Genomic DNA, 72,089 nt, shown 5'->3' with positions numbered 1-72,089 from the left:
CCCGATTACTTGAAGAACTTGTCTCTGTTTCATCAGACTTGGCCATTAGGGCTAGATTAACATAGCTGACATCCTCATCCTCATCCAGACCATCTGCAACCCAGCCATTTTTTTGTGTAATAAAAGCCCTTTCCTTTTGTTTGAGCAACTCAAAATATTTCTGTTTATAATCCACAGGCTCAAACTTCTTTTTGTTGGAATCTGACTTTCTACACTCACTGGCAAAGTGCCCTGCCAAGCCATATTTGAAACACTTGAATTTTGATTTATCCACCATGTTTCTATTTGGCTTAGCTGCTCCAAAGTTCTTCTTGAACTTGAGCTTGGCAAATCTTCAGGAAAGAAATGCTAGATGTTCATCAATATCTTCCATGTCATCTTGGCTCAAAGAATCTTCATTTTCTGCTGCCAGCCCCTTGCCATTGTTTTCACAGACCTTTGAAGTTGATTCAACAGCTTCCATCTTCATCTCTTTCTCTTTCTTTAACTCATCAACTAGTGCAATGGATCCTCCTTCCTTCTTTCCTCTCTCCATCCTCTCATTTTGCTCTATTTCAAGCTCATAGGTTTTCAGGATGCCATACAGTCTCTCCAAAGTAAACTCCTTATAATCTTGAGAGTTTCTCAATGAGTCTGTCATAGGTTTCCATTCCTTTAGAAGAGATCTAAGGAACTTCAGATTGGAGTCTTTTGTCTGATATACCCTTCCATGCAACTTCAGAGCATTTAGTAGTTTTTGAAACCTACTAAAGATGTCAGTGAGAGACTCACTTTCTTCACTATGAAAATACTCATATTGCTGAATCAGTAGCTGCATCTTGTTTTTTTAACTTGCTCAGTGCCATCACAGATAATCTGTATTGTATCTCAAACATCCCCATCAACTTCATTGAACAGGATATTCACGGCCTTCTTATCTTTCATGACTTGTTCAATATCAGGATCAGACCATTCATGCCTTGGCTTAGGGACATATGGCTCATTTCCAGTTGCAGCTCTCATTGATATATGAGGGCCTCTTTCTATGCAATCTACATAGGCCTCATCTTGAGAAAGTAAATGAAGATGCATTTTTACCTTCCAGTGATGGTAATTATCTTTATCCGGAAAAGGAATCTTAACTCCAACATCCTTCTTGTTCATCTTGCTGTTTTGTTGTGATCTTTAAACTCTTTGTTTATCAAGAGCTTGCTCTGATACCAATTGTTAGTCCCTTAACAATGCAACAAGAATTACATAAGGGGGGTTGAATGGAATTCTTGATACTTTTTCACAAAAAAAAGAAATTGTTCTAACTTAAATATATATATATATATATATATATCAGTGTGAATTGATTTGCAGAGTGCAGAATAATAACTTGAAATGAATCAAAACACAAGTAATTAAAAACACAAGTCTTTAAAAACTTTCTGGTGGATTTGAATGTATCCACCAGAGATATATAATATATCAAGAGAACTTTATGTAGCAATTAACTCACAGCTGCTTACAAATTGTCAACAACTAAGATTGCAGAGAAATGCTAAGAATACAACTTATAAATGTTTCTCTCTTGGTTACTTAGTTAGTTGTTCTATTTGCTGCTTCTTGGTTTATATATATCCAAGATTACAAAGCAATAAGACGATAATAAAACAAAAACTATCAAGTCTAATACTATGCTACTTCATTACTCTATTCCAGCATCTTTGAATATCTTCATAATAGCATGGAAATTGCAATGCTTCTTTGTTCTCAAAAACCCAGTTGAATAGGCTTCCACATTCCATTTGCATACACTCGACGCATGTGACTGTGTTGTCACTGTCAACAGATGTTTGAATTCTTTATCCGTCGGGTTTATGATCATCCGTCGAGTTCATGATCATCCGTCGGGTTTATGATCATCCGTCGAGTTCATGATCATCCGTCGGGTTGTCTTGTTGATCATCCGTCGAATGGCATTGTTGTTTATCCGTCGGGTAGCAATCTGGAACTTGACTTCATTTCATTTATGCAGAATTACAAGACATCATCAATGTACAATTAATTAACCGAGTTTACCAGAGATTCAACTGATTTTTAATTAGTGGTTTAGTTTGAGTTGCTAATATTGATATGTTATATGTCCTCAGAAATTTGAGTTTAAACGTCAGTTTCAAATGTACAATGCGAGTCGGGACATATGCAATCTATTAACGGAGACTCCTAGTGTTTTACTTAAAAATAGATGTGTGGTTCCATGTCCCAACTATCATCTGACCATTTAGTTTATCGGAACATGTGTGAAACACAAATTATTTTTAATATTATATAAACTTTCTTGAATTAAAAGTTTAAGATATGAAATTTTACAATTAAAATATTTATTAATATGACTTGACAATAATTATATACACATAAACACACATTTATATCATGGTGATATTTTTGAAATAAGATGTATTTTATAAAAAAAAATTATGGACTATGATATATAGTTTTATTGATATTTATAGGTTTATTTACGGAAAGTAATTATATTTTAATTAAAGAATAAATTTTAACCTTGATCAATAGTACAAATATACCTAATTTGATTTTAGTCTTGTTTTGGCCTAAACTAATTGTACACATTATTTTGTTTTAGTCTAAGACCCAACTAAATCTCACTAATTATTTTTGTCTTTGATATAATTTATTTAAGCTCGAATACATGTTATAATTTTTTGCTTGGGTAAAAGTACTATATAAATAAATAAAGTTTAATATTCTAGTTGTAGAAGGTAATTGGTTTGGAAAGACATATTCTAATTTAAATAAATAATTATTTTAAAATAAAAATAAATCATAAATATAATATATATAACACAAAGTCTAAATAATATACATTAACTAAAGTCTATTTTAATAGATCTATCCTTCTACTAATTCAAGGAGAAGCAACAACGCAAGAACAGGCATAAAACAACCTATTTTTTCTTTTATAATTTTTTATTGATGAACGCCCTTATTATTCTTTACAGAGCGTGATGCACGTGTATTATTCAATCTTATCATAAGAGTGAATATGATAAGAGTTGGGACTCAGGACTTAATCTTAAGATTGACTGTATATTAGAATTATTGTCGGAAAATAGAAATAATAACATATTTTAATTTAAAATCATAATTAGTTGAGTAAGGATAGTTAAATAACACTACGATGGCCTAACTGCACATTTGAGCTGTTACCTTAGATTATGTTATATAGATGTGAAATTTTCAGCATATCACAACACCTACACTATGCATATTACTAAATCTATAATATTGTGTTTGACATAGGCCACCGAGGTGTTAAGTAGAGGTTATGATATAATGTGTTGTTATAGACTAAAAATAAAATAAAATATATTATACCAAAAATTAAATTTGTATTTAAAAATATTTTATTTTGATAAAATAATTCATTGATTTGTCTTAAAAAGTAAGGTTATACCGAGTAATAAAATTTTATTTGAATATAAAATTCATAAATTTTATTGTGTTAGTATAAACTATGAAAAAAGTAAATTTTAATTTTATCTCATGATAAAATAATTGGTTAAAACTAATTGATGTTAAAAACTAATTTTAATTCTAGTATCAAAACTAATAATCACTAAAATATATATTTTTAGAAAATAACATTGTGTAATAAGCTTGCATTTTTTCAAATTAGTTAAAGTAATAAATAATTAAAATATGTGCAGTTTCAAAAATATTATAATAATTATAAAATAAAAAAATAGAAAAGAAAATAAATTGGGTTGGGCTGAAATTTTAAATTTTGGGCGGCTAAAATTTGGATAGATGATGAAAGTGAAATTTTTGGACAAAAAAAACGGGGGAAATGAATTAACCCACTCCCTCAGTCCCTCTCCCCCTTCACTCACTCGTCTCCTCGTCTAAATTAGGGTTCTCTCTGTGCTTCTTCACTCATTATTTCTCTCTGTCTAAATTAAGGGTTGAAGCTATGTTTAGATTCAATTTATGGGTCAACGAGATTAAATTGGAATTCAAGGTTTAATTATGGTTCAAGCCTTGATTTCACTTCAACATCTATCACTCAATCTTAATTCATTTTAATTTTGAGGTATAATCATCACTTTACTGCCGTGAATTTAGGATTTTAAGAATAATATTGATGTGTGAAGGGATATTGATGATTTTTTAAGGATTTATATTCTTGTTTTGATTGCCTTACAGCCGTAATTAGTTGCTAGATTTTTATGTTTGTTTTGATGATATTGAAAGAATTAGTTTGAACAAGACTAACATGACACATAGTCTTCTTGGATGATTAGGTATATGGTTTAACGATTATGTATGATGTATAGGTGATACAGGCATACACGACCTCTTGAGACACATTTATGGGTATATTGTTGGTAAGTTGATTGATACTAAAAGTTTCTTCACTCAACTGCACGTTGCTACTGGGAGCAAAAGCGGTCCGAGTTAACGTGTTTGCCAAAAAATGAATATAATTTACTAAAAAAAATCTTTATTTCTCAAGCCGCATATGACATGTTTCGCCTATAATTAAGTTCGCAGATAACATCTGATTATATTACTTTAACAGTGATAAGATACAAGTCAACCCCTCACCCTGCATTTCATGTATGCTAGTGAGACACTCTGCATTTTAACTTAAAAGGTTCAATCAAGTTATATTCCAGTATATATTGTTATAAATTATGGTATCATTTTTAAGTTTTATCTTGTCATTTCAGTTGCATTTTTTATATTATTTTATGCTTATCCCTATGTCAGACGATATGAGATTTAGAGAATTGAGAACTGAAGTAAGAGTCCTTGAGGTAATTCTTCCAACAGTTTATGCAAAAGTTTTATATATTGACAGTTTTTGTTTTCAAACTAGTATTATATGTAATGTGAAATTTTGCGTAGAGTTTGGTAAACACTGTAACTTTGTGCTGATGCAAAAAACACTGTAATTTTTGTGTAGGTTTGAAGAATTATTTTTCAATTATTTTAGGAAGTGACCAGGTCAAATGAGGGAAACTCTCTTTGGATATGTAAGAGGCTGTAAGCATTTTGCTTTAGTACCTTCATGCGTGTTGTGCTTAAACAACGATATGTACCTTATTTTCCTTTTCTTTTCTCGTCTTTGGCATTATTCCTTACCTTAATTAGTATAAAATGGATCTCATTAATATATGTTGTAATATGCTAATCTGGTTTATTAATCATGTAATGGAACATCAAATTTTTGGAAGCTGCAAAGAGAATGGGCGTCGATGCAATTCGTTTCTTGGTGGCAGAAGGTTCTCTGTGAGTTGCTTTTGAATTTGCACACATCTTTTGTAGTCCAATTCCTTTTTAAGTAGTCAACACTGTTTAATCCATGTTATCTCACATTGTTAAAGAAATGTGTTCTTACAAATAGAAACTTAATGAGTTAATGTCAGAAGTAGTAGTAGCTAATAATTGTTGGGAATATGTTATGAACTTGATGATTTCATTAACAAAACACCTTACTAGATTCAACTTAGTGAATTATGTAGCACTCGACGGATAAGCAAATATAGTCCTGACGGATGATTATTTAACATCCATCGAGTGAGTAGCTTTTGTAACAATAAGTCATGTAGCACATTTCTGTAAACACCTTTGTATAGATTCTGTATTAGCATATAAGTCATATTGACTTTAATTAGATATGCAGAATATATTGATTAATTGTAAATATAAGATATCTTGTAATTCTGCATAAATAAAATGAAGTTAGGTGCCAAATAGCTACCCAACGGATGATCAACAAAGCTACTCGACGGATGATAATCATGTACCCGACGGATGATCAATTCAAACATCCGTTGACAGTGACAACACAGTCACATGCGTCGAGTGTATGCAAAAGGAATGTGGCAGCCTATTCAACTGGTTTTTTTAGAACAAAGAAGCATTGCCATTTCCTTGCTATTATGAAGATATTCAAATATGTTGAAATAGAGTAATGAAGCAACATAGTATTAGAGTTGATAGGTTTTGTTCTATTATCTTGTCTTATTAATGTGTAATCTTGGTGATATATAAACCAAGAGTAGCAAGTAGCAAGTAGAACAATAATTATTTAGCAAAAAAAAAGTAGAACAATAACAAGACTAAGCAATACATTTCTCAGAGAAATAATTGTAAGCTGTATCCCTTAACATTTCTCTGTAAGTTTAGTTGTTCTTATTTTTGTAAGCAGTTGTGAGCTATTCAAACTTCACAGGGTTCTCTCGATATATATATATATATATATATATATATATATATATATATATGGTGGATACATTCAAATCCACCATAAAGTTTTAAAGGCTTGTGTTTTTTTTATTACTTTGTATTTTGATTCATTTTAACTTATCATTCCGCACTTTGCAAATCAAAACATTCACATATATATTTTGAGTTAAAACGTTTTATAATTCAGAAAAAGTTTTAAGAATTTCATTCAACCCCCCCCTTCTGTAATTCTTGTTGCATTGTTAGGGACTAACAATTGGTATCAGAGTAAGCTCTTGAAGAACAAAGAGTTTAAAGATCATAACAAACAACAAGATGAACAAGAAGGATGTTGGAGTCAAGATTCCTTTTATGGACAAATATAATTACCATAACTGGAAGGTAAAGATGCATCTTCATTTACTTTCTCAAGATGAGGCCTATGTGGATTGCATAGAAAGAGGCCCTCATGTACCAATGAGAGCTGCAACTGGAAATGAGCCATCAGTTCCCAAGCCAAGGCATGAATGGTCAGATCCTGATATTGAACAAGTCAGGAAAGACAAGAAAGCCATAAATATCTTGTTCAATGGAGTTGATGGTGACATGTTTGACAACATCATCAATTGCAAAACTTTCAAGGAAGTTTGGGATACAATTCAGATTATCTGTGATGGCACTGAACAAGTTAGGAAAAATAAGATGCAGCTGCTAATTCAGCAATATGAGCACATTCATTGTGCAGATAGTGAGTCTCTCACTGACATTTTTAGTAGATTTCAAAAACTAGTAAATGCTCTGAAGTTGCATGGAAGAGTCTATCAGACAAAAGACTTCAATCTTAAGTTCCTTAGATCTCTTCCAAAGGAATGGAAACCAATGACAGTCTCATTGAGAAACTCTCAAGATTACAAGGAGTTTACTTTGGAGAGGCTGGATGGCATCCTCAAAACTTATGAGCTTGAAATAGAGCAAGATGAGAGGATGGAGAAAGGAAAGAAGAAAGGAGGGTCCATTGCACTGGTTGCTGAGTTAGAGAAAGAGAAGGAGATGAAGATAGAAGTTATTGAGTCTACTTCAAAGGTCTGTGAAAATAAGGGCAAGGGGCTGGTAGCAGAAAATGAAGATTCTTTGAGCCAAGATGATATGGATGACATTGATGAACATCTAGCATTTCTTTCCAGAAGATTTGTCAAGCTCAAGTTCAAGAAGAACTTTGGAACAACTAAGCCAAATAGAAATATGGTGGATAAATCAAAATTCAAATGTTTCAAATGTGGCTTGGCAGGGCACTTTGCCAGTGAGTGTAGAAAGTTAGATTCCAGCAAGAAGAAGTTTGAGCCTGTGGATTATAAACAAAAATATTTCGAGTTGCTCAAATAAAAGAAAAGGGCTTTTATTACACAAGAAAATGACTGGGCAACAGATGGTCTGGATGAAGAAGAAGGTGTCAGCTATGTCAATCTAGCCCTAATGGCCAAGTCTGATGAAACAGAGACAAGTTCTTCAAGTAATCAGGTAATCACAACTAACCTTGCACATTTATCTAAAGCTGAGTGTAATGATGCAATAAATGACATGTCTACATAATTATATCATTTGCGTGTTAGACTTAAGTCCCTCACTAAGGAAAATGCTAAAATCAAAGAAAACAATTTATTTTTAAGTGAGAGGAATAATGTTCTAGATTCTCAGTTTATTGAATTTGAAAAATTGAGAATTGAGTGTAAGATTGCTAAGGATGAATTAACTGAGTCCTTGAAGAAAGAAGAGATTTTGAAAAAGAAGCTTGAACGAGAACAAGAGGTGATTAAGGCATGGAAAATATCTAGAGATGTTCATGCTCAAATCACCAAAGTTCAAGATATTGAGTCCTTTTGTGATGCAGCCTGGAAGAAGAATAAGGAGAAGCTGGAATCCAATTTGGTTGAAGGATTGCTAACTGATGTAGACTTGACAGATGATGAGAGTCATTCGTCGGATAACCAAAAGGATAATCCGTCGAGTGACATAAATCCTCATCCGTCGGCTGTGAGCAAACCTGTGAGTAAAGCCAAACTTTCCAAGTTAAATGAAAAATATAGATCAGTTTCCAAAAACTTCTTTTCAGGAGAATTTAGTCAAGTGAAGAAGGAGAAGAAAGTGAATGTTGGTCATCTGTCTATCAAGCAATTGAATGACAGACTAGAAAAAATTGAGGTTAAAACAGAGGTTAAAAGGACAAACAATATAAATGGGAAAGTAGGGATTAACAAACATAGCAACTACACACCTGATAAATATGCTCCTAGAAAAATATGTGTTAAGTGTGATAGTGCTAATCATTTGTCTGTCAATTGCAAACTTGCCATGTGTAATATATAATAGACGATGTCAAAGATTACTGGAGCTAATAATATCATTAACATCTATGATCTGAGTATATCAGAAGAGTTGAAGGCAGCAGGCAAGAGCAGAATATCAAAGGATGGAAGATTTCTGAATATAAAAAGCTGGCTCTTTGTCAAGTTATAGGATAGGGATGTTAGCTAGATATCCTAAGCCAGATTTGCTGAAACTAATAGAGGCTTTAGCTGACACCCCCATTCTAGAAGAATTGGAAATACTTGTGCAAATTAAGAACATAATTGAGAAAGAATCAGACAGCTCAGTCTTTACTTAATTATTGTAAACTGTCCAATGTACAAGTGTTGTATCAGCTTTTGTATCATTTTATTTTCATTCCATTTGGGTTAGTCTTGTTAACAGGCATGAATTTGTGATAAGCAATCTACTCAAAAATTGGGGGAGATTGTTGTGCAAGACATTCCTGTATCATAACAAGACTAAGTCATATTGACAACCCTAAGATTAGTTGTATTGTAACCTTAATCTGTAATTCATACTTGTAACACTTAATGTCTGTAAAATATAAATGGAGCAGACTTGAGCATTTTTCTCTAAACAGTGTCAAACCTAAGAATTCTATCTGGAAGAAGATCAAGAAGATCATGTCTCAGAAGAATTATGAAGAAGCTTGGAGTTGAATAAATCTGTTTGGTGTAAAACATTCTAAGTCAAGATCTCTACAAGTCACAGAATTAGTGTTATAGAGAAATCATTCGAGAACTCCAGAATGACTTATCGAGAAGTAATTTAAACTCCAGAGAGTACCGACGGATGAGTAACATCTACCCGACGGATGAGCAATATCTACTCGACGGATGAGGAATGTTTACTCGAGGGATAAGCCATCACTACTCGACAGATAAGCAACATCCACCGGGTGAAGAGAACTCAGGAATTGTCTGTCGAGAACTCAGAGATATCAACAAGTATACATTCATTAGAGAACTCTGAGTTATCGATAAGCCAAAGTCCATTAGAGAACTCTGAGTTATCGATAAACCAAAATTCACTAGAGAACTCAGAGTTGTCGATAAGTCTAGGCAACAATGAAGTTTCAAAGATATCGACAAGCCAACATGCCTATTGAGATGTCGAGTTCTCTACAGCTTAACTGAAGATCTCGAAGTGAAGAAATTTCTCTAAGTACATAATTGTAGAACAGTTTAATATCCAAGGTTGCAAATCAACAAACAATTCACACAACTGAATTGACAAGTCTACAAAAAGCAGCTTGAGAGATGTGCAAGAGCAATGGCAAAGATTAACTGACAGAGGAGATTAAAGTAATCACGAGAAGCTAAAGATATGCTAAGCCAGAAATGGAAGATTTGCTTTTCTATAAATAGAAATGACAAGTGACAGTTTAGAAAAGCTAATAGCATGTTTATTATCCACCGTGTAAATCTGCAGTTAACTGAGTTATAAAGTTAACACTGGTCCTCTAGTTAATAAGGAGAACAAAAAGAATAGAAAATTTGTGTGTTCTCTCTCAAGAAAGAAGCTAAGTTCTAAAACAAGAACTTAGAGATTTTGTAGCAAAACACTGCTTGATTTTTAATATAAAATTAAGTGAGTTTTGAAGATCTTTGTTTTACATATTTGCACAACTATTTATGTTTAACATCCATTCTACTAAATCATAAACAACAACCAACTGCTAAAGCCTAAGTCGATCGAAAATCAAACATTTAAGCCAAAACACATTCACCCCCCCCCCCTCTGTGTTGTATTCATATCTAACAAGTGGTATCAGAGCAAAATCTGAAAGTAAACAGATTAGATCTTGGAAAAATGAATACACAGAAAATCAGTAGTATCAAGATTCCTCCTTTTGATAAGGCCAATTACACTTTATGGAAAAAGAAAATGTTGTTGTTTATAAGAATGGCCAATCATCTCTATATTGGTATCCTCAAGAATGGGTCCTTCACTCCTGTAGTTAGAGTTGAGGAAACCACAGATGGAGATATGGTTATTCCAGCTCATTATGCTCCCAAGGATCCTTCTGAGTATACTGAACCTGAAAGAGAGAAAGTTTCCCTAGACAGTGCTTTGCAACTAATACTAATTGAGTCACTTGACAATGTAATGTATAATAACATTGTCAACTGTGACACTGCTAAACAGATCTGGGAAAAGATTGAAATACTTTGTGAAGGAACTGAGGAGGTTAGGTCAAATCAAAGAAGGATATTGATTTCTCAGTATGAGGGTTTTATGGCTAAACCAAAGGAGGGCATTACTGATGTGTTTGAAAGGTTTAATAAGCTGATAAATGACTTGCAGCTTCATGATAAATTTTATGATGTTGAAGAAGTGAATTTGAAGTTCTTGCTCACTCTCCCTGACCATTTGGAACAAAAGATCTCTGCAATCAGAGAAGGAAGGGATCTGAGTAGAATCACACTGGAAGTGCTCTATGGGGTTCTAAAAACTTATGAACTTGAAATGATTCAAAAGAAGTCATTAAGGTCTGGTCAAGGATATGTAATGATGGCTCAAGTGCACTAATTGTGAATGATGGCCAGACTTCTAATGATGAGCAAAGATTCCCAACTCCAGCAACTTCCACAAGTGAGAAAAGAGTCAATGACACTGAAGAGCAAGTCATACTGGAATTGGATGAAGAAGATGAGTTTTACACTCCTGATGAGCTTGATGAGCTAGACAAATCAATGGCTTACTTGGATAGAAAATTCTCTAATATTAGAGTAAAGAAACCAAGATTTTTCAAGAGAAAAGGACAGTCCTTCAACAAAGACAGCAGCTGGAAAGAAAAAGGGAAGTACACTCCTGATAGCAAAACTGGCTACAAAATTGGATCTGTTGATAGATCAAAAATAAGGTGCTTTAACTGTGATGAGTTGGGCCATTTTGCTACAGAATGTAGAAAACCCAAGAAGGCAAAGAAAGACAAAGCCTATCTTGAATTGGAAGCAAAGTATGATGCTCTTCTAAAGAAGCAACAAGGGAAATCTTATATTGCAGAGGGCAAGAGCTGGGATGATTCAGATAATGATGATGATGAAGAAGTTGGAAACTATGCATTCATGGACTTGGAGCAAAGAGATTCTTCATCATCTAAATCACAGGTACCAACTCTTACCATAATTGATTTAAATGTGAGTCAATATAAGGAAACTGTTGAAAAGATGAGCACAGAAATGTTCCACATTCATACAAGCATGGTTGTTGCAAATGAGGAAGTTAGCAGATTGAAAAAGATCAATGAAAAACTTGAGAATGAAAAACAAGAGACTGAATTGTTGATGGTTGAGCTTGTGATACTGCTAAGCAAGAAAATGCGTACTTAAAGAACAAATTAAAGTGTGCAAGTGAAATTGAAGCAGTATTGAGAGAAAAGCTGGAGAATAATGAAGTGAAGCTGAAATCCTTCAAATATGCTTCTGATTTGATTGGACAATATCATGAAAAGAACAAGCCATGTGCAAACATTGCCACTGGTCTTGATTATGAGGATTTGAACAACAAGAGGAAATCTGTCAGTGACAAAGGGAAATTAACTGAAACTGAAGATGTTCCAATTATTTTGAAGGAAGTTGAATCACCTTTGTTCAAGGCATGTGAAGTGAACTTCAGTGAAGAAGAGTTGATCATCAAACAGGAGATAACTGATGAGGACAAGGAAAAGAAAAATGATGAGACAACTCAGTCTTCCATCTCTATTGAAACACCAAAATCCAATCAAGAAACTAAGGAGCCCGTGAAGGAGATTAAAGCTAAACAGTTCAAAGAAAAAGAAGAATAGAAATGGAAAGATTGGGATAAACAAAAGCAATAATTTTGCTTATGTTGTAAATGCTCCTAGAAAGAGGTGTGAGAATTATGGATCAATGAATCACCTAACTCATCTTTGTAAAAAGACTGTTAGCAATTCACCTGAAGGAGTCTGCAAGTACAATGAAGCTAAGGCAAATGATCCCTATTCATTATGTGACAAGTTTGATTGCATTCCCTGCAACATGAAAGTGATGAAGAGTTGCTACAAATTGAGAATTGATCTCATATAATCAAAAGTTGGTTCTATATCTGAAAGGGAAAATGCTCAACAGTCTATGAATTCCATTTTATCTCAAAATTCTCATTCTACTTTTGCAAAATCAGTTAACAAGAAGAAAGTGCCCAACACAGCTTGGGTAGCTAAACATACTTAATCCTCATTGTGTGCAGGGCAAAGGGAAGAAGGTCATATGGATCATTGATAGTGGATGTTCCAGGCATATGACAGGTGATAAGGCCCTGCTATCACAATTTGAGGAGATGGCTGGCCCTTTGGTGACCTTTGGAGACAACATCAAAGGATTCACAATGGGATATGGCAAGATTGTTTCTGGAAATTGAAAGGCATATGTCATAGCCTACTCGTTTATTCGAGTATTTAACTCAACTCAAATAAGAATGTAATAAGTAAATAGTGGATCAATCATCAGAGAGATCTCACAAAGTAACATCTGTCAAAGAATAAAGAAACATTGTTCATCTGCAGACTTGAAGATTCACTGGAAGAAGTTCAAGAATTTGATCATGCCTCAGTGATATAAATCAAGATCGTGGATTTAATCAAGTGACAAAGATCTCGTCAAGGTATCATTTATTACAAGGATTCAATCAGAACAACAAAGTCAAGACATGAAGAAACGTCACGAAAGTTAGTCACTCATGAACCAGACAGTACATCGAGTGTCAGCATTGAAGTGACGGAATTGATTCATAAGTCTCAGTGACTTTCAGAAGATTGTCAGAAGAATGGTTGCTGCTCAGGGTTAGTATTAATTCTCCATTAATTAATTAAGTCATATAATTTAGTTAAGAAAATAAATTATATCTGCAAGGATTAATTTATTAATTAATTGAATTAAATTGATTAATTAATTTAGAATTAATATTAAGGAATTACAGAATTTTAATTGGTTTAAAATCTATTTAAATTGAAACAAAGCAAACTGATTGTATTAGTATGACAATCGGTATGACAATCAATAGTCATACCGAAAGTCATGCTAATTCATTTAATTGTCTTGTTAGAATTTTTATTAGATTAAAAATCTGTTATTAATCTTTGCAAGACAATCTGAATTGTACTTATGTAACAATCGGTATGACAATCAATTGTCATACCGAAAGTCATGCTGGTTCAAAGGATTGTCATTGCAGTTCATTTGCATTCGGCTGTTTACTTAAAAAGAAACAAAAGAAGCAGAAGACAAGATCATCCAAAAACTCAGCAAAAACAGAACATACAGAAGAACAAAAGAGAAATAGAAGCAGAAAAATATTACATCTAATCTGCAACTTCAAGATCAATTTCTAGATTGTAAGTTATATCCAATCAACTAGAAATACTTATCTTGTTCTTGTGTATCAATCTAGCGGATTAAAATCCCTAGAACTTAATCTCAAATCGCTTTTAACATTTGATCTTTTAATTACAAAAATAGAAAAAGTTCATGTCGAATTTATTCTAAATTTGTAATAATTGATTTGAGATTAATCCCTTGTAACCGATACCGTAGTTGTAACACCTTTCAAGTTTAATAAAAGTTTTATTTAACTTGAATTTTGTTTCACAATTTTATTCCGCATTTTATTCGACTAAACGGTATTGTTTGCATTCAACCCCCCCTTCTACAAACAAATTGGGACCTAACAATTGGTATCAGAGCCTTCTGATTAACGTACAAATCTAGATCCTAGACTTTTGTGTTTCTTTCACTTCTTGAATTTTTTATTCACTCAAAAATTCATAATGACTACACAAAAAGTTGGAACCGTTAAAATTCCACTTTTCGATAAAGAAAATTATGTTATGTGGAAGAAGAAGATGCTACTGTTTTTACAGGTTGCTAATCCCAAATATTTGCAAGTGTTGAAGAAGGGTCCAAAAATACCTATGGTTATTGAACCAGAGGTAATAGAAAATGATGTGGTGATCACCAAAGCGAGAACTTATGTGAAGGATCCTGAGGACTTCTCTCCTGCTGAAATAGAAGAAGCTTCCCTGGATGCTAGCCTTCAATTAATCTTAGTAGATTCCCTTAATCCCCTAATGAATAGACATGTGATGAATTGTAAAGATTCCAAACATATCTGGGAAACTATTGAGATTATTAATGAAGGCACAGAGGAAGTTAGGGAGAACAAACTAGAAATCCTAACCTCTGAGTATGAATACTTTAAATCCAATCCAGGAGAAGGAATCACTGAAGTGTTTGAGAGGTACAATGCATTGATCAACAACCTGAACATTAATGGTAAATACTATTCCATCAGGGAGGTCAACAAAAAGTTCCTTTTGACACTGCCAACTCATCTCGAACATAGAATCACTGCCATAAGAGAAGCAAGAGATCTGAGTGAGATTTCTTTGGAAAGGCTCTATGGTGTGTTAAAGACTTATGAGTTGGAGCAGATTCAGCAAAAGGAAGTTTACGGGAAAGGAAGAGTGGTCAGCACGTCTACTGCTCTAGTAGCTGATGAACAGCAACAACAACCACTATATCAACAACAATCTCAACAGTCAGATAGAATGGTACAGTCTTCCAAGGTTGAAGATAATGTGATAGTAGCAGAATTTGATTCTCCTACTACAAATCAATCAGGAGATGATTATTATTCCTTGGAAGAACTGGAGCAATTGGAGGATGAGTCAATGGCCCTGATTGTCAAGAGATTCTCAAATGTCAGATTCAAAAGGAATCCCAAGTTCAAGTACAAGTCCAACTACAACAGATTCCAGAAAGGTGGATCTTCATCCTCTAACACCAGCAGTGGTGGGTATAAAACAGGGATGGTTGATCGAAGCACCATTCGATGCTTCAACTGTAATGAGTTGGGACACTTTGCCACAGAATGCAGGAAGCCAAAACAAGCAAGGAAGAACTCTTACGATTCTAATCAGAAGAGTAAATCTGAAAGGGCGTACCTGGCAAAGGGAAGAAGCTGGGATGATACTGACAGTGAAGATAAAGAAGTTGGGAATCTTGCTCTCATGGCTAGTGATGCAAGCACCTCATCGTCAAGAAAAGAGGTAAAACTTTCTGATACTGAAATGGTTTATCATCTAAGAGGTAACTTAGATTGTGCTCGTCGTGATAATGAATTGTTAAATCAACAAATCAAAGACCTTGAGAAAGAGGTCAATGAATTAAGACTTGTGCACATTAATCAAGATAAACTTAAAGATCAAGTATCTTTTCTAGAGAATAGAGTTGACTGTTATAGACAACTCGAAACTATTCTCAAAGACAAGATCACCGGTCTTGAGGCTAAGGTTAAAGCTTACTTTAATTCTTGTTCGAAGTCCAAAGAGTTTTACAATAAGCAAGCTGTTAATCAAACACACGGAATAGGTTATGATTACAATGCTGCTATTGGAAAATTAGGCATAAACTCCCCTCCTCATGTATGTGCTAAAGGCAGGGAAGTACCACATGTGCTTAAGGGTGTTGATGAACCCCTCTATAAGGAATCAATTGCTGAACCATTTGATGAGACCTCTTTTATTATTCAAGAAGAAATCCGTGCTGAAGATAATGCTAATGGGAAAGCTGTCTCCAAGACAAGTGTGTCAAAAGTTCCAGTCAAGGTTGTGAAAGCAACTGAGACTAACTCAGACACACATGAGTTGGATAACACAAATGCCATGTCTACCATGCATAAGTTGCCTATTGTTAATCCTTCTCATAAAGCATGTGGTGTTCCTGATTGTATGTCTTGTGCTTTTAATCTGTTGTTTGCTTATTTTAATGGTAAGCATGTTTCTAATGATAAGACTACTCCTCGTCAGCATGTGAATAATAGAAAGCATGATAGGTCTAAGACTGCTAGTCCTCCTAAAGCTAGAAAGGAGACATTTGTGCCTAAGCCTAAACATAAATTTGATAAGGCTGTTTTAAAGGTCAAATGTTCAGTCATTGAGAATGTTGAGAATAGTGAAATTAAGAATGTTGTTTTGCCTGATAAAGGCCAATTTTACAAGTATGCCGGACCCAGCCAAGCTTGGGTTCCGAAGAAGTTCTAATCCATTTGTATTGCAGGGCATTAAACAGGTACAACCGGTAGTGTGGATTCTTGACAGCGGATCGTCAAGACATATGACCGGAGATAGAGCCCTGCTATCAAATGTGGTTGAGAAAGCTGGCCCAGTGGTTACCTTTGGAGATAACAGCAAAGGTTTAACGGAGGGATATGGCTGTTTGCAAGCTGGAAATGTTATCATTGAAAATGTATATCTTGTGCAAGGACTTGAACACAATCTGCTTAGCATTAGTCAGTTCTGTGACAACGGCTACAATGTTTTATTCGACAAGCTGAAGTGTCAGATTCTGCACAAGAAAAGTGAAAAACCCTCCTTAATGGGAATCCGGAAAGGAAATCTGTTCGTAGCTGACATGAACTCTGGAAGCAATCTTGAAGTCAATTGTTTCTATGCAAAGGCATCGTCAGATGAGAGTTGGCTATGGCACAAGAGACTTTCCCATCTCAATTTCAAAACAATGAATTCTCTTGTCAAAAGAGAATTGGTAAGAGGTCTGCCTCAGCTGGAATTCTCTCCGGAAGGACTATGTGAGGCTTGCCAGAAAGGAAAGTCAAAGAAAGCAAGTCACAAAGGCACTGACACATCTTCCATAACTGGTGTTCTGCAATTATTGCACATGTATTTATTTGGTCCAGTTAATATCCTTTCTATGTCAAAGAAGTGTTACTGTCTTGTGATAGTTGATGACTATTCCAAGTATACGTGGGTTTTATTTCTTCACTCTAAGGATGAAACACCACAAGTTGTGATTGATCATATCAAGTTGATTGAGTTAGATTCTAACGTCCCTGTTAGAGCAATAAGGTCAGATAATGGAACAGAATTCAAGAATGCACTTCTCAATGGATTCTGTACAGACAAAGGGATTACCAGACAATTTTCAGCTCCTAGAACCCCTCAGCAAAATGGAGTGGTAGAAAGGAAGAATCGTACATTGATTGAAGCTGCAAGAACGATGTTAAATGAATCAGGTCTTCCAATGTACTTTTGGGCTGAAGCTGTCAATACTGCATGTTATACTCAGAATCGAACTCTAATCAACAAAGACTTCATGAAAACTCCTTATGAGATTTTGAATGAACAGAAACCTTCTATCAAATACTTTCATGTATTTGGTGCCAGATGCTTCGTGCTCAAGGATGGAGATGATCGTCGTGGTAAGTTCGAGGCAAAGGCATATGAGGGTATTTTTGTTGGATATGGAAGAAGATCATATAGAGTGTATATCATTGATCAACACAAAGTAACTGAAAGTGTCAATGTTACATTTGATGACACTAAACTCCCTAGTATCCAAACTGAAGATCCTTCTGAGAAACTGAAGTTTGATGATACGTCAGATTCAGAGTCAGAACATGGTCAAGAACCTGAGGTTGTTGCTGGTGAAGAACCTGTGAATCCTGATGATACTCAAGGTGATAGTGATGGAAACTCTGGCAACAACGGAGATACCACTGCTACTGACGGAGAATCTTCAAGTCAACATGGCAACAACTCAGGGGGAGATGCTGAAGGATCATCTAGTAGGACACAACATCACAATGAATTTCAAGGCGAATCATCAAGATCAAATCTTCCAAGACAGACTGTCTGGAATAAAGCTCACCCTTTTGAGTTGATTATTGGTGATCCAGATGTTGGAGTCAGAACTAGACGTGCTACTCAAAATGAGTGTCTGTTCTCAGGATTTCTTTCTGAGATGGAACCTAAGAAAATTGAAGAAGCACTGACTGATCCAGATTGGGTGATTGCTATGCAAGATGAACTCAATCAGTTTGAAAGTCAACAAGTCTGGAAACTGGTACCTAGGCCTGTACACAAGAAAGCTGTTGGTACTAGGTGGGTATTCAGGAATAAACTAGATGAAGATGGTGTGGTTACAAGAAACAAGGCAAGACTGGTAGCTAAAGGGTATTCTCAAGCTGAAGGTATTGATTATGATGAAACCTATGCTCCAGTGGCTAGACTTGAGGCCATCAGGATATTTCTGGCATTCGCAGCATTTTCAAACTTTAAAGTTTATCAAATGGATGTCAAGAGCGCCTTTCTGAATGGAAAGCTGGATGAAGAGGTATATGTAGAGCAACCTCCTGGTTTTGAAGATCCAGATCATATGGATTTTGTCTTCTTTCTTTTCAAGGCTATCTATGGGCTAAAACAGTCTCCAAGAAAATGGTTTGACACTCTCTCTGAATTTCTTATTGAAAATAGCTTTATTAGAGGTGTCATAGACAAAACTCTCTTTTCTAAAAAACATAAGAATGATACTATATTAGTCCAAGTCTATGTGGATGATATAATATTTGGGTCTACTAATGATAATCTCTGTAAGAGATTTGCTAAGTTAATGCACAGCAAGTTTGAAATGAGCATGATGGGAGAGCTGAAGTTCTTTCTTGGATTACAAATAAATCAAAGGTTAGATGGAACATTTATTTGTCAATCCAAGTATCTCAAGGAACTCCTCAAAAAGTACAATCTAGAGGATTCTGCATCAGCAAGGACTCCATCAACTACAGCTGTCAAGCTTGGACCATATGAAAACTCCATTAAGGTAGATGTCACAAGCTATAGAGGTATGATTGGCTCGTTACTCTATCTTACTACAAGTAGACCAGATATTATGTATGCTACATGTTTATGTGCAAGGTTCCAAGCGGATCCTAGAGATATTCATCTCGTTGCTGTTAAACGAATCTTAAGATATCTTAAGGGAACACCAAATCTAGGTATTTGGTACCCTAAAGAATCTGGTTTCAACCTTGTCGGATATACAGATTCAGATTATGCAGGAAGTGTTTCTTGATAGGAAAAGCACCTCAGGAAGTTGTCAATTCCTAGGAAGCAGGCTAGTCTCATGGTACAGCAAGAAACAGCAAACAGTTTCCAACTCAACGGCCGAGGCTGAATATATTGCTGCTGGAAGCTGCTGTGCTCAGATCTTGTGGATTAGGAACCAACTACGAGACTATGGCTCTGTATTGAACAAGATTCCTATTTTATGTGACAACACAAGTGCAATAGCCATCACCAACAACCCTGTGCAGCACTCGAGGACAAAGCACATTGACATCAGGTATCATTTTATTAGAGAGCACGTCATGAATGGTACTGTTGAACTATTTTTTGTTCCAACAGAAGAACAAATAGCAGATATTTTCACTAAACCACTTGACGAATCCACATTTACCGGATTAGTTGGTAAATTGGGCATGTTGAATAGTTTTAGTGATTAATTTAGTTAATATCTGGAATCTGTTCTTGAATGAATTTACAAATGAATTTTTCATAAATGAAAAATTCATCTACAAATTTATTTTATCATTTTATCATATTTCTTGCTTATTTCTATGTAATATATATTATCTTATCTATTTTTATTTTCCCTATTTGTTAATTTAAAATATCTCAGAATATTTTATTTCCTCTAAAAATATTTTTCTATGAATTTTATTTGCTAAAATTCAATAGAAATCTATTTTTGAAATAAAAATAATAAATTCTGATATATTATCTTTGTTTCTGTAAAAATTTCAAGTGTTTATTTCAGTTTTACTATCTTGTAATATAGTTTCAGTATTCAAATAGAAGTCTGTTCCATTTATTTTATTTTATTTTGTTTTCTACTGCAATGACAATCGGCAAGACAATTGAATTGTCTTGCTGAAAATCATTTCAGTACTTATATATATATACTTATTTTCATATTAATTCTGTGTTTATTGCTGGTATGACAATCGGCAAGACAATTGAAATTGTCTTGCTGAAAGTCATTTCAGTGTAAATTATGTTAATTATGTTCTTCAGTATAGTTTTATATTGGCAAGACAATCGGTATGACTATTGGATTGTCTTGCCAGTTATAAACCATATAGATAATTATTTTCATTTTATTATTATACTGGTATGACAATCGGTATGACTATCAGATTGTCATACCAGTTATAATTTTAATATTTATTCTGTTATTTATTTTCCTTCTTTTTGCCTGGTATGACAATCGGTATGACAATCCCGGATTGTCATACCAGCTGTTATATAAAGGCTTTTGCTGTTTTGTTTTAAACCATTTCAACATAACAGTTCATTTCAAAAATTTTGAACAGTTTTTCTCCCTAATTTTTCTCTCTTCTCTCTCTTCGAACCAAACCAACAATCTGTCTTCTTCCTTGCTCGAGTTTTTACTCAGCACAAAATCATCACTTTGTGATATATACATACAAGTATATATATAAAGAGATGCTGTTGAATTTTTCTTAAATAAAAATCAGTTTGCCCCTTCAAATTCCAGTTGTGTTATTGAATTTGAACCTTTTATTTTAATTTTAATTTCTGATTTGTGTCTTTTGGTTTGTCAAAACTGTGTTTGTGAGTTAAGAATTTTAACGAGATACATTTCTGTCTAAATTTTTCGATTATAATTAATTTAATTCGAATTATTAAATTAATTTAATTAATTCGAATTTTCTTAATATTATTCTTAAAATTCTGAAAAGCTTGTGTCTTATTATTATTTTATAAAATGGCTCTCAATTTCCAAATTGTTGCGCATAATCAGGTTGGTTATTTTAATCCGGAAAAATGTGATGTTGAAAAATTTAAGCCATGGATTAGATTTTTAAATGACCATTCGATTGTTAGCTCTGCTATTAAATCAAATGTGATTTTAAACGTCGATCTACTTAGACTGATTTGCACAACTTCTACTGTGGCCGATGATTCAAAATCTTTTTCATTCACCATCGCAAACACACAGTATGTAGTTGATGAAATAGTCGTCAATCGTGCGTTAAATTTTCCACTAGACAATTTCTGTAATTTACCCTCTGAAAATGATATCACAAATTTTTTCAATGCTATTCACTATCAGGGGGTGATCAATTTAACCAAACTTTCTAAATCAAATTTGGTGTCTGAATGGGATATATTCTTCGATACACTTTCCAAAGTGTTTGCCAACTGCACAAAATCTAATTTTCATAACATTACTTCCACCCTGCAGTATATTGGTCTTGCGGTTGTTTTCAATCAAATGATCAATTTTGGCAAACTACTTTTTCCCATTCTCTTGAGACGTCTAACTTCTGCTTTACGTGATCATTCTACAAATCGTAGGGTATCATGTTACTATGCTCGTTTTCTTATGCTTATAGCAGATCATCTACTCACCCCTGAACACAAAGCACTTTTTGCTAACTCTGCTGTAACCGAACCCCCACCAGTTAGCAAAAAGATTTACACTCGCCAAGACACAACCTTCAAATTTATGCAAGTTCCAGTACTTGTATCTGCTTTCATGGCCAATTATATTCCCTTACCTATTTTTAATCTTCCCGGCCATGAACAGCAACCTCAACCTCCAGTGGTTCAAGCCACCCAGGCTCTTCCATTACAGGTAGTAACTCCTCACTCTCACTCTCTTCCTACTTCTGTTGTAAGACCCTCAGTGGTTGATAGGGCTGACCATGAAGTTGTAGAACCACAGCTTCAATCCCAGGTCATAGAGCCAAACACAGAGTCTCATTCTATCTCAACCTCTCCCCCACTGTCTAAAATGTTACCCAGGAGATTACTAGGAAGTAGTACATTGTCAAATATGAGTGAACCCTCAGCTCTGCCTCCTCCTAAGAAAAGAAAAACCTATTTTGAGGCATCTGAAAGCCCATCCTTGTCCTCCCAACAGGACATGGACTTTGAAATGGCCAATGAACAGTTACTAGAGGCATTCTCTCAACAGGATGCATCTATTGAAATTCGCCATAGGGCCATGGCATCTTGTACTGAGTCAAGCACAATTCCATTACTCACAATGGAACCATACACTTCCCCAGATCATACTCAGGACACACAGCGAGGAGTGCACGTAGAGTCGGTTACAGTGCCTGCCATAGTTACGGCAGAAGAGCAGTCACATGCTTCAGAGGGAAAATCTGACTCTCCGCCATCTTTAATAGAGTCATTTTCTCCCCTCCCAGATCCAACACCTCTGGCTCCCTTATGGGATTCTCCACTCGCAGATTTATCTGGAGAAAGTGGAGGGCAACTCGGTCAATCTATCCCTGAAGCAATTCAGACATCTATTCCAAAAGATTTGATACTATTGACTGAGGATCGGGACTCGCGAATTCCCATTGCACCACCACTGACCTCTCTTGAAGAGGCTAGAGTGATTTTTAATGCAGGTACACAAGAACAGCAACTGGAAGACTCCTCACGAGCAATCATATTGAGAGAAACACATGCACGTGAGATGAGTGAACCAAACACGAGTGAACTTCAGGTGAGAGCACACACAGACACTGATACTGTCAACCTGTTAGCTCAGATTGCTGCCCTGAAAGAAGAACTTGCTAAAAGTCAAGCTGAAGCTCAAGCATTTAAAGCACAAGTGGTTGAACAGTCTTCTTCTTCCACCTCTGTCAACAATCAGCTTGCAATCATAAGGAATGACATCTCAGATTTAAAGACTACTGTAATACCAAAGCTCAATTCTATTCAGGACACTCCAAATTTATCAGCTGATGACATATCCAACTTCTGCTCCCTACATACAAGAATGACTTCTCTTGAAGACCTCGTTGAGATGAATCATTCACTGGACAACTCAAGATTTCTAAAGATAGAGACGGGCATGGAACATCTAAATGAAGGGATGAAGCACTTATATTACATGATCAAGAATTCTCATTGCCCTAATGAAGAACAAAGAGCTTATTTTGAAGGACCGTCTGGTGGAGGATCAGGCTCTGGAAGTGGTGGAGGTTTCAAAGGAAAGTCAACAGAGGATCCCTCAACTAAGGGGGAGAAGAAAGGGAGTAGTACCAAAGGGAAAGAAAAAGATACTTCTGCTGGAGATAAAGGAAAGGCTGATGATGCCTACTACAGTGGAGAACAGGATGACTTCGATATTTTTGACATTCCCACTGAACCAGTTCAGGAAGATAAAGATGGGTTATTTGAAGCTGAAGAAGAAAGTGATTTTGAAGATTGGGAAGAAGAAGATACAGTGGATCCTAGGTTTGAGAAAGAATTTCAGAAAGAGCAGTCAGAGATGCAAAGAAAAGAAGCTGAACTCAAGAAGGTCTCACAGATCATTGACAGGAGAAAAGACATACAAAGAACAGAAACTCTTCAAAAGCAACGTCTTCATGACATTAAAGCTCAAGAAAGGAGAAGAGATGTCAGACTAAAGATTGGTGAAAAGTGGGATGAAGCTAGGAGAGTACTCGATATGCCTCAGCTATGCACTAACAATGATAGGCAGTTCTTACATCTTCTTGACAAGCTGGAAATCTCAAATCCTAACAATGACATGTACATGAATGCTATCAAGACTGAAGTCTCAAGGATCACAGCTGCTTTTGATAGATCCCTAAATGAGATGAGCATTTTTGTATACTGTCAGAGTGAAGGATCATTCAAGGTGTCACTTCATCTATTTGAGAATCGTTCGTTGTCAGAGATTTGGGTTCTTTTAAACAAAGTCAAAAGAAGCTCAGAATTGAATGAAGTTCTTCGGGAAAGGCTTAAAGAGTTTGCCAGCAGGGCTAGTCCTCAAGTGGTCAACAATCCTCATCAGGTGAGATTCTTTAAGTCTGATTGTCTTCAAATCTGTCAGCTAGATGTACAATCTCTTAAAGACTACTCAGCTAAGCATCTGGTCTGGATGGAACATCATTTGAGAACTGCTGGATATTCATCCATGTTGAAGACTCAAGTTGCTGACTTGATTCAAGCTTATTGTGAAAAGAATGTTAAAAGGTACAATCAACTCAAGAATAAGTTGAAGTCAGTTGGAGTTCAACCAGTCAGACCTGCAAGCTTCACTTCAGAAAAAGATCGTGTCTTTGACAAGGAATTGCTTCAAGATTTAGAAGAAGGTGAAGTCAGAAGAGAAGACAACTAAAGTCAATTAGCTCAAAACTCAATGTAATATGATTAGAGCGTTATGAATCAAGATAGACTAATGTAGTTATATGTTCAGGCTAGAGGAACATCTATCTTGTATTCACTTGTAAATTTCATTTGGAATCTGGAAAATGTTAAATATAATCCAGAACTTTTCTGCTATTTACTTTACATTACTGTTTATATCTTTTTCTTATTTGTTAGTTGAGTTATCCTCTAGGTATTTGTTGTTATTGTCTAACAAGCAAATAGGGGGAGATTGAAAGGCATATGTCATAGCCTACTCGTTTATTCGAGTATTTAACTCAACTCAAATAAGAATGTAATAAGTAAATAGTGGATCAATCATCAGAGAGATCTCACAAAGTAACATCTGTCAAAGAATAAAGAAACATTGTTCATCTGCAGACTTGAAGATTCACTGGAAGAAGTTCAAGAATTTGATCATGCCTCAGTGATATAAATCAAGATCGTGGATTTAATCAAGTGACAGAGATCTCGTCAAGGTATCATTTATTACAAGGATTCAATCAGAACAACAAAGTCAAGACATGAAGAAACGTCACCAAAGTTAGTCACTCATGAACCAGACAGTACATCGAGTGTCAGCATTGAAGTGACAGAATTGATTCATAAGTCTCAGTGACTTTCAGAAGATTGTCAGAAGAATGGTTGCTGCTCAGGGTTAGTATTAATTCTCCATTAATTAATTAAGTCATATAATTTAGTTAAGAAAATAAATTATATCTGCAAGGATTAATTTATTAATTAATTGAATTAAATTGATTAATTAATTTAGAATTAATATTAAGGAATTACAGAATTTTAATTGGTTTAAAATCTATTTAAATTGAAACAAAGCAAACTGATTGTATTAGTATGACAATCGGTATGACAATCAATAGTCATACCGAAAGTCATGTTAATTCATTTAATTGTCTTGTTAGAATTTTTATTAGATTAAAAATCTGTTATTAATCTTTGCAAGACAATCTGAATTGTACTTATGTAACAATCGGTATGACAATCAATTGTCATACCGAAAGTCATGCTGGTTCAAAGGATTGTCATTGCAGTTCATTTGCATTCGGCTGTTTACTTAAAAAGAAACAAAAGAAGCAGAAGACAAGATCATCCAAAAACTCAGCAAAAACAGAACATACAGAAGAACAAAAGAGAAATAGAAGCAGAAAAATATTACATCTATTCTGCAACTTCAAGATCAATTTCTAGATTGTAAAGTTATATCCAATCAACTAGAAATACTTATCTTGTTCTTGTGTATTAATCTAGCGGATTAAAATCCCTAGAACTTAATCTCAAATCGCTTTTAGCATTTGATCTTTTAATTACAAAAATAGAAAAAGTTCATGTCGAATTTATTCTAAATTTGTAATAATTGATTTGAGATTAATCCCTTGTAACCGATACCGTAGTTGTAACACCTTTCAAGTTTAATAAAAGTTTTATTTAACTTGAATTTTGTTTCACAATTTTATTCCGCATTTTATTCGACTAAACGGTATTGTTTGCATTCAACCCCCCCTTCTACAAACAAATTGGGACCTAACAGAAATGTTGTCATTGAAGATGCAGCACTAGTTGCTAGATTAGAAGTAAATCTTCTAAGTGTTAGTCAATTTGCAGACAGAGGTTTTCAAGTTGTTTTCAACAAAGAAGAATGTGCTTTTATTAGCAAAAAGACTGGTGAAATTGCTCTTAAGGGAGTAAGAAAGGGAAGCTTGTTTCTTGCAGACTTAGACTCAACAAATAAGGAAGGAGTGTGTTGTTTCTACACCAAGATATCAGAAGAGCAAAGCAAATTGTAGCATAAAAAAGTATCTCACTTGAATTTCAAAGCAATCAACACCTTAGTCAAGAAGGAGCTTGTGAGAGACATGCAGTGCACCTCTGCAACTTATTCACATGGACTTGTTTGGGCCGGTAAATGTCTTGTCCATTTCAAGGAACAAATATGTCCTTGTCATGGTTGATGATTTTTTAAGATACACTTGGGTTGAGTTCATGTACTCTAAAGATGAAACTCCAAACATTATAATTGAGCACATCAAGAAAATTGAGAAGCAAGCTGAAGGAAAAGTGAGTGTGAAAAGATTGAGGAGTGATAATAGAACAGAATTCAGAAACTCAATATTAAGTGAATTCTGCAAAAGTAAAGGCATTGTTCAAGAATTTTCTGCAGGTAGAACACCTCAACAGAATGGAGTAGTTGAGAGGAAAAATAGAACATTGGTTGAAGCTGGTAGAACTTTGCTACAAGATGCTCAGTTGCCAACTAGTTTTTGGGAAGAGGCTGTTAATACTGCATGCTACACTCAAAACAGATATCTCATCAACAAAGCTCATGGAAAATCACCCTACTCAATCATGTCTAACATGAAGCCTACAATGAAGCATCTACATGTGTTTGGAAGCAAGTGTTATATTCTAAAAGACAACTCTGAATATGTGGGAAAATTTGACTCTAAAGCTTTTGAAGCAATTTTTCTGGGATGTTCATTGGAAAGAACAGCCTATGAAGTGTATGTGATTGATCAAAAGAAAATTATGGAAAGCACATATGTGACTTTTGATGATGACAAGTGTCCAGGCTTGGAATGCCTTGATGTAAATGATGCTGAAGCCCTTGCATTTGAAAACCTAACCATTGATAGTGATTCTGATGAGGAAGATGAAGTTGTGACACAACAAGTGATAAATGAAGAAACCTTTGAACAAAATCATGGAAATGAAAGCTCTCTTCAGACACCTGAATTTGATGGCACAAACTCAGGGGGAGAAGGAGAAAATGGAAATGACAGTCATGGTAATACTGAAGAAAATGATGAAGGCACTAGTCAACAGACACACACCAGAAAGTGGGATAAGAGTCATACAGTAGAAGCTATTATTGGTGATCCCTCAGCTGGTGTGAGAACTAGAAGTGCAACTGCTAATGAATGCCTACATGCATGTTTTCTATCTCAAGTAGAGCCCAAGAAAACTGAAGAAGCCCTATTGGATCCTGACTGGATATGTGCTATGCAGGAGGAGCTGAATCAGTTTGAGGGAAACAAAGTTTGGAAATTAGTCCCTGCACCAAAGAATAGAAGCATAATTGGAACTAAGTGGGTGTACAGGAACAAAATGGATGAAAATGGAATTGTTACTAGAAACAAAGCAAGGCTGGTTGCTAAAGGCTACTCATAAGAAGAGGGAATTGACTATGATGAGACTTTTGCTCCTGTTGCAAGACTAGAAGCAATAAGAATCTTTCTGGAATTTGCTGCACACTCAAATTTCAAGGTGTATCAAATGGATGTCAAGTGTGCTTTTCTCAATGGTGAATTAGAAGAAGAAGTTTATGTGCAACAGCCACCTGGCTTTGAAGATCCAGAATTTCCTAACTTTGTTTATAAATTACTTAAGGCTCTATATGGATTGAAACAGGCACCAAGAGCCTGGTATGACACACTATCAGAATTTCTACTCAAACATGGTTTTACTAGAGGTACTATTGATAAGACTCTCTTCTACAAGAAACATGGTGAAGATATGATCCTAGTTCAAATCTATGTGGATGATATCATCTTTGGATCTACAAATGAAAAGTTTTGTCAAAGATTCTCTAGGCTAATGTAGAGTGAGTATGAAATGAGCATGATGGGAGAATTAAGTTACTTCCTTGGCCTTCAAGTTAGTCAAATAAGTGATGGTATTTTCATCAGCCAAACCAAATATGTGAATGACTTATTGAAGAAATTTGGTATGGTGGATAGCTCACCTGCATCTACACCAATGTCTACTGCAACCAGGTTGGATGAAGACAAGAAAGGCAAGAGTGTGGATATTTCAAGCTATAGAGGGATGATTGGATCATTGATGTATTTGACTGCTAGTAGACCAGACATCATGTTTGCTACTTGTCTATGTGCCAGATTTCAAGCCAATCCAAAGGAATCACATTTGATGGTTGTCAAAAGAATTTTCAGATACTTAAAGGGAACTCCAAACTTGGGTTTATGGTATCCTAAGGGAACTGGTTTTGAAGCTGTTGGATACACAGATGCAGATTTTGCTGGATACAGGGTTGATAGGAAAAGTACTAGTGGAAGCTATCAATTTCTTGGTCAAAGACTTGTGTCCTGGTATAGTAAGAAACAACAATCTGTGTCAACTTACACAGATGAGGCTGAATATATAGCTGCTGGAAGTTGTTGTGCTCAAGTGCTTTGGATTATAAATCAGCTAATGGACTATGGTCTAGTGTTACACAAAATTCCTATTATGTGTGACAATACTAGTGCCATATCTATAGTAGCTAATCCAGTTAATCATTCTAGAACAAAGCACATTGATGTTATGTACCATTTTATCAGGGAACATGCTGTAAATGGTACCATTGAGCTCATTTTTGTTCCAACAGAAAAATAATTAGCTGATATTTTTACTAAACCTTTGGATGAAGCAACCTTCACCAGACTTGTGAGTGAAATTGGAATGATCAATTCTTCATCCTAAGGCAAGAACTCAGCTAATGTTTTGCAGCAGATTAATTTCTAATAAATCAACCCAGTTTGATTTAATTGGAAATTAACTGAAATATGAATTATAAATATTTCAGATGCTCTGTATATTTATTTTTCTTTAAAAACTCAAAAATTAACTTAGAATATTTCAAATTCTAAGTAAACTGCTTAGTTGTTAATTTACATCTTAAATGTGTAAAAATTAGCACAAGGCAGATAAACAGTACTCAAAGGTATAGATAACTGAGTTCTCGATAAGTCAAAATGACTTATCGACAAGTCATTTTGGATTTCTCGAGTGAGTCCTCGATAAGTCAATTTACAGACTTCTCGAATGACTTCTCGATAAGCTCTATTATGACTTAATTCACAGAGTTCTCAACAAGGATATTTTGAGACTTATCAATAACTCAGAACTAAAATAATTTAATTCAATGAATTATTTTAGACATATACTTTTGAAAAATTTATTCTGATTTTAATTTGATTTAATTCAAATAAATTAGAATTATTTCAGTCCTTTTTGGACAAACTTGGCATTTATCAGAGTTCTCGATAAGTCACTTGACTTCTCGAATGTACCTTTTTCATATTTAAAATTACTTCTCGATAAGTTTAATATCAAATGTTTATTTGACTTCTCGATAAGTATTTTACTTTTTCTATAAATACCCAGACTTCTCGATACACACATTGTACTTACACCTTCTCGAGATCTCAAGTGACCTAGCTTTCAGACAAAAGGCGATTTCTCTCTCATTTTTGCTCTTTTCTCAAAACTTTTTCTTACCCACTACTTCTAAACACTACAATGGCACAAAACATTGTTAGAGCTATCATTCCAGATAAGGGAACTAACTTTATTGCTTTTCTTGATGCTAACTAAGCCCCTGATAGTTTCAAGGGGTTTGTGAAGTTTCTTTCTGAATCCTACATTGCAGGTGCTTTAACTGCAATCCCTGTGCTGTATTTGGACGTTCTTCATGAATTTTGGACATCAGCTATAACTAGGACAATTGTTATAGAGAATGTCACTTCTATGGTGGTCACATGCACAATTGGAGGCCAGGAAATTGAGTTTTCAACAGCTGATTTGAATACAGCCCTGGGTTTGCCAACTGAGAATTATGGAGAGATGCCAACTGCAGATGAGCTGAGTGAATTCATGGAGAGCTATCTAAATCCTCTCCAATTCAATTGGAGGTTCCTCTAGAAGGAACAACTCCCCTCAAAACCCTAGCTGAAATTGCCGTCACAGTTGAAGCTAGGAGTACAATTGCCAATGACCCTGTTATGGGAGAGGCAAGTTCATCACATTTATGTGACAGTGCTCTGCAAGGTGCACAAAGGTTTGAGGCTGGTGTACATGACAGTAACCCAGTCAAATCCTCTCCAATTCCAATGGAGGTTCCTACTACATGTGGTGAACAACAAACTGTCAAAACCACAGATCTATCTGTGAGTCAAACTGTGATCCCAGTCATAGATGCTTATGCATTTTTTTTCTGGTGAAATAAGTATGATTAGCCCTATATGGTCTTCCTCTAATCATGTGATCACATATTACCTCTTCTCAGCCACCTCTTATTTCTGTAGGTTAAACAACATTTGAGCCTTTCATGTGAGAATAAGAGAAAAGATTGAGTGAAAATCAAAGAATAAGAGAGGTATGATCCTTCCTGGCAAAAGGAGAGGTAGATGAATGTATGGATTTAGTAATCCTTGTGAGGGAACTCTGACTCTCAAAAGTCATGAGACTAGTGCAGTGAGAATTGGTGAGACTACTTGTTCAAACGAACAGAGAGCTTAAGACTTTTATCACTAACAGATTTTTCTACAGATCTAAGTTTCACTTCTATTGTTTAAAACTTATCACCATGAATCTCAATGAAGCTTGAAGCTGCAGACAGTGTTCCAAATGGACAATGATAACATCTTGAACAATGTGCATTTAACTGGATTTTTCTTCCTGGAGATAATGTCAAAAAGGGGGAGAATATATATAAAATCCAAAACAGCTAATGGATGTTGAATAAATCTAAATGCAACTCAACAGAAGAAGACCTGTGGGAAGACTGGTTTTGGTTTTTGTATTTAGTTAAAGTTTTGACATCATCCATCAGAACTTGTGCATAATTTCATAATGAACAAGTTGGGGGAGATTGTAATATATAATAGATGATGTCAAAGATTACTGGAGCTAATAATATCATCAACATCTATGATCTGAGTATATCAGAAGAGTTGAAGGCAGCAGGCAAGAGCAAAATATCAAAGGATGGAAGATTTCTGAATATAAAAGCTGGCTCTTTGTCCGGTTACAGGATATGAATGTTAGCTAGATATCCTAAGCCAGATTTGCTAAAACTAATAGAGGCTCTAGCTGACACCCCCATTCTAGAAGAATTGGAAATACTTGTGCAAATTAAGAACATAATTGAGAAAGAATCGGACAGCTCAGTCTTTACTTAATTATTGTAAACTGTCCAATGTACAAGTGTTGTATCAGCTTTTGTATCATTTTATTTTCATTCTTTAACTTGGGGTTAGTCTTGCTTACAGGCATGAATTTGTGATAAGAAATCTTCTCACAAATTGAGCGAGATTGTTGTGCAAGACATGTCTGTATCATAATAAGACTAAGTCATATTGACAACCCTAAGATTAGTTGTATTGTAACCTTAATCTGTAATTCATACTTGTAACACTTAATGTCTGTAAAATGTAAATGGAGCAGACTGAAGCATTTTTCTCTAAACAGTGTCAAGCCTAAGAATTCTATCTGGAAGAAGATCAAGAAGATCATGCCTCAGAAGAATTATGAAGAAGCTTGGAGTTGAATAAATCTGTTTGGTGTAAAATATTCTAAGTCAAGATCTCTACAAGTCACATAATTAGTGTTATAGAGAAATCATTCAAGAACTGCAGACTAACTTATCAAGAAGTAATTTAAACTTCAGAGAGTACCGACGGATGAGTAACATCTACCCGACGGATGAGCAATATCTACTCGACGGATGAGGAATGTTTACTCGACGAATAAGCCATCACTACTCGATGGATAAGCAACATCCACCGGGTGTAGAGAACTCAGGAATTGTCTGTCGAGAACTCAAAGATATCAACAAGTATACATTCATTAGAGAACTCTGAGTTATCGATAAGCCAAAGTCCATTAGAGAACTCTGAGTTATCGATAAACCAAAATTCATTAGAGAACTCAGAGTTGTCGATAAGTCTAGGCAATGAAGTTTCAGAGATATCAACAAGCCAACATGCCTATTGAGATATCGAGTTCTCTACAGCTTAACTGAAGATCTCGAAGTGAAGAAATTTATCTAAGTACATAATTGCATAACAGTTTAATATCCAAGGTTGTAAATCAACAAACAATTCACACAGCTGAATTGACAAGTCTACAAAAAGCAGTTTGAGAGATGTGCAAGATCAATGGCAAAGATTAACTGACAGAGGAGTTAAAGTAATCACGGGAAGCTAAAGATATGCTAAGCCAGAAATGGAAGATTTGCTTTTCTATAAATAGAAATGACAAGTGACAGTTTAGAAAAGATAATAGTATGTTTATTATCCACCATGTAAACCAGCAGTTAACTGAGTTATAAAGTTAACACTGGTCCTCTAGTTAATAAGGAGAACAAAAAGAATAGAAAATTTGTGTGTTCTCTCTCAAGAAAGAAGCTAATTTCTAAAACAAGAACTTAGAGATGTTGTAGCAAAACACTGCTTGATTGTTAATATAAAATTAAGTGAGTTTTGAAGATCTTTGTTTTACATATTTGCACAACTATTTATGTTTAACATCCATTCTACTAAATCATAAACAACAACCAACTGCTAAAGCCTAAGTCGATTGAAAATCAAACATTTAAGCCAAAACACATTCACCCCCCCCCCCCCCGTGTTGTATTCATATCTAACACCATGCCTACTCCTATGTCTGTACCCTCCTCTTTTCCCAACATAAATGCCATGCCCTCTATGCCTATGAATGATATGTCTACACATAATATGAATGCACAATTTTCTAATATGCCATTTGCATCTATCTAATCCTTATTATAGTGCATTTAGTATGCCTCAAATGCCATTTAGCATGCCATACTGGAATAACATGTTTACTAATAGCATGCCATTTCCTGTTAATCAAAATGTGCATGATAATTGTGTTTTAATGAATGGTTTCAAAGGTCCAACTCAGATGACTAAGGATGAATCTAATATCCCCAAGTCAAATGAGATCAAACCTAAGAAACAGAAGAAGAAAGCTAACAAGGCAGGACCCAAGGAAACTTGGGTACCAAAATCAACTTGATTTGATTTTAATGTGTGCAGGGAAACATAAAGAATCCGTGGTACTTGGATAGTGGTTGTTCAGGACACATGACTGGTGATTTTACCCTACTCACAGAGTTCAAGGAAAGATCTGGCCCAAGTATTACTTTTGAAGATGACAGCGATGGTTATATTGTGGGATATGGCTTGATTTCAAAAGAAAATGTCATCATTGAGGAGGTTGCCTTAGTGGATGGTCTCAAGCACAATTTGTTGAGTATCAGCCAGCTTTGTGATAAAGGCAATTCAGTAACCTTCAACTCAGAAGCTTGTGTTGTGACAAATAAGAGGAGCAACAAAGTGGTTCTCACTGGAGTGAGAAAAGGAAATGTGTACCTAGTTGACTTCAACTCATCAAATACAGAATCTGTTACTTGTCGTCTGAGTAAAGCAAGTTAAGATGAAAGTTGGCTATGGCACAAGAAGCTATCCCATCTAAACTTCAAGACCATAAATGACTTGTAAAGAAAAAAATTGGTTAGAGGCATTCCTCGAGTGGAGTTTTCTAAGGATGGGCTGTGTGATGCTTGCCAAAAGGGTAAACAAATCAAAGCATCATTCAGAAAGAAGCTTGATTCAACAATTGAAGAACCTTTGCAACTGCTGCACATGGATTTGTTTGGACCAGTCAATGTGTTGTCCATCTCTAGAAAAAGATTTTGCCTAGTAATTGTACATGATTTCTCAAAGTTCTCTTGGACATATTTCCTTAAGTCTAAAGATGAGGCTAGTGAAATCATCATCAATCACATAAGGCAAGTCAACAATCATCATGATTTCAAAGTTAGAAGAATCAGGAGTGACAATGGAACTAAGTTCAAGAATTCTGTCATGAGAGCATTTTGTGAAGAAAATGGGATTTTGCATGAATTTTTAGCAGCAAGAACTCCACAATAAAATGGAGTAGTAGAAAGAAAGAACATGTAATAACCCCAATTTTTGGAAATTTTTGAAACCCTTATGAATAGTGTTTTTGCTGAATGAGAAAACTTTTCATGCCACACTATGTAGAGGTTCTGTAATGGATATTATGAGATTTTATTAGTACTCTATATGGTATATAAGTGTATGTAAAGATCGTCAGAATCCAATTCCGAACACTTTGATTTTTCACGGAAAGAATTGAGTATAAGATAACAGGATAAAGAGGATTTAAATTAAAGGATTATAAGAGAGGATCATAAAAGGAATATAATGTATTGAGAAAGGTTAAGGAAACCCAAGTAATAAGATCCCGGGTATGATCCCTCAAACGATAAACGAAAACGAAAGTTAAGTGAACCGTATAACAGATCAGCGGTCATTAGGCAAACAATTAGGAAGTTAATCAAGGAGGTTAGGGATGATGAGGTCATCCAACCAATAAGAAGAGGGCAAGTAAGGGATGATGACATCATAAGCATGACATAAGCATGACATAAGGGGAAGGAGATGTGGTTGATTTAAAACCACACAAAGTTCAAGGTTAGAAAGGTAATTAACCAAAAACAAAACAAAAACAACCAAGCTAGCCAAAACAAATCAAAAATACAAAATCATTTCATTTCTCCCACATTTGCTCTCGGCTTTTCTCCATTTCAAGAAGGGAAATTTTCAAAATTCAAGTTCCAAGCTTCCTTAATTGGTAAGTTAATTATCTAGTACTCCTTATGCATAGATATAGCTATCCTATGAGTTTAAGCCTCCAATTCATTCTCAATCTTCTCCAAGAAATCAATGAAGAAGACAATGAATAGTGATTTCAAGGTTTTTAACTTGATTTTTCTTGTTTTTCCTTTAAGATCCAAGCATCCTAAAGACATCTCAAGGCTTCTTAAGGCTTCCTAGCTACTCACATCACTTCAAGGAAGGTATAACATCTCTAAACCCTAGCTTTACTTTGTATATTAGGATGATTTTGATAGTTATGGTAAAAGAGTAGCTTAATGCTTGTTGGTTTAGAGTTTGGGTTGGAATGGTAGTGAATTGAATGTTGAAATCTTATGGTTTGGTTAAAGGACTTAAGTATAGTTTAAATTCAAGTTTAAGAATAAGTATAAATTGTTAATATTGAGCTGATTGGGGCTGTTATGATGTAGTGTGGATGGATGTTGGTTGTATGAATGAATTGGGATTGATTGGTGGTTGAATTGGAATGGTATATAAAATTGGGAAATCGCGTAAACATAGCCGTCGTAATGTACGATTTACTTTAGACTGCTTTTGTTCATAACATTAGGACTCGAGAACTCCCTGCTAGGTTTTGACCATTGCCTTGATTAGATAGTTCATGTTACGAGCTTCGTTTTGATATGTGGTTCGTGTGATTCCGATGTACGGTTTAGGAGAAACGGCCGTTTTAAGTAACGACGTTTCGCGAATGAACCATTACCCCTCGCCTTACTTTAAAACATAGGTTAAAGACCTTAAAAGACTAATTGGAGTATGAAACATTTATGTAAAGTGTAATAGGCAGTTGGCAAGACACTCGCGAAAGAATCGCCTTAAAACTCGTAATGGTTAATTTATTAAAAATGGTGGAGCCGAGGGTACTCAAGCGACTTAAGAGAATCAGTAAGCGCAAAGCGAGCGTTAGAGTCTAATTTGGTTAAAGTATAGACTTACAAGTGATTTTGGTTTAATTCCAACTTATATGTTGTTTATAGGTTACCAGACTCGTCCCGAGCCATTTGTAACCCCCAGTCGCTCAGGCAAGTTTTCTACCCGTATAACTGTTGTTGTGATGTATATGTGTATATGCATGATCTTGCGATAAATGCATATTTGTTATTAGCAAATTCTTGCGATATATTGTAGCATGTGATATGGTATATATGCATGCCTGTTTCATATTCTTGAATTATGTATCTGTTGGTTCAAATGTTTATTAGTTGCATAATACAAATGCTAGAGATAAGCGATTTTCGTATACCCTTAGTATAGGGGAGCAAAAGTTGAACTTTTTCTAAAACCGGGAGGCGAGGCTCCCGAGTATATTATATATATATATGTGTATATATATGAATAGTTTTAAAAACTATTAATCGAATAAGGTTTATTCGATAACTTTATATTAATTAATGAATATTACTTGAATATTCATTCGAGGATTTATGACTCCTTTTATTTTATTTAATGAATATTACTTGAATATTCATTCGAGGACTTATGACTCCTTTTATTTTATTTAATGAATATTATTTCGAATATTCATTCGAGGGCTTATGACTCAGTTTATATTATTTAATGAATATTATTTGAATATTCATTTGAGGATCTATGACTCCGATTATTTGCTGAGATATATTCTTTATTTTATTAAAGAATAAGGTGTCGATAATCAAACTTATCTTTGATTATTCAAATAAAGATAGTACTTTCGTATAAGTATATCTTTGGTTATTTAATACTCACTTTAAGTATAAGTTTTACAACTTCTACCTCAATTATTTGTATAAAGATTATTCTTTATGGGAATATTAGTTAAATAATAATATTCAGATATTTTCTAATATATTGGGACTGATTTACTTTATTAAATCAGCATTACTCCAAACACTCTTTAAAGTATTTTCGAGTCTTTAGAATGATTTTTAAAAGTTAGAGCGGATCCCAAAACTCATTTTTATATATTTAAGATCTTCCTTTTTAAAGGGGATTTAAATACTCGCTCAAAACCGGAGGGATCCGGCTCTGTGGTGTATTTTATATTCGCAACAAGGTTGCTGTTTTGGTAAATTAATTGATTAATTACCCAACATTCGGGAAGTAAGTCCATCTATCGAGTCGGCATAAGCAACATGGGCTCAGTGAGCGTCCATGATAGTGTAAGTGGCTCAGTGGGAGTCCATCAAATGCGTAAGTGGCTGAGTGGCAGTCCAGCATAAGGTCCTATTGCGACCAGGGTGATGACTAGTGGGGAATTCGTCCATCTACTAGTAGAAAAGGTTACTTATTGGTATCTTTGCCTGATCAGCAAGATATCAGGTTTATGCCACAATTCTTTTTCATTCCAAAAATTTATTGAATGTTACAAACTCTGTTCATACTTTACATGACAGAGGTTTTCAGAAACTGTATAAAGAATGTATATATATAGGTGTATATATATATCGGGACTTAATGAAGTATCTCGTAACTTCATTATTTATAATGATATTCAAAGATTAATCTATTCAAATCTTGTCTTGTAGTCTCATCTATGTGATGAACTGTTGAAAGCTCATTATAACCTGAACGGTGGTAGTTCAAGTAGTATTTGGAAAAGATATAAGTATATTGGAGTATCTTGTAACTTCATCTTTTAAACTTATATCTAGTAAATGATTACCTTATGCATATCAAAGATTTTCAGAAAAACGTTGAGACAAGGTTAGATATATGAGATCACCTTGCAACGATAGTTTTATACAGTTATAAACTGGAACTCTGTGTATATTATGCATGGAAGAGGACTTCCAAGATTTGAAAAGTATATATGTATATATACTGAATATTTTGCGACTTCATCGCATTAAGATATCAAACTTGGTTCATTTCTTTTGACCAAGACTTTCATGAGTACTATGAGAAGGCTCATATATTGTTAATCATTATATATATTATTTTGGTGGGCTTACTGCTCACCCTTGCTTTCTTCTTTCATCACACAACAACAGATATAAAAGATGAACAGGACCAAGCTCCCGATTCGCAAGCGGTTAGAAAACGTTCCGCAGTCTTCTGGAAGCGTTGATGCCGCCGTAGCTGAGGTAGGAGCTACCAATAGGCTAGGTTTTCAACTATTGATGAACCAGACTTATGTATAATACGAAATGTATTAATGGCAAGGAATATGTAAATTTATTCAGAACTCTTTTAAGGTGTAACGGTTTATAATTGTGAAATATAAGGACTTGTGTTATTTTTGAGTGTTCATCTCTGAGACTATAACTTGTGGTGTGTGTGTTTGTTGTGGGGTCACAGTACAGAGTAGTTGATTATTTATTAAGATTGGGTGTTATTAAGAGAAATGGAACTCGTGACAACCCGGATCCCCGACCCCGGATTTGGGGGTGTTACAGAAATGGTATCAGAGCGAAGCGTTATAAACCTCAGAGATGATGTGACGTTAAGATAATAAGTTCACTAAGATAATAAAAACTCTTGCCAAGTTCATAGTCGGACTACCTAACGTAGTACCGACAGTTAAAACCCTTATGGGAACCCTTATAAATATCGTGATAGAAGCGTAGTTCGTTATCATATATGGTAGCGGGACTCCGAACCCTGAGGTTGAGGAGCAACAACGCGATGATGTTTTATTAGTTATTGGAGATCAGATTGTGGACCCGATAGAGCGTCCTAACACGGGACCGGATGATGTTCATATTGAGGATGTAGCGGTTGAGGATGTTGTCCTATAAGGGAATTATCTCTAAGAAGGATCCTGTGAAGGATCCTGACAAGAATGAATAAAGGACCACTGAGGAATTGATGACCATGGTTAGGTCGACTACCAGAGGTAGGATTGGTCGGTCACTACCGGAGGTTCATTCAAGTTTGTAAAGATAGTAGCCCCCTTTAACGCGGCTTACTCGTAAGACTGAGAAGTTCGAATGGACAGAGAAATACGAGAACAACTTTCAAGAACTGAAGCAAAGATTGGTGACAGCCCCTATGATGGCGTTACCGGATGGAAAAGGAGATTTTGTGATGTGTAGTGACGCTTCGCATAAAGAATTAGGGTGATTCTTATACAACACAACAAGGTAATCGATTTTGTGATGTATAAGTGTTTTTTTTAATTAACTTATTTTTTGTGATGCATTCTTTTTAAATTTTATAAATATACATATATAATGTAAAAGAGTTCAAGTGATGGAAAAAGGTAAAAATGGAAATTGAACTAGTGATTGATAAAAGTAACAGATGCAGTTAGTACACATAGACCAATTTAATTATAAACAAATTTTTTAAAATATTGTTCAATTAAAATGTAGAAAATCAAATTAATCTAGGCAATCATTATTTCCAAATGTTGAACAATGGTGATGATATATTTTTTTTTATAAAAAAACTTGGTTACACAAATACTATTTTCTAAATTTATGACTAAAAGTACCTCTATATCCGCATTTAAAAAATGAGTAAAAAGTTTGCAAAATAAAATAATTAAATACTGAAAAATAGGATACACATTATTGGAATGCATATTACCCTTTTCAAGACACATGATACTAAATGCGTATCACCCCACCAATTCCTTATTATTATTATTATTATTCACATAATATTCCATTTTTAAATACGTATCAATAATATTCATCATTTAAATGTGTATTAAATATGTATTTTTTGCCAAAAAAATAAATTATAATATTTTTATCACTTATCCTAAAAATAATGATATTTTTGTCATTTTTTTAACGATAACACAAATATATAAACTGAAATTTTCTTCATAAAATCCAAAATTTTCTTACATAAAAGCATAATTTTCTCCCGACATTACCGCCCAATCCGAGACAGCAAAAAATGAAATTAAATTTGAAAGTTGGCCATTAGCGCCATATTCATTTTGCCGCCCCTTGCCTATAAAATTGAACGTATATATTTGGGAATGAATTACACCATTTCCAGAACCATCGAATCCAAAAAAAATACACAATGGCACCACCAACAATCCCAATCGGTAAAACCCTAATTTCTATCTTTACCAACTATGTATATTTACATTTATTTACCAATATTCTCCATCTTATTGTTTTTTTTTTAATAATTATGCAGGTAATTGTCAAGTGAGCTTTGAAGCTAGAAACTATAGCTATGAATCCAATCAAAAGGCTCTCCAGATTTCTATATCTAAATACAATAAAATCAATATTACTGGTACTTTATTATATACTTCTCTAATTCTATTTGTTCATTTTATATCTTAATGTGTATTTGATTGATTTTGGAAATTGCCTGATTTGATCTAGTCGACGAGGATGCGAATAAGCAAGACATCGATGATACTCATCCTCGTAGTTTCGAGGGAAAATGTATGTTAATTGATAAATATCTCATTATGTGGATTTGGATTTTGCAAATGTGTACACTTATCTAGATATTTATTTGTAATTTAATCAGGTGATTACTGTTTTGTTGTTGTTAATCCCAAAGATGATGACACTGAATCCAAGTCTATGCTTCAGGTTAATTTATCGGCTTTTATGTGCATATCAATTATGTTTATCTTTGTTGCGAGTAAGGTTTAATAGATTTTGCTGCAAACTTAGGCTTGACATATGTAGCTTAAATATTGTTGTTGTTGCAGGAGGTGTTGAACATATATAAGAAAGAACTGCCTGCAATGAATTATGCTGCGAATACTGGGAAGAAATCTACATTTCTTCAAAAATGCGTGTCAAATGGGTATATGTTTTGCATATCTTTCGCCATTTTGTACTCCAAATTCTAATGAATATATATATTTTGTATTTTTTTCCCTTTGTTGGGTAAATTCTGTAAACCAAGTCATATAACTAATGTGCAATGTTCTTTTATGTTTTGCACGCAAAAGGATCATCATTAACGAGTCTACATATTAAGTTTCCTACGTTTTGTCTTGGTATCTGCAGGAAATTTTGCACTTTACTTGTGAAGTCATCTTCTGTGGAAGGATTTGGAGAGGTAGGCTTGTTTGAAACATTACATGTACAGTCCATAGTTAAGCTATTTTATATTTCAGGTTGAAACTAACAAAATGAAATCTGTAGTTTTTGTTTTTTAAAAAAAACTATAGTGTAGGGGATTTTTTTATATATAGCTCTTTCTTTTATTTTCCTCAGTTTTTTGATATTCTTATCTGTATTTCACTTTCTGATAAATAATTAGTACAGTGCATACTTATTTGGAAAAGTGTGAACTGTTATCTCCATATGATCCCCTTAATTTTGTTTTTTTTCCTTCACAGATTATTTCTGCAGTAACTTATCAAATAATTCCATCCGATTCACTGTATGCTGAAATTCCTCTTGCTGCTGTTCGCTCAATCAGCCAACACAAGGTTATTTGGTTATAATCGAATTTCCATCTAACATAGTTTTGGCCCTATTTTTGCTTTTTTTATGTCCACTGCTATTTTACTGGTCTCTTATATAAAGTGTTCACTCGAATTTTTTTGATACTAGCTGCTTAGCATCTGATCACTTAATAGTAGCACGCGAGTTAATTCTACTGCTTAAAAATAGATTTGTTACTGTATTTATTATTATAAATCATAAAAGGCAACAATGCAAGGCAGAGCTAAGAGATGAATCCAGGTCCCTTTATTTTCATCCATTGTAGCAGGCCTCAAGACAAAGTCTTTATTTCTTGCAATTGCAACCGCACATGATGGATACTTCTTTTCAATTTATAAAATTCAGATCTTATAATAAACATAAAATCTCATATGACTATGGGCATAGATTAAATTTTCATTGTTAATAGGGGGTTGGCCGTCTGATGTACATGGAACTGAAAAGGAGGCTGCAGAGTGTTGGTGTCCGCACTATATTTTGTTGGGGAGATGAAGAATCAGAAGGATTTTGGCTTAAACAGGCAAGTATACTGGATCCAGACAACCATACTTGAATACTCCAGGTTTAGAAGTATTGATATGGCCATTCTGTTTGCTTCATGTAAATTAATACTAGTATTTTTTTACAAGGAGTATCAATTATTTAATGGGTATTTTTTCTAGCTGAGATATGTCATACATGGTATGTTGTTTGGGTTCTAATCTATGTTTTGCAAATTACCATATCCTTGTTATGACATTTCAGTGGTTATCTGTTAAAATTTGTCACAGCTAGGTATAATCTGGGTGGTATTTCCATGAGCTTTTAGTAAATTAATAGTATCAATTGCTGTATTCTGTATATTTGGTTTAAATTTGCAATGTAAATCCATTCTGCAGGGATTTGTACCAGTTGGAGAGGTGAACACCAAAGGTAGAGCTCGGAAACTACCCGTTAGGGCTGATGTTCGTAAAGCATTATGCTTCCCTGGCGGCTCAACCCTCATGATTTCTCATATTATCATAGAGTCGGCCAACTCTACAGAAACTTTGAACCATTCATCCCCGCCAAAGCTATTAACTTGGTCTTCTCCACTTGATATTTGTCAATTTCAAGAGCTAGGAGACATGACAAAAGTCCAGGATCCTCCTAACATAAGTTCGATGACCTCTGGCTCTATACTCCTCAAACCAGAAAAAATGATCTCAGGTACATTATATTTTTTTTCTTTATCTTACACACATAAATACATGACTAGATTAGACATAATTCTAACCTCAACTATCAAAATCAGACAGATGGTCCTTTTTAGGATGAACAGAGTATATTTCTGTATAGACAAATAGCAATTCCATACTTTACAGTATGTATTTTACCGATTTTACATGTTTCTGGTTTAAAAGTTAATTGCTTATGTGCTTATGATCAGATGCAGGTTGCAGCGACACAGCCCCTTTAGAGGATTTAAACTGCGCAAATATAACTACCAATCTAGAATTAAACCAAACTGAAGCTGATGCTGACGGAAAGCATTGTTCTTGTTCTGCTCCTAATTCTGGTGCAAAGAAGAGAAGGGTATGGGATGCCTCACATACCTCACTAAATTCAAAGAAAGTAAAGGGAGGTCATCTAAGTTCTTGTGAGTTAGATTCTAGAGATCGTCTTATGGATAGAAGTTCTTTAGGCTCTCCCAGAAACAAATCTTTGCCAAATGTTGCTAATGAAGGCCCCTTCAGTTACATTTGTTTAGACGGGAGCAGAGATTATAATGAAATCAATCATTTTGCTTTGCAAAATCACAATAAAGAGGAGAGTTTATCAAGACAGAAACAATACAGAATTATGCTCATGAATATTGCTGATGATGCTAAGCAATCCCATTTGACTAAGGTTTGCTAAAATCACACCTTCTCTGTTTCTGAACTTCAATATATAATATTGATTTACAGTTTTTTGGTCTCCGCAAAAAAGAATACATTTCTTTTTTAAGAGAATCAGAAAGAACGCATTCCCCAAATTGGCATTGCTTACTTTTAACACTTTCAGAAGATTGTGAGTGCTGTTGAAAAAGGGAATCTATTTGAAAACTAAAAGCCCTGACCCTGAAGCATCTTTGAAAGTAGTAGTATTTTGATTGTACTCAAAACTTGGAATGAAGTAATTAACTTTAATTAAGGCTTAACACATATTTGCAAACCAATTCCTACTCCGTCGTGAAGCTGTTAGGTCTTATAGTAAGATAGAACACCATCTCACTTTTTGAATCCTAGTGCGGGCTCTTGATTCACATATGAACCTCCACATGCTTCATTTATTTTCTTTGTTAATACTAACTGATGTTGACAACCCAAAAGGAATTCACATAAATTTCCAGTACAATGCCATAAATTGTAGGCTAACCACAATCATGCGAAGTAAAATTGGTACTATTTGCCATTTTGTCAAGATGGTATTATGTAGACATGTACTCATCCATACATATTAGTTGTAATGTAGAGGCATTCAGATTGATGCTTTTCTAACGCTGTTACCTTTTGATCGAAATTTCCTGAGAAATGATATATGCTTTTGTATGTTGGTACGGTAAATGCAGATCATTAAAGAACTTGGTGGGGATGTTACCGCAGATGGAAGTCTCTGTACCCATGTGATCACCGGAAAAGTGAGGAGAACTTTGAATTTTTGTACAGCACTTTGTTCTGGGTACGTTTATCTTGAACTGATATAAAGTTTTCACTCTTGCCTAATCTTTAAAGACCATTTATTTTGCATAATCAGTGTACCTCAACTGCTTACATTTTGAATGTATTTTGTAGAATCTAATAACTGTTCATTCATCGAAATATACTACTGAATAAAAAATGATAGGATACTTATCCTAAAAAGGAAAAAGATATATGTGATCCTGGTCTGCTGCTCTCCCACTCATATGCAATCATCCGCGCATTGTGTGGGGGAATGACAAGAACAGGTCACTATAGGCAAGTGTGCCACATGTAAATAATGAGCTTCGTGGAGGCTAAACTTTAACTATACCGAGTAGACAGTTTTGCACAGAGACAAAAAACATGTGCATGACCCTGGGCTTTGTGGATAACATTATTTCAATATCATGCCCTGAACAGTTTTGGTTTGAATTCTTGTGTCTTAGATGCTTATATCATGTATTTCATTCAATTTGCATGAAATTATTAGTTTTGTGGATGGTTTCTTTCTTTACATTAGATATTTATTTATGATATTATATATTTGTCATATCCCGCGTACCCAAATCCCCATATTAATTTATTTTCCGAATCCATGTATCCCCGCACTACGCACCTGCATCCATGCACCCATATCCTTGCTTCTTAGGTATGTACACTTGTATCTGCACTTCGTCTATCTAAGTTTCTAGTGCTGCCAACAATGTAGCATTTTATATTTCAACTATTGGATTAATATTATAGAAACAAACACCTCATTATGCTAGCCATCCACATCAAAACTGAAGTTATGTATTACGTAATAGTTTTTATTCTGTATGCATGCTTCTCACTCTTGTGCAACGTGTAACTGTCAATGTTAGGTGCATGTACTAATACAAAATTGTTACATGTTATACAGAGCATGGGTTATATCAGCCTGCTGGTTGAAAGAAAGTTATCGGCAGGGCAGATTTGTTGGCAAGTTCCTAGGACTTTTTTAATTATGCAAGTAATATGTGCAGTTTGTAACTTGTGTTTTCAACTACATTGTATTTAATGTGTTAAACAGATGAACGGTCTTTTCTTCTGAAAGATGATGAGTACGAAGTGAAGTATAGAACTGAGCTAAAAACTGCAGTCTTGAGAGCAATGGCAAATCCCCTAGCTTTATTTCGAGGATATGATATATGTATAGCAGACCATGTCCAACCTCCAGCTAGTACCATATCTAAAATTGCTACATGTGCTGGTGGAAAGGTAAGCGAGTGGCAATGCATTTAAAACATGATATCACAATCCATTAGGTAGCATGAAAATGGATCTTGGTTTCATTATTTCATTCTTGCATTATGATACTCTGGTTTGTTTGAGCTAGTTGTCTTTTCTAATTCTTAAAACCTCATACTATATAAATTCTAGAGGATATGTATTTTGGTGGTTAATCAGCTGATATAGCCTAATAGTAATATTTAGCCAGACCAAAAATAATTAGTTGTATGTTACAGTGTAATTTAGCTCTGCATCTTTTTAAGACGCTTCCCTTTTGATGATTTGGTTTTATGAATGTCTCAACTACACAGGTCATTCATGGAATGGATAAAGTGAATGAAGCATCAAAAACTATATATGTAGCAAGTGAAGTGGAGATGAAGGAAGCACTTGTAGCTGTGAACAAAGGGATATGGACTTTCAGCTCTGAATGGTTTATGAACTGTGTCATGAAGCAAGAACTGGACTTTGATGCTCCCCAGTTTGCAGAATCCCTCTGATTGCTTCCGGACTTGAAAAATCACCAACTTTAATTGCCAAGTAGAACCACAAATATGTAGATATATGCCCTAAATTTTGAAATTAAATTTTAATATACTTTATCTGCTAAACATATTCTGGTTTTTGGTTTTTTCCCTCCGTTCTATCAACTCAACAGCAGTTTTGGCAGATGGGCAGACTTGTTTTGGTTTTTTGCTTGTATAACCAGAGCAGTTTAGTAGTGTATCTTGTTTTTTCTAATTTGGTTTTTGCTTTGTATAGCTAGAACAGTTTAGTAAGTATATTTGGTTTTTTAGTTTCTATTTTGGGCATACTATATTTGGTAAAACTGTGACGGACGGAAGTCTTGCAGCAAACGCGGCAAGTTAACTGTGGTTTGAAATAAGCAACAGGAATTGTGATGATACAAGTACACCAAACTTATTTTTATTTTTTAATCAACAATTAGATTTTTACAACTATTTTCCAACACGTACTTTTAAAAATGTGAAATTTAAAATATTTCTCTGTGATAATTTATAGTATACTAGAAATTTTTAAACAGGAATGTTTTCTTTTAAAAGAACTGGGGCGACACTGGCTCCTATCTTTAACCAAATCCACAAAGGGAATAGAATCTAGGGGGTGAAATGAAGACACTGTAGAAAGAGAATAGAATAATTAAGGACAACATTGAGCCGCAACCAACGCCTACTTCTAACGTCACTATCAGCTCCTTTTCTTTTCCGGCCAACGTTGGTTGGAACAATATATCCATATTCCTTAGAGAGAGAGGGATATATATATATAGAGAGAGAGAGAGTGAGGGGGAGAGAGAGCGAGAGAGAGAGTGAGGGGGAGAGAGAGCGAGAGAGAGAGTGAGGGGGAGAGAGAGCGAGAGAGAGAGAGAGGGAGAGAGAGAGAGAGAGAGTGAGGGGGAGAGAGAGCGAGAGAGAGAGTGAGGGGGAGAGAGAGCGAGAGAGAGAGAGGGAGAGAGAGAGGGAGAGAGAGACAGAGAGGAGGGATGAATCGAGCAGAAAACAAATAGTAGCAGCCTCCCTTTCAACGGTATCCCTAATCTCCGTATTTACATACCATTATAATATGCATATCACTATATCAGCTCCTTCGTTTGTCATGTGTATAATGTATGTTTAATATTTATATTCATAATTAATTTAATTTTTCTGCTCATTTTCCATTTCCACCCAATTACATTATTTATATATGTTATTTCCGCTTGTTCTTTGCCTGCTGCTCTGCTGTAGTTGCTTTAGATATTGGCTTTCCTTGTTGTGGGCTTCTTCGTGTTTTTTTAATGTAATCCACCGTATGAATAATTAGGTTTTTGAGGGCTGGTAATGCTTGCAATGTGATTTCCTTGGGTACATGCTCATTTTGCAAGAATTAAAATACTTCGGCTTTTAAGCTAATATATTATTTGATCCTAGGTTCCTTCATCTGATTCTGTTTTCTACCTATCTTTCTAAAATATTTGGTCAGATTTTGTATTTATGACCCCTTATTGACACCCAAACGATTGAATTGATTACTATCTTCTTGCTAAGTTTTGGCTCTCGTGCAGGAATAACCCTCAGGCCTCACGCGATGTTTGCTAGAAACACTAACCTCACACGTGATTTGCTTGGTGTTACTCACTTCCACCAGAGCGATACCCAATTTTTTCGACGAAAAACATGGAAAGTTTCTTGCCTGCCAGCTTGCTTGAATTCCATTGATTCAATTGGACTCAAGAGTTTACATTATGACAAGAAGAGTTGGGAAATGGGTAAGTTGACATTTAACATGTTTCTATTCTTGTTTCTCTATATTAATTCATTGAATGCCAAATTTGAAAAATTATTACACGTCAGATAAGTGACAAATCTTAATGTTCTTAAACCAAAATCCAAATTGATTAACAATACCCTTTTTAGATCCTGGAGATACAAATATGTCATCCCAACCCATGGAGAAATTGGACAGTAATGTAACTGCTCGAAGTAATTTACAGAATTCGCCACTTTCTGTCGAGTACGAAAAAGCAATGGAAGCTCTCAGTTCACTCATTAATAGTCAGAAACGTGGTGAAAAGCACCATTCACCAGGCACTGACAGTAAATATAAGAAATTGGAGAGGATGTCAATGTATGTTAAGGTATGAATTGCCAATAGATACTTCGTTGAATTCAGTTTTACTGCTTTGTCTTTATGACCGGTAGTATTAACAATGGTTATAACTGTTTTTTAAAATAAAACTTGAGCCAGGACTACTATTATCTACGCTGTTATTAGTCTATAATAAATTTTATGAAATACTTCTTATCATCGTCAAAGTATTGAGACGAATGACCACTTGATCACAAAGGCAATCTGGCTGATAGCCTGTTCGATCTCCTGAACTGTTTGTTATTGTAGTTGAGGCATTTTGTTAAATGACTAGTTCCCAAAGCATATGCTCCTCTTCATGTTAAAGACATCATACAAGCAAAAGAGAGCTCAATACTTGTACCTTTTATTGTATGAGTTCCTAATTTCTCGAACTTCACTCTCTCTTCACTAGATAATATATAAAATACGTGCCAAGAAACGTAATCTTGTACTTGTTTCCGTGCTTCCATGTAATATTTAGTTTTTTTGTGGTGTAGTTAGTCAACTATCAAGACTATGTTTATTTCAAAGATCTCATGATTGTTCTATCCTGCACCATAATATTTTCATAAAATTGAAATTTCTAAAGTAAAAATCTTGTTTACCTTTGCTTATCAGATTTTAGGCTTGGAGGAACATATAGCTGGTCTTAAAATCATCCATGTTGCCGGGACTAAAGGGAAGGTAATTATCTAATTTAAATTGATTGTAAGCATATGACAAATTAAGGATTACAATCCTCATCATTGTTCTCCTCTAATTGATATCTCATTTAAGGGTTCAACATGCGCTTTCTGTGAGGCAATTCTTCGAGAAAGTGGTTTTAGAACTGGGCTATTTATCTCCCCTCATCTAATCGATGTGAGAGAAAGGTTTCGTGTAAATGGGTAAGTTTTATGTGTATAATTTATTATGTAATGTAATAGTCTGTCTTAAAAAGAATTATTTTATAATACATTCCTGATGGAAATATTCTTGGTCCTTTCACTAGATATTGTGCCATAACACTTAGATTTTCCTTTGTTAACTATGCTTATGTTGGGTTATAAATATTTTATTATTAACAAGAAATCTCTTGCTGATAGATGAAGGAAGATAAAAGTTGTGCGCTCTCTATTTTAAATTGACGTCCTTTCTAGAATTTAATACATTCAGTCATATATCATATGCTATCTGCATTAGATAATTTCTTTTGTCTAGTTTGTAAATTCCACCAGATTATGTACATGACTGAAGTTCTTGTTGGTTGTGCAGGTTGGACATCTCAGAAGAACGTTTCTTATTGCACTTTTGGGAATGTTGGAACTGCTTGAGGGTAACTTTATACTACTTCAATGTTTATCTGTGTAAATATTGTAAAAAATCTATTATTATCTCAGAATGGAATGAATTTTGAAATTTTGATTATGAATCAAATTGACATTTAGAAGTCATAATGATCCTCATATTCTGGGAATGAGCCCAGACCCTGCGTTATAGTGTTCATGTTTGTTTTGGTTACTAATTGTGGAATGTGGAGCACAATCCCATGTTCAAGCAGCACACATGTATATGACTTCAATTAAGACGTGTCTCTCGAACATTGAGTTTGGGTTGTTTTCCTTCTATCATTTTCCAAGAATGTGTGTCTCAGTGTGTTTTTATCCTTCTGGAGAACATAATGTCTTGATTATATTGAAACCATTGTGGATTATCTTCTTTAAAATTTTGGCTATGTAATGAATTTGATATCAGCTACTCATCGGGTACATTTGCCCTAAAATTTTCAGTGGTACATCTGCTTTATATATATATATATATATTACTTCCTGCATATGTAATTGACCAAGTGGTGACACCTTGATTTTAGAACCTTGAATTGGCAGGACAGTGTTACTGAAGACTTGCCGATGCCTCCATTATTTCAGTTTCTTACTGTATTGGCACTCAAAATATTTGTTTGTGAGAAGGTAAGATAAAACCATTCGGAATTTTTTTACTTCTGTTTTGTGCAATGGTTAAGTAAGTTTTTGTAGTATAACACATATGTAAAACACATTACATCTGTGATTTGTTGAGAAAATTATGTTCCTGTGTGTTTTCTTCATTTTACCGCGCACAGTGAAAACCTTTTATGTTCACAGGTAGATGTTGCAATCATTGAAGTTGGTCTTGGAGGGAAAAAGGACTCTACAAATGTGGTACAATACTTCTAAAAGATTAATCTTTTCTGTTTTGGTGCTTATTATCTTGTTTATTGATGTCCAACTGCAACATTATTTGTCTGTCAGTTGAGAGAACTCGCCTAACCTTCAAAGGAAAATAAAACATGTCAAAATAAGGTTCATCTTTATTACTGAAAATGTGCCGAGATTAATTGATTTCCTTGCGGTAGGCTTTAGCATGGGTTATTTCTCAATGTTCATAGTGTAGTATATTTGAGATTGTTATAGTGTTATTATATATTTACATCTAGTCCTTGAGAATAACTTGTGCTCTTTATAAATCTATAGAAAGATTGCAGTCCTGTTTAGTTTGGAGAGAGATATAAGATTGTAAGGTGTCTAAACATGCAATCCATACAAAAACATGGAAAGTCCGACTATCATGCTAAAATGAATCTATCTACTTGTGCGTCTAAAGAACGGACATCCACCCAAGCCCCGCAGTGTGGCGCCACTTGTAAATAAACCTCAGCTGGGTTGGGTCATTATTACATAGGATGGATTGGTTTTAATAAGCTATATGTTGTGCAGATCTTATAAAAGCAATGCAAATGCAATTACCTTTACATATATCCACTGAAACAATCAACACATATTTTCAGTTGGGGCCTTTACTTTGTTAAATCAAAGGGCCAGTTCTGTTTCAAATACAGAACATTTCTATTATTTCTTTCTTTCCCTTTTATTTCTTTGGTTTCAATTTCCGTAGTAGCAAGAATTTTGTTAATAGAGTACTATTTGAGGCCTGGCTTGTCTTTGGAAGCGGACTTGTGTAACTAGGGGGTAGATTTTGTCTCAAGGAAAGAGCACTGTTCTCCTGTATCATTGCATCCTCTGTAATTTGTGATGAAGATACTGCTTGATTTTTCCTTGCCTTGATTATTAAAATATTCACTGAAAATTGCAGATCAAGGAACCTGTAGTCTGTGGTATTGCTTCACTTGGTATGGATCACATGGAAATTTTGGGTAAGCGACTTCAGAACATTTCAATCCTCCTCTTAGTTTTATTGTTTTTTTGGTATGCTATTTTTCAGGAGATGTTTATTTGTCAATGCGTTTTAGTTCTCTTATCTGTCTTTTCCATCTCTCTCTGTTTCTCTGGCATTTATTTGAACAGTTAAACTGTATTGTTTAATTATTTATATGCAGGAGATACATTGGGGGAAATTGCTTCACACAAAGCAGGAATTCTCAAGGTACAAAGATTTTGAATATCGCGACTGTATGCACCTGTTTCTCTTCCTTATTGATTATTCTACTAAAAAGCTTTTGTATACATTGGGGGTATACCATTTTCAAGTATTTTGCAAACTGGATTAATATCTTTCCTGGCCTTTGAAGCCTCATATTCATGCATTTTCATCACCGCAAGCTGCTGAAGCGATGGAGGTTCTCCAGAACAGGGCCTGTGAGTTAGGGGTAAGTTGCCTTTGTCACTACGCGTTCACACATGTTAGGCTTATCCATAGTTATCAAGGCGTCCGCCTAGGCAACTAGGTGGCAAAAAATGGATAGGCTGTCTAGGCCCGCCTAAATCCGTCTAATTTCGCCTAGTTCCGTCTTATTTGTGCCTAGTTTCAGTTTAACCAAGCATCCAAGCCCAATATATTTTTACCCGTTCCGTCCACATTTGAGTGATAAAGAAAATATATCGTGTTATAAACATTATGTCTGGAAAAACTAAAGAATACTTGGAAAAGGAGGATAGAAAGAAAAGAAAGTAACTGCCAATAAGTGGTTCCAAGTAGTTCTGATTTTAAGCAGTTATGTGTTTGTTTATTATTTAGTTATTAGTACTTATATTGTGTTTTGGCAGTTTGTAGGAATTAACCTCTAAAAGGTTGCCAGGTGTGCAGGTAGTTATTTGTGAAGGTAGTTATTGTAATCCTTTTGTTGTGTCTGTATATTAAGACACTTGCCTGTACAACAGAGGGATCAGTTTTTTTCAATAGATTTTTCAGTATGTTTACATCTTCTGTTCTTGAGGATTCAAGAATCACTCCTTATATATATTAAGGTTTTAGTCGATCACGTTGTTGATTCGCGTCTCTTTGCATACCGCTGCGTCAAAAACTCAACGATCTAATAAGGAAAAAGGAAAACGAATCATCTCCTGCCAAAGAATTGTTTCCGAATTATTCTATCAAGTTATTATTCTTTTAATCTTTACAAACACACACACACACACACATAAACATAGTATATACATTTATTTGTAATTCACATACAATATTTTAGTAGTACAACTACAATTATTCTATTTTATTATATCATCTTGATATATGTATATGAAAAAAAACGAATATATACAGTTAAACGTTTAACCCGTCTAATGGTCGCCTAGGCGGTGCACTATTGCCTAGCATCGCCTTTATGCCTTGACAAGTATGGGCTTATCATCTAATGCGTGAACATTACACCACGTCCTGGGTGGATTATGAAAGTCAATTTCGTTTTCGAGTTGGTTACTAACAACTGATAATTGACAAATAGTGATATGCATGATAGCCGGAAAGCTATAAGTTGGCTGATGAGCATAATCATTGACTGCAGCCTGCGGACATAGTATAAACACATGCCGAAAAGATCTTAATTAAGGAAAATATATTATCAATGGCTGGAGTGTCTTGGTTGAAGAACTCAAATGTGCCAGTTCATAAAGCTTATTAGTTAGTTAAATACTTAAATGTTTTCTCAAAGCTGATATGGTTGTTGCATTCTTAATGTCAAAATGACTAGTTCATGAACTTTGTATGGACAAATCATTAGCTATCTTTATTATCTTTTAAATATCTATTGACTGTAATGTATCATCAAACTGTATATTTGTATCAATTATATTAAATTAATTTTATAAAACATTTTTTTTGTTTAAATTGAGTATATTCTTATATCTTTGTTTTTAAGTTGTACCACTTCCAATAGAAGTATAGAACTATTATTTCTGTTAACCAGTCTAATCTTTGTCAATGTCTGAAATCATTTTACTTATAGCTTTTGGACATTAATAAGAAAGCTAATAACTAGTAGTTAGAGCTCAGTTGTGCAAGGTTAAGCATCCATCATTGTTCTTTACTCACTATGGTTACATATGAATATGTTTAATGAATAAAATGAATCATGGTCAGTTACATGTTCATAAATATTTCTTATTGAGTTCATAACTCACTTCAGGTGCCTCTGAAAGTAGCAGCACCCCTCGACTATAAAATATTGAATGGGCTAAATTTAAGCCTGTCCGGGGATCACCAGTTCATTAATGCTGGTCTAGCTGTCTCGCTCTGTAAATGTTGGCTCCAGGTTACTGGAAATTGGAAAAATCTGTCAGAAAATGTGAGTTAAATTTTGATGCTTATTGATGATTTTGCGCACTGTGAATTTCTTGTTACTACTTAGTCAGGTCTGACTTCTGAAGTAGGATAACCTCCTAGGTAATTATTTAATAAAAAATACAGTTTGAAATGTGTGTTTACCAAATTGCAACTGATTGCTCAATGGATACTCTCCGCATTTTCGCTTGAAAATTGTGCGGAGGTGAGATCAGGAGTACGGACATGGTTTTCAAATTTTCAGGGAAGTTCCCTGCCGTTGTTTTAAATCTACTATTGTGAATTGTGATTAGCTATGGTAAACTCAGATTCAAGGTGTCATAGTTGATAGGTTAGAAGATTAGTGTGCTTTCAGACCATCCTATCGTTTTATACATTTGATAAATTGAGGACATCGTGTAATTGGTGTATAGCATTCAGATTAGGTTTCATGTACTTTTAAGTTTCACAAGGAATTCTATATATTCTCGAATAAATCTATTAGACCATGTACACCGTTTGATAAATTATTGGTGGGCGGCGCAGGCCATGGTCGTTTATGCATTTGATGATTTGAGGATATCATGCACTTGTTCAGAAGCATTTAGATAAGGGTTTATGTACTTGTGAGTTTTTAAGAGAAATATATTTATTCTCGAAGGATAGCTCGATAAGTCAATGTAAAATTTATTAATAGAGTTAAAAATGTTCTGTTCTAATTAGGGGGGAAATGGATATTTTTTTATCTAAAAACAAAAGTATGTATATTAATATTAATATAAACGTGTTTATGAATTTCCCATTGATTTATTTTTTTTTCTTCTGGTATTGGGCTCTAAATTTTCCTTGGATGTTAAATCAGGGAAGTGAAGAACACAAGTTGCCTGATGCATTTCTGAGGGGTCTATCAACTGCACGTCTTTCTGGAAGGGCTCAAATAGTTGACGACTCCTCATTTGGAACTTGTAAATCTGAAGGGAATGAAATTTCTTCTGGAAATTTGATGTTCTACTTGGATGGAGCTCATAGTCCTGAAAGTATAGATGCTTGTGCTAGATGGTTTTCTAATGCTGTGAAAGCAGAGAAGACTACATTGCAGGCATCTTCTTCTTCCGAGGTTAATAATTTAGAGAATATTTCAGGGAAGAGATGCATTCAGAATAATGAATGGAAAAGCAATAAAACAACAAAGCAGGTAAATATATCGTCAATGATTTTGTTATTGAATCTCCAAATTTGTATAATATTAGTAGTATGGAAAATTATGCTTCAAGGTCGAGAGGTTTATGATCTGTTAATGATCCTCATATGGTTTTCATACATTGCAGATTCTATTATTCAACTGCATGGATGCAAGGGATCCACATGTCCTTCTCTCGAGGCTTGTGAGCATATGTGCTTCCTCGGGTATTTTTTCTTATTACACTGACAAGTTGACATGTCTAGGTTTTGATTTAAGAAAGTAATGTTCAGCCTTCCACCTCATGATCGGCATGCACTTGAAGCTCTTTTAGTTACACGAAATGACAAGAGGACTCAAAGATATAATGACCCTGATAGTAATAACCAAGACCTATTTATACTTGCGCCAATTTCATAGCTCAAGAGTTCATTTCTTCACTGTAAATTGTCTATTATCCTTTTGATTCTCACCAGTCACCTCCCTTCCCTAACTCCGATCTCAGTTTTTAAAACAGTACCTTATCCTACAGGCTAAAATTTGATAAGCATTTAAAAATGCTAGCGGTTACAACTCCATATTGGAAGTCCTAATTGCTTTGTCAACCAGTTCACTTCTCTAGTTTTTGTTATGCTTTTGCACTTTAAGAAATAAGAATTATATGGAGCATTGAGATGTGTGTCAATTCAATTAACCTTCCCAGGTTCTCATTTCTCAAAGGCCATCTTCGTCCCAAATCTATCGACATATAACAAGGTTACTTCTGGTGCATCCGTCATTCCAGTGGATATTCCTGCCAGGGACTTGTCATGGCAATTACACCTTCAGAGAATGTGGGAAAAGATAGTGAATGGGAAAGGTAACTTTCTTAGCTTGGCTGTTTTCTAGCAAATCTATGTTTTTCTTGTATAACTGTACATGTTTGTTCTGCTATCTACTGGCTAATTATACCGATTTCATATAATTATACTGTTTGGTCGTATAGTCTAACAGAAGTATCTTTATAAAAAAAATTATTGTAAATAATTATCTATATCAAGTAATTTAGGGCCAACATCTATACATTACCGGAAGTTGGATACAAATCATAAGGCATGTACTTTTCTATATGCCTGAAGAATTAGTGTCTAGTGTATATCTAATTCGATGACATATATTACCTGTCTGTCTCACTCTTTGCTGACACGGACACAAGTAATGTTTGGGTCTATGGTGAGCTACTACGAGTTAAATTGCTTCCTACTTTTGATTAATAAATTAGCACTGGACAATATTATCATTTGACCATTCAGCTAACCTATATCATGTTCTTATGCTCTTATTCATTAAGATATCATGCTTAATGGAAAATCAAAGATGGCCGGTGCGGAGAATTTGCCATCCCACGAGTTCCTTATAGAGAGTGCTTCATGTCGAAGTCCAGAGGATGGATTATTCCGTCGCAGTGTGGTGATTCCTTCATTGCCATTGTCAATAAAGTGGTTACGAGACTGTGCTAGAGAAAACCCTTCCCTTAAAATTCAGGTAAGGATACTCTTATATGCCTCCTTTCCTAATTCGGTCTACATGCTTTGGTTTTTGTATGAACCATCACGTTTTAAGTTAATACTTTTTAAAGGGTTCTCAGGTATGAGTCGCCTGACAACTTTATGCATCCCTGATTCGTTTGTCAAATATTCTAGGGGGTAGGATTTGAACGTTGCTAACCACTCTAACTATGATCACCAATTACAGTTTAAAATCCAGCGCATCCATGCACAAAAATGATAAAATTCATTAGGTCAGACTTAATGCACAAGGCTCCAGCGACAGCAGGGTTTCTAGGAAAGGTCTCATTGTGCGAGACCTCGCCGTTAGGTTATTCTTAGAGGCTGTTCTCACTACTCAAACCGGTGACCAAACAGATACAAGTAGACCCTCCTGCATATTAAATTAAGATTGTTGGATGGGGTGGCAGCTGTGATTGAGAAATGCAGACAACTAGACTGGCTCCTTCCTATAAATGCCATTTATCCAACATCAAGCAACCTGTAGTCATAAAAGTTAGAACCTAAAAGCACTACCAATTCCCATGTAGGATTTGGCAGTGGATATTGTTGTGGGGCATTTTACTATGGAGTTGATGATTAAAAAAAAAAAATTCCTTGCTCAATCTGAAGTTGCTAGAAAACTCCTGATTTCTTCTCCTAGTTGAACCAGATTGACCTAAACTGTAACCAATATTATGTGAAAAAACAGGCTGGGTACAAATATGACAATGGACCATAAGAAGCCTGCCACTGTATAGCCTCTCCAAAGTCTTGACGTAAATGAATATGATCAATTATAGTTCTAATATAGCCAGGAAATTCAAAAGTCCCATAGCCAATCATAATTACTGAGCCAGCTTCCAGCATAAACTTTTAGGAAGTTATAACCTTGATTAACCCTTTTCGCAGTTTATATTTCAGCAGGCTTAGATGCTCATGCAGGAATGCACTAAGTAGTTGATTGTGCAGGTTCTTGTCACAGGATCGTTGCATTTGGTCGGAGATGTTTTAAAGCTTCTAAGAAGATAAGTTGAGCCTCTCGAGCAAACACTAGCTATATATAATTCTTAGCACATTTACATTTGGTAGTATTATCATGAGTTGTTTATTTTTGAAGCCTGATAAAATTATTTTATTGAAAGGAAACTATATGCTATGGTTCTTGTTCAGTGACTATGAATTTGGGTATTTAGCTGAAAATCACATATTATTTTATAGGTATAGCTTTAGAAATCGTACCTGGTCATATTTGATACTCCCTCCCTCCCACTGGATTGTTTACGTTACTTTTCGGCACGCTTTTCAATGCTCGTTTAAAGTATACTTCCATAATTTTTTTTAAAAAAAAATTCTGAAAAAAAGTTTCATATTTAAACTTTTATTCAAAAAAAAAATTTAAGAAAAAACATTATGAAACTATACTTTAATAAAGTTTCGAAATACGTGCAAATAGTGTACGTAAACTATCCGGGACGGATATAATTATAGGCCTCTTTTGGCCTAGACTCAAGCTGGAGGCATCTTAAGAATAAAATGGTGCCCAAAAATCCCTAAGAAAACATACTTCTCTATTCTTTATTTCCCGTTGAGCTCAAGTTTGTTTTACCAAATATCGTTCTCTGTTGAGCTCAAGTTTGTTTTACCAAATATCGTTCTCACACAGATTTTGATGTCTGGAGAAATCCAAAATAACATTTTTTTATGAAAGAGAACTAACCACTATCACTAGTTCGTTACCAAAAATCTACAGTTTACAGCATAATTCACATTATATTAGCAACTTTATGTAACCCCTACTGGGAGATGTTATTATGACTTATATTTTTTTTACTAATTAATTACATACGCAGCCACAATAGTCAAACTCTTAAACTTCCCTAAGTGAACTTGAGCATAACCACTACACTAACATTTAATTGGTATAATAGAATTATTTTGTCTCTTAAATAATAACAAAAAAAACTAATAATGCATAAATGGAATGTTGATGAAAAAATAAATATCACAAATGTATAAACTGCCATTGATGTGTAGAAATGAAGCTTAAGAAACAAGAAACTAACAAACTTTTATTAACCAAAAATTTGAGGAAAAAGACATTACATTGTTGTATTTATACTACCCTAATTGAACAATCCAGATGCACTAACATATAAGAAGCTAGTACATAATGCACTAACATATAAGAAGCTAGTACATAATTCTGTTATGCTGAGTTGTAATTCCTCTAACTAACAAAAAATCTTGACTTTCCATATTATGTCACAGCTGACTTTGATGACCTCAGCTCATGACCTAACTTGTGAAGTCTCTGCAGTCTCTAGTTCCTTTGCTTTTGAACCTTCTTTATCACTAATATCCCCCCTCAAGTTGGAGGGTTGAAAGTAATTGAAAATCCCCAACTTGGACATAAGAAAGTGCAGAGAGGTAGAAGATAATGTCTTGGTAAGAATATCTGCAGGTTGATTTACAGAATCAACATGTGCAGTCTGAATAATGCCAAGCTGAAGTTTCTCTCTAACTAGGTGACAATCTAGTTCAATATGCTTAGTGCGTTCATGGTATACTGAGTTGGAAGCAATGTATAATGCTGACTTGCTGTCACATACCAGCTTCACAGGAGTAAGATTAACTAGACCAAAAATCTGAAAAACATGAAGTAACCATGTAATCTCACAACAAGTATTTGCCATGCACCTGTATTCTGCTTCTGCAGAAGACCTGGAGATTGTGTGTTGCTTTTTACACTTCCAGGAAATCAAGGAATGACCAAGTAAGATACAATAGTCAGTTAGAGATTGTCTAGAGGTCTTACAGCCACCCCAATCAGAATCACAATATGCAGTCAAAGTGAGAGGAGTATTAGCAGCAAAGAATAAACCTTGGCCAGGAGAAGATTTTAAGTATTTGATCACTTTGAGAGCAGCCTGAAGATGAGCAACTCTAGGTTTGATAATAAATTGTGATAAGACTTGAACATAATAAGCCAAATCAGGCCTTGTGACTGTCAAATATAGCAATCTTCCCACCAAACGTCTATAAGTAGCAATATCAGATGGAGACAACACATTAGAGTTGTTTTGTAGATCATGATTCTGATCCATAGGAACTTTTGAAGGTCTAACACCAAGAAGGCCAAAATCTTGCAGAATGTCCAGAGTATATTTCCTTTGGTGAATATAGATACCAGTAGATGATCTAGCAATCTCAATGCCCAAAAAATACTTCAAAGGACCTAAATCCTTGACCTTAAAGGTTGTACTCATATAAGTGATTATAGTCTGAATTAAAGTTTTGTCTGTACCAGTGATGAGAATATCATCCACATAAACCAATACAGCAACAAAATGAGAAGATGTGTGCAAAGTGAGGAGACTGTTGTCAGTATGAGATTGAGTGAACTTATAAGATTTCAAGGTAGTAGCAAATTTGGCAAACCAGCACCTTGAAGCCTGTTTCAGGCCATAGATTGACTTGATTAATTTGCAGACCAAATTTGATGGATCAGAAAACTGATTTATCTGATATATAGAAGATAGATGAAAGTATTTAGGAGGCAACTTCATGTACACTTCCTCATGAAGATCACCATGAAGGAAGGCATTTGTGACATCCAGCTGAGAGATGGACCAATTTTGAGATGCTGCCAAAGCAATTAGTAATCTGACAGTAGTCGTTTTAGCTACAGGGGCAAAGGTCTCAAAATAATCCAGACCATAAGTTTGAGTGAAGCCTTTGGCTACAAGCCTGGCTTTAAATCCGTCAATCTGACCATCAGGAAGATATTTGACTTTAAACAACCATTTGCAGTCTACAATCAGTTGATTTGGAGGTTTCTGAACCAGTTCCCAAGTATTATTACTTTCAAGAGCATGCAATTCTGTCTTCATTGCAGTAAGCCAATTGGCATCCTTAGAAGCTTGATGATAAGTGTGTGGTGTAGCACTAGAAGCAGAAGCACATAAAGAGTGTTGATATGAAGGAGTGAACTTATCATAAGTCCTATAGTTTGACAAAGGATAAATGGAAGTACCTTTCTGCTGAGAGACTACAGTAGAAGATGATGGGAGAGTTGGTAATCCTGTGAAGTCCTTGTATTTAGTTGGTAACTGCTTATGTCTAACAGGTTTGGAAACTACAGGAGGGACAGGAGGTGAAGATGTATGACTAGGAGTTTGAGAGGTATTTGGATTATCAGTATGGACAGGAACATGAACAATGGGAATGTCTGAGAACTCATGGAAAGGAGAGGGAGTAAACATGGATGAGGGTAATTCTGATGGTGAAGAAGTGATTATAGATTGAAAAGGATATTGATTTTCAATGAAAACAGCATCTCTTGAAATATAGCATTTCTTAGATTGTAAACACATAACTCTGTAGCCTTTTTTATTAAAAGGGTATCCCAGAAATACACATTTGAGAGATTTTGGTGCAAATTTATCAGATGTGTCATAAAGATTGGAAATATAGCAAAGACAACCAAAATTTTTAATGAGAGAATAATCAGGTGATTTCTGAAATAGAACTTCATAGGGAGACTTGTAGTTTAAGACATGTATGGGCAAAATATTGATAAGATGTGTAGCAGTAAGCACACAATCTCCCGAGAAATGAATTGGGAGATTGGATTGAAATCTCAATGCTCTTGCAACATTGAGTAGATGTTGATGTTTTCTCTCAGCAGTGCTATTCTGCTGAGGTGTGTGAGAACAAGTAAATTGTTGAGCAATACCAAGTTCAAGAAGATGATTTTGAAGATCTTGGTTTACAAATTCTGAGCCATTATAAGATCTTATAACTTTTATATATTTGTGAAATTGAGTATGAACAAAAGAAATAAATTTTTTGAGTAAATGAGGAACTTGAGTCTTAGCAGAACAAAGAAATAGCTAAGTGCATTTAGAGAAATCATCCACTATTGTTAAAAACTGATTACAATGACCATGGGTAGTGTGTCTGTATGGTCCCCAGACATCACAATTGACTACATCAAAGATAACACTACTTTTGGTTTCTCTAATAGGAAATGGCAATCTAGTTTGTTTAGCTAAGTGGCAAACTTCACAATCAGGTAATACAAACTTAAAAGACACAGATATAGATGAAATATGACTGAGAACATTAAGTGAAGGATGACCAAGTCTGCTATGCCATTGAGAAACATAAATTGAGTTTATTGTTTGAGAATGAAGAGCTGTAACAAAAGCTGAGTCTGAAACTATTTGAGTAGACAACTTGTACAATCCATCAACAAGATTACCAATCTCTCTCTCCTTCATAACTGAGTCCTGCAAAATGCATTTAGTAGCTATAAAAAGAAACAATATTTGATGAGTTATGAAGAAGTTTTGCAATAGACAAAAGATTACTGAAAAGTAGGTACTACCAAGACTTCAGTAAGAAGAATATTTGTACACAATTGCACTTCACCAATATGACTAACAGTGCACACATCACCATTTGGTAAATTGATCTCGGAATGTACTGGTTTTGAATTTTGAATCAAATGCATAAAAGGAGTGATATGATGACTAGCACCAGAATCTAAAATCCATGTGCTATCAGAATTAGCAAAGTGAACAGGAGATGCAAACATTACTGAATTAGCATGAGGTTGCCAGTTACCTACATAGGCATTACCCGTAACATTATTGATCCAAAGTACATTAGGGGAAGTTTTAAGATGAGCCTGCAACATCTGAATAATTTGCTGACATTGAGCATCTGACAGAGATGAAGAAGCACTAGAATCTACACTGGACAACTCAATTTTACACTGAGTATCTGATTTGAAATTGATAAAGTTAGCAGAGCTCTTCTTAGAAACATTGATCCTGAGTTTTGGCTTAGGTTGACCATATAGACGATGCCACTCCGGATAACCATGGAGAGAAAAACACTTGTGCTTAGAGTGTCCAGTAAACTTACAGTACTCGCACACAACAAGCACATCAGTTGCTTTCTTCTCATCTCTCTTTTGCCAAAATTTGTTCTTATTTCCACTAGACAGTGTGAATTTAGCATTCATAGCAACATGATCAGAGGTCAAAGAGAGTTGATTAACACTATTCCTCTGATTTTCCTCTTGCAAAAGCATAGCATATGCTTGACTCAAGTCAGGTAAAGGCATCATAAGAAGAATATGACCTCTAGTGGAGGTGAAGATATCATTGAGTCCCATAAGGAACTGACTCAAATGAATTTGACGCTCAAATTGCTCAAGCTTTACAGTAACTGAACAAGCACAATTGATAGTGACACACACACATTTAGGAATTGGAGCTAGATTTTCCAATTCATCAATCAATCCTCGAAATTGAGTGAAATAAGCAGTAATATTTTTAGTTCCTTGAGTGAGAGAAGCTAAATCCTTACGAAGATTAAACAATCTCGGAACATTATTTTGAGAGTATCTAGCTGCTAAATCATCCCAGATCTGCTTAGCAGTAGACATATAGACTATACTCTTCCTAATTTGATGAGAAACAAAGTTGAGTATCCAAGAGATTACTAGATCGTTGCTTCGTTTCCATAGAGCAACATGAGGAAATGAGTCTGCAGGCTTAACTTGTGTTCCATCAACAAAACCGATTTTAAGTTTAGCAGATAGGCAATGGTGACAGATCGACTCCAGTGAGCATAATTTTGATCATTTAGAACCTCAGTAACAAGAGATAAGCCTGGATCATCTGCAGAACTTAAGAAATAAGGATGATTGATGTCAATTACAGTGTTTGGGGCCATTGAAGATCTATTAGTGGAAGAAGAAACGGTGGAAGCGTACATTTGCATTATCGAGATACTAGTAATCAGAGATCAGAAGCTCTGATACTATATCACAGATGTATAAACTGCCATTGATGTGCAGAAATGAAGTTTAAGAAAGAAGAAACTAACAAACTTTTATTAACCAAAAACTTGAGGAGAAAGACATTAGATTGCGTTTGGAAACGCGAATTTCATTTCAAATAGTGGAATTCAATTCTAGGAATTGAATTAAACCATTTCAAATTCAAATTTCCTGTTTGGTAAGTATAGTAATTTTAAATTCTGGATTTCAAATTCCAACATTGTTTGGCAACGACTAGAATTTCATTTGAAATCTCAATTTAACAATACATCAAATATCACTTGAAATACATTTTAAATACATAATATTTGGAGATGCATAATCTTCATAAACGACTCATCCAGACAAAATGTTATCTATCGACCGTTTAAAGCTAATTTTAATTTAATTCTACTACAACCACAACCATCATCATTGCCATCTCGGAGAGAACAGCCAACACTAGCTTTCACTCTACAGCTGTTGTCGGCCTTGTCATTCTAGTTACTTCGCAAATATTAAACCTAGTTACTTCGCAAATATTAAACCTTCTCGCTGACATCACCATGTCCTGGTACTCTAACTTCTCTTCACCACCTTGTGCTCCGAAAAACAAAACAAACCAATATCAATTTAAAACGGAATTACAAGTAGCACAATCAAGATATTAACACATATTAAAATCCCAACATAACACTTCACGAGAAAATCCTACAAAATAGAAATTAACGCAGATTACAGCCCCAATAAAAAATTAAATTTTACAAGAAAATCCTATAGATAACAATAAAAACCAGTGTTACAGATTTCGGAAATCGGAACTATTCGGTTGAGGTACCGATTTACGATTTATCGGACGATTTTTGAAAAATCGGATGATTAATCGGCGATTTATCGGAAATCGGTCAAATCGGACAAATATTTTTGACCGATTTTTGAGCGATTTATCGGCGATTTTTGAAAAATCGGCCGATTTCTATAACAGAGATAAAAACATATATAAATCCCAACAAAAAATAAAACTTTATAATAATATCCAACAAAATAGCAATAATACAACAAATCAAATACAAACAACAGTTTTAGTTAATAGTATAATTATTAAGTATAATCAGTAATCACTATGTATAAGTCATATGAAAGAGATACTCCCCTAGTGAAAACAAGAACAAGCATCAACAGTCTTAATTGACAAAGACAGTGGAATATAAAATGATAGTCAGAAATTACCCATTTCAGAACTTCGATATCATATTACATAAGCTTGTCAGCTTCTTTAACAGAATCTGCAGAAACCAGAAGTCCGCCAAAGCTTGTATGATTATACTCCATCAATTGCTTATCAAATTTGTAAAAAAAAATCAACGTATATAAACAGAGATAGCAAGAAAAAATACAAGTATATTTGATGCATAAATCATTTGAATCCACGAAACTACATATATGTATGTACACTATTATATTGAAGTCAAATTAGAGATAATCTGGTTGTACGTTAGTCGATACTTGTGATCATATAAACTAGAAATAGAAAGCTAACATAAGCACTAAATTACAAGTAAATGGTAGAAATGGTTACAGTTCCCTAAACAACATATCTATATGTTAAATGAAAAGCAGAAGTAAAGATACAGAGCAAGTTCTCGAACGGATCTATGTAACGTGACATTTACAACTATGCAATTTAAGATGACTTTCAAATTTTTAATTCCCTTCAGCAACATCAGCTGACTTTAGACCATATTTTTTTTGTGGAGAGTTGTCGTCAAATTATGATTACAGAGTACATTCCCAAAACATTCTATAATGTCTGTTATTAGCACTAAACATGGGCCAGTGACAAGTTTTAATAATTACTCTCTTCACTGAATCATGTACATGTATTAATACTAAAATGATCATTATTCTACAATGCACTAAATTAAAGATATAAACTTCTACTTTCTTAGCACTGTTTACCTTAACACTGGAATCATGATGTTTAAAATTTCCGACTAGAAATCATATTTAAAAAACTAATTAAAATCTACCCAAACTAACCAAAAAATGATCTTATCTAATCTTCTGAACCACTTAACGCCAATTAATCATAGAAGCATATATACATATCATACACAATTAAACAAAATACTAGGCATGCCGATATCAAATTAAGGCATGTGATTATTCCTAAATATGTCGATTTCAATTACTATGCAAATTATATATCATCATCATTGTCATCATTATCCATTGAATGCTTTCGTGAAATGTTCGAATATATACAAGTTCAAAAAAAAAAGCAGAGAGGTACTCAACTAAAACCAACAGTTATAGCAATAAAGCACAAATTGAGACAAATCAGTGAGAATTTAAATAAAAAAATGTGTAATATACTAACACTTGAGCTGAATTCTCCTGTGAACTGCAAAAACAGCCAATAAAATCAGCTATTTTCAATTATCAAACATATGAATATAATCAATATATTGCGTGTATGTGACACGATTGAATTTAGTAGATATTTGTATATACATATATTGAATCAATTAGGTGTAATATGTATATACACACACGCGTAGCATACTTATATTGATTGATGAAGCAAAAATATAAGAGTAAAGAGAGGGCAAGAGAGAGAGATGGAGAGAGAGAGAGAGAGAGAGAGAGAGAGAATTTTTGAGAGAGGCGACTGAAAGCGACTGAGAGGGTGAGAGAGTGATGTCTGGAGTTTATTTGATAATTGGGCTCATTTCAAATGACATATTTGAAATTGGTATTCCAAATTCCGAAGCAGGGGCTTTAGTTTTAAATAGGTAGAAATTGAGCCAAATTCAAATCCAAATCCCCGAACCTATCCAAACAGAAAATTTGAGTCAAATTCAGCATTTGAAATGAAATGGGGCTATCCAAACAGGTCATTACATCGTTGTAATTATACTACCCTAATTGAACAATCTAGAAGTACTAACATATAAGAAGCTAGTACATAATTCTGTTATGTTGAGCTGTAATTCTATTAACTAACAAACAATCTTGACTTTCCATAGTATGTCGCAGCTTACTTTGATGACCCGACCTAGCTTGTGAAGTCTCTGAAGTCTCTAGTTCTTTTGCTTCTAAACCTTCTATATCACTAACAATAAATACTTGACAACATCAAGAACAGCTTTACAGGGATTTACCAAAATAACAAACAATGGTGATGAAATGTTTGAAATTTGACAAATGGTTTAGCCTTTCGAATCATTTTTAGTTGTGCATTCGAAATGAGCCATCTTTCAAAGAATATATTCCATCTCCAAAATGTGCTTGAGAGTTGAGACTAAACAAAATATTACACCTTGATGCGATATACGTGACAATTTGGTACATATATTTGGTGTCAGCTGTTTCAGTTGTGAAATTTGAGACATTTATCTGCATATTTACGTACGTATTTACAAATTATAAGACTTTTTCCCCTATTAGAAAGAAGCATGTTAAAGGAAGAAAGTTACGTCAAGCAATGCGACCCAAATTATAATTAATTGACCATTAATACAACGGCGGTTCCACCTGGTGATGGTAAGACTCAAGGAGGGAGAAGATCCCAGAAAAATGGTGTTAAATGAAATGGATCTCTGGGTCCAACTACATGGCATGTCCGCAGGATTCATGTCACAGCGAGTTATTAAGGATGTTGGAAATTATATAGGTAAGTATGTGGAAGGGGATCCCAACAATTTTGTGGGAGTCTGGAGGGAATTCTTAAGAGTTAGAGTGACTCTGCCACTCGATAAACCTATCAAACGAAGAATGAAGCTACGGAAGTCGGAAAAAGAATGGTGCTGGGTTAATTTTCAGTACGAAGCAATCCCAACTTTTTGTTTCATCTGTGGTCTCATAGGACATGCTGAAAGGTATTGTGATGAAATTTTTGACAAACCGGTGGAGATGATAGATAAACCATATGGTTCGTGGCTCCGAGCTGACCCACGAAGAAAGACTCATACCATAGGTTCAAAATGGCTCCGACAAGGAGGTAGTTCTCAGGCGAGTTATTCCGGTGATAAGGGAGCAGTTAATACAGATAGAGAGAATGCCGTGAATTATGCTTTGGTTCAACAAACCAGCAAAAATTCAGGAAGTGATCAAAATGGAAACATGTTATTTCAGGGAGAGAATGTAGGAGCAAATGAAGGAACTAAGCAGCTGGCTATTCAGGATAATGTATATCAGATAAATACGCAAATTCAAAATGAAGATTTGGAAGGAAAATCACATGGGCCCGAAAATTTGGAAATAAGAATTGCAGACCCAAAAAGACGCAGAGTGGATCAAGCCACGGACATACAAATAACCCAAGTCACAGACATGGAAGTACAGGTATCTAACTCAGAAGTATCAAAAAACGAAGCAATGGCGGGTGTTGCAACGCAACCCCGCCAGTCATTATGAATGTTCTAGCTTGGAACTGCCAGGGAATGGGTGCCCCTGGAAAATTTCAGTTCCTTAAAGAGTTAGCCCGAAGTGAAAATCCGTCATTTGTTTTTCTTAGTGAAACAATCAGCAGTTATGATAAGATGGAGAAGCTTTGTAGTAGATTGGGTTTTGAGGGTTTTATTGCAGTGGAACCTCAAGGAAAGAGTGGGGGTATTGCGTTATTGTGGAGATTTGAAGGTACTGTTAACCTTTTGAGTCAGTCCAGGTCTCATATTGATGTGAAACTAAGTGTCCAAGGAAAGTGTGAATGGCGTTTAACTGGTATTTACGGAGAACCCTCAAGAGCTCAGAGATTTAAAACTTGGGAACTCCTAAAAAACCTATCTCGTGATGCTAACTTACCATGGTGTCTGGTCGGGGATTTCAACAATATTGTATCTCAGGAAGAAAAAAGAGGAGGATCACCCTATCCTAATAATCTGATTGAAGGCTTTAAGGAATGTATATATGAAGCAGATTTACAGGATTTAGAGATAATAGGGCATCAATTTACCTGGGAAAAAGGGAGGAACACTGATCACTGGACGGAGATCAAATTAGACAGGGTTATGGCAAACCCGTACTGGTTGAGGATTTTTGACATGGCTAAAGTGTACAACATTGAAATTTCTGCCTCGGATCACAGTCCTTTGTTGTTATGTCCAGAAACTCATAATAGAGGCAATAAAAAGTGGAAGTTCCGGTTCGAGAATGCATGGCTTACTGAGCCGACATGTTTTGAAATAATCAGGGACCGTTGGGAGGAGTCTGGGAGTGATAATGTGCAGCAAAAGCTGGCTAAATGCGCAGAGAGCCTTCAGGTTTGGGGAAAAGAGATCACGGGGTGTTTTAACAGTCGTATCAGGAAATGTAAGACTCGCTTAAAGAAGTTGAAAGGTAAACGGGATGCTCAATCAGTAGAAGAATATGAGGAGGAAAAAAAACAGCTGTTCTTAGTACTTGATCAAAAGGAAATATTTTGGCGGCAAAGATCCAAACAACTCTGGCTTCAAGCTGGAGATAAAAATACAAAATATTTTCATGCTTCTTATAAGAAGAGGAAAAGGCTCAATCATATCCAGAAATTGAAGAACAGTGGAGGAGATTGGGTAGATTGGAACAACGGTCTTTCAGAGTTGATACAGGACTATTTTCAACAGCTTTTTACCGAGGAGCATACTCAATGTGAAGCTGTTCTAAACTGTCTCTCTAAAACCGTATCAATGGAACAAAACAGGGATCTCTTAATCGATGTTACTAGTCAGGAGGTTAAAGAAGCAGTCTTTCATATGCATCCAGATAAAGCTCCGGGGCCAGATGGTATGACCCCGGCTTTCTTTCAAAAGAACTGGTCGGTAGTAGGAGTAGAGATGACGCAGATGGTGAGGAATTTCTTTCAGACAGGTAATCTCATAGACAATATTAATTCTACAAATATTGTTCTTATTCCTAAAAAGAAAAATCCTACAGTGTTGACGGAGTTAAGACCTATAGCTCTTTGTAATGTGGCTATGAAAATAATTACGAAAGTGATTGCCAATCGAATGAAAAAGGTGTTAGACTCAGTTATCTCGGAAACTCAAAGTGCTTTCTTACCAGGCCGCCTTATCACAGATAACATAATGATTTCATTTGAAGTAATGCATTACTTGAAACGCAAGAAGTTGGGCAAGGAGGGATCTATGGCTATCAAATTGGACATGTCCAAAGCCTATGACAGAATCGAGTGGAGGTTTCTTAAGGAGGTGCTTGATCGAATGGGGTTTGATGTGTGGTGGATTCATTTAATTCTAAAGTGCGTCACAACAGTAGATTACACAATTGTTCATGGAGATAGCGAAATGGGGCCAATAAAACCTAGTCGAGGTTTAAGGCAAGGAGATCCTCTCTCTCCTTACCTCTTCATTATATGTGCGGAAGGTTTATCTGCCATGATTCAGAATTATGTAACTAGACAATGGCTACAAGGAGTAAAGATATGTAGGAAAGCTCCCTCCATCAGCCATATGTTGTTTGCAGACGACTCATACCTCTATTGCAAAGCAGACGTGGAAGAAGCAGGTAGAGTTTTGGAGCTGTTGTCTGTCTATGAGAAAGCATCGGGCCAACGCATTAATAGAAGTAAGTCTACAGTTTTCTTCAGTGCCAATATTATTCCATATAACAAGGAGAGGATCTGTCAATTACTTCAAATTCCTGAAGCTGATCAGTCGACAAAATATCTTGGGCTTCCTAATATTATAGGCCGGAATAAATCTGCTATTTTCGGCTATCTGAGAGATAGAGTTAATGCCACCATCCATAGCTGGAATGAAAGGAATATTTCCAGATCAGCGAAGGAAATTCTTATTAGAACAGTGGCTCAAACGCTTCCATCGTACGCCATGAATGTTTTTTTACTTCCTCTAAATCTGGTTCAAGATATGGAAAAGGCAATGGCTAAGTTCTACTGGAGTTCATCAAAGCAAAGTGGATCGAGAAATACATGGATGAGCTGGGAAAGGATGGCCCGTCACAAAAAGGTTGGAGGCTTAGGGTTCAAAAGATTAAGGGATGTCAACATGTCTTTATTGGGGAAACAATGTTGGAGGTTTATCACTCATCCTGAAAGCCTTGTTGCCCGTTTATATAAAGCAAGGTATTATGCAGACTCTGACTTTTTAAACTCAAAGTTGGGAAGTAACCCAAGTTTCATATGGCGCAGCATTTCGGAGTCGAAAGAAGTTATCTCTGCAGGTTCTTGCTGGCGAATAGGGACGGGTACTGAAATCGATATTCTGAAACAACCATGGTTGAATGATGTTGAGAATCCGTATATATCCACAGTATCTCCTGCTTTGAATGACCAGAAGGTGGTAGCTTTATTCAGTACGGATACAAAAGAATGGGATATGGATCTTGTAGCAGACATTTTCAATACAAGGGACTTTAATTGTATCATGAATACAAAGGTGGAAAGAGACTTAGACAGAGATACTTTGTGCTGGAAGTTTGAGAATACAGGTCAATACACAGTAAAAAGTGCATACAATTTCATTCAGAGAAGGAATGGCCTGTGGTGTACAAATCCTAGTGATGAATTCTGGAACAAACTTTGGAAAGTCGAAGCTCCCCCGAGAGCGTTAAACTTGGTCTGGAGAGCAGTAGTAAATTGTTTACCGACAAAAACAATATTGCAGGCCAGACAGGTGCGAATCGACAATGTGTGTCCAGTTTGTCAGGAAGATGCTGAATCAGTTTTACATTGCTTGGTGCAGTGCAGATATGCAGCTTTTTGCTGGAGAATTTTTAAACCAGATTTATGCATTACTGAGTACAGGGATTTTGTGGATTGGTTGGACCAGATGCTAAGAAATCAGCCAGTTAATACATCAGGAAAAATTATCACACTGTGTTGGTCGATTTGGCGAGCAAGGAACGACTTAATTTGGAACCAACGAAGCTGGAATTCTATGAGAATAGTTGCTAAAGCTTGGGAGTATCTTTCACAGTGGAAATCAGCCCAGGGAAGGTATCAAAGTGCACCATTGCAGCCTCCTGTTCAAGGGGACGGTGCAGTTTACTGGGTTAAGCCACAACATGAGGTAGTAAAGATCACGGTTGACGCAGCAATCATGGAACACCAGGGGGTTTCAGGTATAGGCTTGATAGCTCGAGATCATGCAGGAAACTTAATATTGGCTAGGACAAGATGTATTGTGGAGATCATGAATCCAACGCTGGCAGAAGCAATCGCAGTGAAGGAAGCTCTGAGCTGGGTTAAAGAGCTCCCAGGTGCGAATTTTGTCATTGAGTCTGATTGTCTTGTGGTTGTTCAATTAATAAGGAGTGCTACTCCTATGCGATCTAGAATTGGGCAAATAATCGAGGAGTGCAGACGGAGTCTTCAGGAATTAAACAACGTTAAGTTGTATTTTGTTAAACGATCCGCAAATATGTCGGCACATGAATTGGCTCATGTGGCTCATATATACCCTGATCGTATCTTTGAATGGAGTTCTGTTCCAGACAAAGTTAAAGTTTGTATTTTGGAAGATCGTTTGAGTTAATAAAAAATTGCATTTTGTTCAAAAAAAAAAAACCGCTTCTTTTTTATTCATTGGTGTTTCCAACCTCATAAATTTGTCAACAATGATACAATAACTTCTTTCTTAATAAATTCAATCTTTTCTTAAAACAGGTTATACATTAATCCAGTGATAATAGTAGAATGTCCCATTTAATTTTTGGTATCCTAATATATAATCTCGGTATTACATATTTTTAACGTATATAATATATATATATATATATAGTTTACATTTTACTTGTAAAATAATATACATATCATCATGTCAAAATAATATTTTCAAATAAATTAATTCCAAAAATCCGAGAAGGAGTTTTAAAGTAACAACAAAGAAAATTATACAAATCTAGAAAAATTTAAAATATACTAGTATTGATATAATACCAAAAACGTAGATTCTTATTATTGCAAAATCACTCACTTACAAAAACGTTTTGTGAAAAATGTAAATTCAATTATATATTAAGGTATCA

The 72,089-nt window shown here is 35.0% G+C and overlaps 2 protein-coding genes across 3 annotated transcripts; both read left to right on the top strand.

Annotated features, from left to right (window-relative positions):
* The first annotated feature begins 40,005 nt into the window (after positions 1-40,005).
* Positions 40,006-46,602, top strand: LOC141689960 (uncharacterized). The gene is made up of 14 exons (XM_074494511.1): positions 40,006-40,108; positions 40,204-40,305; positions 40,398-40,460; positions 40,549-40,613; positions 40,736-40,833; positions 41,040-41,091; positions 41,375-41,467; positions 41,893-42,003; positions 42,362-42,671; positions 42,892-43,352; positions 44,056-44,165; positions 45,069-45,127; positions 45,219-45,406; positions 45,730-46,602. Exons 1-14 carry the CDS (start codon positions 40,084-40,086, stop codon positions 45,916-45,918), a joined length of 1,926 nt encoding a protein of 641 aa, XP_074350612.1. The 5' UTR covers positions 40,006-40,083; the 3' UTR covers positions 45,919-46,602.
* On the top strand, positions 46,531-57,448 carry LOC141689959 (folylpolyglutamate synthase). Of its 2 annotated transcripts, XM_074494508.1 has the most exons (17): positions 46,533-46,966; positions 47,484-47,687; positions 47,836-48,056; positions 48,668-48,733; positions 48,827-48,936; positions 49,304-49,364; positions 49,915-49,998; positions 50,173-50,229; positions 51,161-51,221; positions 51,405-51,451; positions 51,597-51,674; positions 53,430-53,588; positions 54,426-54,758; positions 54,892-54,970; positions 55,447-55,602; positions 56,074-56,267; positions 57,242-57,448. In XM_074494508.1, the coding sequence occupies exons 2-17, from the start codon at positions 47,507-47,509 to the stop codon at positions 57,299-57,301; spliced, it is 1,947 nt and encodes a 648-aa protein (XP_074350609.1). In that variant the 5' UTR covers positions 46,533-46,966; positions 47,484-47,506; the 3' UTR covers positions 57,302-57,448. The 2 variants fall into 2 exon arrangements, with proteins under 2 accessions (XP_074350610.1, XP_074350609.1); XM_074494509.1 differs by lacking the exon at positions 53,430-53,588 and having other exon boundaries at positions 46,531-46,966.
* The last annotated feature ends 14,641 nt before the right edge of the window (positions 57,449-72,089 follow it).

The sequence above is a fragment of the Apium graveolens genome, chromosome 10 (genome assembly GCF_009905375.1).
Source record: "Apium graveolens cultivar Ventura chromosome 10, ASM990537v1, whole genome shotgun sequence".
NCBI classification, from domain to species: Eukaryota; Viridiplantae; Streptophyta; class Magnoliopsida; order Apiales; family Apiaceae; genus Apium; species Apium graveolens.
Note: the sequence above shows the minus strand (reverse complement) of the source record. Positions and strands in the feature narration are given on the sequence as shown.

Bases quoted from the DNA above. Each gene is read 5' to 3' on its own strand.
- LOC141689960 (XM_074494511.1), top strand. From the start codon at position 40,084: ATGGCACCACCAACAATCCCAATCG. The intron at 40,306-40,397 runs GTACTTTATTAT...GATTTGATCTAG, and splicing joins CAATAAAATCAATATTACTG to TCGACGAGGATGCGAATAAG. The intron at 43,353-44,055 runs GTTTGCTAAAAT...CGGTAAATGCAG, and splicing joins AGCAATCCCATTTGACTAAG to ATCATTAAAGAACTTGGTGG.
- LOC141689959 (XM_074494508.1), top strand. From the start codon at position 47,507: ATGTTTGCTAGAAACACTAACCTCACACGTGATTTGCTTGGTGTTACT. The intron at 48,734-48,826 runs GTAATTATCTAA...ATCTCATTTAAG, and splicing joins TTGCCGGGACTAAAGGGAAG to GGTTCAACATGCGCTTTCTG. The intron at 50,230-51,160 runs GTACAATACTTC...TGAAAATTGCAG, and splicing joins AAAAGGACTCTACAAATGTG to ATCAAGGAACCTGTAGTCTG.